We start from the raw sequence: 72,089 nt of genomic DNA on the forward strand, positions 1-72,089 counted from the left end.
GTAGTCTGGAGATGAGCTGTAATTCCCTAAGCCCCTAAATCCCATCTGGAGGTTGGCATCTCTAGTTGGGACTTGCAATTTAGTCAGGGCTTTTTTTGTAGCAGGAACTCCTTTGCATATTAGGCCACACCCCTTGATGTAGCCAGTCCTCCTGGAGCTTACAGTAGGCCCTGTCCAAAGAACCCTGTACGCTCTTGGAGGATTGGCTACATCAGGGGAGTGTGGCCTAATATGCAGGGGTGGAATTCTAGGAGGAGCTCCTTTGCATATTAGGCCACACGCCTTGATGTAGCCAGTCCTCCTGGAGCTTACAGTAGACCCTGTACAAAGAACCCTGTACGCTCTTGGAGGATTGGCTACATCAGGGGGTGTGGCCTAATATACAGGGGTGGAATTCTAGGAGGAGCTCCTTTGCATATTAGGCCACACCCCTTGATGTAGCCAGTCCTCCTGGAGCTTACAGTAGGCCCTGTACAAAGAACCCTGTACGCTCTTGGAGGATTGGCTACATCAGGGGAGTGTGGCCTAATATGCAGGGGTGGAATTCTAGGAGGAGCTCCTTTGCATATTAGGCCACACCCACTGATGTAGCCAATCCTCCTGGAGCTTGCAGTAGGCTCTGTACTAAGAGCCCTGTAAGCTCTTGGAGGATTGGCTACAAAAGGGTGTGTGGCCTAATATGCAAAGGAGCGCCTACTACCAAAAAAGCCCTGAGTTTTAGTTCTCCTGTAATGAGCTACCAGCAACCAAGTGCCAGCAGTCCCATCCATGACAAGAAGTGAAACAATGGCAGCCACGTGTTTCGCCTCTTTGGGGCCTAAAAAGAGTAACTTGCCCACTCAGTTTTCCTCAAGGCTGATTGCACCGCAGGACAGATTTTGAGTAGGAGGCTTTAAAAAAAAAATGAAAAGAAACGCTTCTTTCTCTACTGAACACTCTGATTTCATTGTAGAAACCACATTAAAAATTTTGCATGGCTTGGTTGACATTTAATGAATTTTGGCTCTCGTAAGTCTCTGCCACCTTTCAGTGAGCAAAAACAACAAGAGAGAGGGTGAGGGGGGGGGAAATGATCACACCGGCTTCTTGCTGGCCTGACCTCCCCATATGTCGACCGCAAATGTTTCAAAAGCTGCAAATGTTCTGTCAGGAGAAGTTTTGATTGGATCACTCTATTATCTCGACAAGCATGCCGAAGGAAAGTACCTGGATCGACCGACCTGTTACAAGAGGAAGGAAACGAATGCATGTAGTGGCAAGTGATCTGTCACTGGAAGAGATAGGCTGAATAGGTTATGATGGATTCTCAGAGGAGTCTATGCTTTTCTCTGTTTCTTGTGGGGGTGGGGGTGGGGGACTGTTTTTAGCTCCATCCACCTTGTGTCCTTGAAAGAGAGTCACAGCTTGCTCAATGCCATGGAAGATTGGCACAGGAAACAATGAACTTGTCGATAGTTTCTTGAGCCCCCGTTTTCCAGGGAAATCTCTAGCTAGCTGACAGGCAGGAATGATAAGACTGGAGAAAGACAACAGTTTTGTTCAGTGATAGGGTTGCCAAGTCCAATTCAAGAACTATCTGGGGACTTTGGGGGTAGAATCAGGAGACGTTGGGGGTGGGGCGAGGAGCAAGTTTGTGACAAGCACAAATGAACTCCAAAGGGAGTTCTGGCCTTCACATTTAAAGGATTTGCATACCTTTTAAATGCCTTCCAAATGATGAAGGATAGGGGCACCATCTTTTGGGGCTCATAGAATTGAATCCCCTTGTCCAATCTTTTTGAAACGTGGAGGGTGTTTTGAAGAGAGGCACTGGATGCTATGCTGTGAAATGGGTGCCTCCACCTAAAATAGGCAGCTCCCCCAGAGCCCCAGATACCCACAGATCAATTTTATATTATACCCTATGGGAATCGGTATGCATAGGGAATAATGGAGTGTCCAGCAGACATTTCCCTCCCCTCCTGCTTCTGATGACCCTGAAGCGGGGGGAGGGTCTCCAAACGGGGGGATCCCCTACCCCTATCTGGGATCCGCTAATGGCCTTTAGAGAAACTGACTAACCGCACTTATACTGCTGAGAGTGTTGGTTCCAGATAATATGAAGTGAACGATCAGATGAAGATTGACACTGAAACATGGCTTTGTAAACCTAGGGAACATGCTATCAGCTGCACTTCGTATCAGCTACGCGTATAAAGACATTGCCTTAATTTTCTGCAAATTAACCTTGACTTCGTTGGCAACATCATTACTGATTTGGAGAGGCTTTTTCGCATCTATCAGGACTTCGCACCTTTTTGGAGTCTTTGTTCTGAGTGGACCCTTTCATTCAATTGTAAATTGGCAATTGCCTTTATGTAAATGTCTATTGTAAACTACAAGAATGTTTGCTGTACATCATAAACGATGTAGTGCTAAGCACAGAAGATAATGAGACATCCTGCATTGATTGCATCTACTTTTCAGAAGTATGTTCTGCGAAGGATTTCAGCATTGTTCAGAAACAGCTTCACATAACTAATTTATTCTTTAGTAGAACATGGCTCTCTCCTGCTCCTACCTGGAAATTGGCAGCCCTATAATAAGTAAGCTGAAGGCACTAAGGAGAAATGCTTGGGGTCGGGAATTGGCCTGTGTGGAGAGAGAGAATGAGATGCAGCACCCTGACTCCAAACGCACCTGCAATCAACAACGGTGGCTTAAGACCACACGTATCTGCAAGGCCACTGCACGAAGCAATCAAATTGGCATTCGTTTGATCCCGGTAATTAGAAAGGCTGATTGCCCCCCAAGGTCGGAATGAAGAGTCAGACACAATGCATTGGAATAAAATTTGGGCCACTTTATTAATTAACAGCATAAACAGCAAGGGAACCCCACCAGCGGCCTGGCCAGGGCTAGGGGTCACCGCGACCGCTCCCCTGCCATTAACGGGCGAGAGACCCAGCCCCCCAGCCGGAGCTGAGCAACTCAGCTCCCTCCAGGCAGGCCCAGCAGGGAGGCCCGCACCAGAGGGCCCAAACCCAGACGCACGTCTCGGCAGAAAGGCACCCTCTAGCCAAGCCTCCTGGACAGTCTGCAATCTCCAACCCGGGTCTCCAAACCCCAAGGTTGTTCATGCCAGACCCCAAATTCCCCAAAAGGGGGATGCTTCGCAGTCCTCCCCTAGCCGCATAGTGTCCTAAACCCCAAAAACCTGCCAACTAAAGTGACCACCTATTTAAAGGCACCATCCCAAAGCCAATTCCACAATCCACTGCACTGCTATGCAGGGTAGGCGAAAAACACACCCCAGCAACAGCCAATCAGCCGAGGCGTAAAAAATTCCTACCCGGCTCCTCAAATGAGGCAACCAGCAAAGCCTACATAACAGACAGGGCGGGCGGGAGGGCCGATCGACGAAAGACTGCTGGGGGAAGCAGGAGAAAGCCGATAAAGCGGCTGGCCCCACCTCCCACATTGCGCGCCCAAACGGGCGAGCTCCGACTCCTCCCTCCCAGGGATGCAAACAGAGCCGGCGCAGCCTAGCAGCTACACTGCAGGCTGCTGGCTCACGAAACTCTACGCAGAGCTGTGCTCATGTTTCAGTGAACTGTGTAGGCAGAGTGTGTGACTAGTGGTGGACGTAAGTCTAACAGCCTCGATATGGCTCCCCTCTACACATGCTGTGTCGCGCATACTTACATCGTTGTTGATTTTCACCTCTGAGAAACAGATCTTGTTTCAAAAATCTACAAGGATTCTTGCATCGGATGAGACAAGAGATAGTTATAGGGCAACGCAGTATTCTGCAGAGTGAATCCCAGGGTTTGTTGTTTTTGTTTGAGGTTTTAAAAGTTTTGATTAGTTTCAAAGAATTAAGAATAAGGGATAAGAAATAAAGATTACAAATCAGTCTTAATCTGCATAGAGAGTGCTTTCAAGAAAGACAAGTCCACATCTGCTATGCTTTCTTAAAATACATAGATTGTCACATATTGTTATCCCAGGGCTTTTTTTTTAGCAAGAACACACAGGAGCACAGTTCCGGCTGTCTTGGTGTCATGGGGTGTGGCCTAATATGCATATGAGTCTCTGCTGGGCTTTTTTCTACCAAAAAAAGCCCTTGTGACTCCCATCAAAGCCTGTCGATTTCCATGAGTTTAGACTAGAGGCTTCTCCGTACACTAGATTGACTCCTAGTTTTCTGGGCAATTCATAAGAACTGGAATGGATCTTCCACACATTTGCCCTTCCTCTGCTTTTTCACAGTGACAGAGTCAGTTTATTTTCTTCTATATGTGCTTTAAATAGTCAGGATTTTCAACAAATAATGTTATCATTAGTGGCATCACAGCCCACCTTTTCTAGTTTGATTCCCCACTCCTCCCCTTGCAGCTGCTGGAATGGCCTTGGGTCAGCCAGAGCTCTGGCAGAGGTTGTCCTTGAAAGGGCAGCTGCTGTGAGAGTCCTCTCAGCCCCGCCCACCTCACAGGGTGCCTGTTGTGGAGGGAGAAGATATAGGAGATTGTAAGCCGCTCTGAGACTCTAATTCAGAGAGAAGGGCGGGGTATAAATCTGCAATTCTTCATCTTCTTTTTCTTCTTAAGTTTGTGGATGTATTTATGCTCCAATCCATGCGCCCAGTGGAGATGCACATCATTCTCCTCTCCTCCATCCTGTTTTCACAACCTGCAGGAGAGCCAGTTTGGTGTAGTGGTGAAGTGTGCGAACTCTTATCTGGGAGAACCGGGTTTGATTCCCCACTCCTCCGCTTGCAGCTGCTGGAATGCCCATGGATCAGCCATAGCTCTGGCAGAGGTTGTCCTTGAAAGGGCAGCTGCTGTGAGAGTCCTCTCAGCCCCGCCCACCTCACAGGGTGCCTGTTGTGGGGGGAGAAGATATAGGAGATTGTAAGCCGCTCTGAGACTCTAATTCAGAGAGAAGGGCGGGGTATAAATCTGCAATTCTTCATCTTCTTTTTCTTCTTAAGTTTGTGGATGTATTTATGTTCCAATCCATGCGCCCAGTGGAGATGCACATCATTCTCCTCTCCTCCATCCTGTTTTCACAACCTGCAGGAGAGCCAGTTTGGTGTAGTGGTGAAGTGTGCGAACTCTTATCTGGGAGAACCGGGTTTGATTCCCCAGTCCTCCGCTTGCAGCTGCTGGAATCGCCTTGGGTCAGCCATAGCTCTGGCAGAGGTTGTCCTTGAAAGGGCAGCTGCTGTGAGAGTCTGCAGAGGGCGGCAGTGGACCACCAGTCTGCCTAGGGTGCCATGCACCATCAGGCCATTGCTGCTGACGACGATGATGCTACACCCTACAGTTACTGATAGTCAGGAATCTTAGGCCCTGATGGCTGAATGGAAGGCAGAGAGAAGAAGATTCACTGTGAGAGGTCCGCCTCGAGTAGCAAAAAGCTTCAGGCTGGGTCTCTTTGATCATAAGTGCCTGCTTTGTTCACAGGGTCCTCCGTATCACCACATAAAGCCTACAGCAAGTGTTGTCTTTTAACATAAGATTATCAAGAATTACAATCTCCCGAGGGGAAACGTGCCTATTGTAGCATGCTCCGCTTTGACGATTCTTTCATTCCTCTGATGCCGAGAAATACAGACCTTAAAATGTTTCGGCCTCCTGAGCGATTGCTCTCTTGGCTTGAATTCACTCGCACTGCCAACCAACTGTTCAAGACCTGAATCCTTAGGCACATTCTTCAGTCTCTGAAATGAGTTTGAAAAGCCACATAACTTGCGGGGAAAAATTCTGAGCAAAATAAACATACCAGGAGTGCAGATTTTTTCCCCCCACTGACTCTTTAATTCAATTATATCATGAAAGCTCACTATGTACTTCAAAAATAAATTAACTCAAGATGTTACCCTACTCTCCATCTGCTGGATGTTGTTTTCCACGCGCTTTCGCATTACTTTAAGTGATTTCCCCATCAAAATCTAAAAAAACTTTTTGTTAAGGGGAGGGAAAAGTCCCTTCTATGAGACCATCTCTGTTTTCAGAAATTACCTCATAAACCATGTAAGTTTTTCCTCAAGGGGGGGGGGCAGGTTTCCCCACACCAAAGAAAATATAATTGCTGTGTACCTTCTAGGTGTTCCCTTTAATTTAGATTTAGCGACTTCCCTCCCCCCATTTTACTCAAGAGGGTCTTTTCTGTGAGAAGAATACAGTCAACTGGCAACATGTAAGTACTTCTGCTTTTTCACATAGAAGGAAGCTTGCATTTGTGCACTGGCTGACAGGTTTACCTAATACAAATAATGTTGTCGCAATAAGAAATGGTGACCTGAAAGTAAAGAAGTGCATTTGGAACATACTTCATCAAAATCCTCTCCCAACGTGGCCTGTTTCCTAATCCTGGAAAGGTCACTAACCCAAATGAAACTACTTGTGACTTTTAGTAAGAATCTGAATAGGTAACATTTTAATACTATTTAGAGTGACCTGGTGGTTGCAGCCTGTTGCGGCTTCCTTTTCTGTAAGTCATCCTCACTTTCTGCTTTCTCTTGTGCAATTAAGGGAAAGGAAGTGATGGCAAGTTTGGGTTCCCAGTCTCAAGGAGGGGTGCCATGACCTGGATAGCCCAGGCAAGCTCAGTCTCTTCAGATCTCAGAAGCTAAGCTAAGACGTAAGAACATAAGAGAAGCCTTGTTAGATCAGGCCAATGGCCCATCCAGTCCAACGCTCTGTGTCACACAGTGGCCAAAAAAATCAGGTGCCATCAGGAGGTCCACCAGTGGGGCCAGGACACTAGAAGCCCTCCCACTGTGCCCCCCCAAGCACCAAGAATACAGAGCATCACTGCCCCAGACAGAGAGTTCCAACAATATGCTGTAGCTCATAGTCACTGATGGACCTCTGATCCATATGTTTACCAATCCCCTCTTGAAGCCATCTATGCATGTAGCTGCCACCACCACTTGTGGCAGTGAATTCCATGCGTTAATCACCCTTTGGGTGAAGAAGTACTTCCTTTTATCTGTTCTAACCTGACTGCTCAGGAATTTCATTGAATGCCGCAAGTTCTCATATTATGAGAAAGGGAGAAAAGTACTTCTTTCTATGCTTTCTCTATATCCCATAATCTTGTAAACCTCTATCATGTCACCCCTCAATTGATGTTTCTCCAAGCTAAAGAGCCCCAAGCATTTTAAGCATTCTGACCTTTTAATCATTCTAGTTGCTCTGTTCTGGACTTTTTCCAATGCTATAATATCTTTTTTTGAGGTGTGGGCACCAGAATTGCACACAGTATTCCAAATGAGACCGCACCATCGATTTATACAGGGGCATTATAATACTGGGTGATTTGTTTTCAATTCCCTTCCTAATAATTCCCAGCATGGCATTGGCCTTTTTTATTGCAGTTGTACACTGCTTTTGACATTTTCAGTGAGTTACCTACCACAACCCCGAGATCTCTTTCTTGGTCAGTCTCCGCCAGTTCACACCCCATCAACTTTTATTTATGTGGCAACTGGAATACCTTGGAATACCAGCAGTCAGGAGGACGGAGGCAGGTTTTATACAGCCACCTCTCTGAATATCGGATAAAAGGAAGTCCTTCTTCACCCAAAGGGTGATTAACATGTGGAATTCACTGCCACAGGAGGTGGTGGCGGACACAAGCATAGCCACCTTCAAGAGGGGTTTAGATAAAAATATGGAACAGAGGTCCATCAATGGCTATTAGCCATAGTGTGTGTGTGTGTGTGTATAATTTTTTTGGCCACTGTGTGACACAGAGTGTTGGACTGGATGGGCCATTGGCCTGATCCAACATGGCTTCTCTTATGTTCTTATGTGACACAGAGTGTTGGGCTGGATGGACCATTGACCTGATCCAACATGGCTTCTCTTATGTTCTTATGTGACACAGAGTGTTGGACTGGATGGGCCACTGGCCTGATCCAACATGGCTTCTCTTATGTTCTTATGTGGCACAGAGTGTTGGACTGGATGGGCCATTGGCCTGATCCAACATGGCTTCTCTTATGTTCTTATGTTCTTAATATCCTCCACGTCCCTAGCAGGAGTCAGTCACCAGAGGTCACCGTGACTTTCAGATGCACACACACACACACATGCATATAAAAATACAAAAATTAAAAAAAAAGAAAACCCTTAAGGAGGAGCCAGATTTCTCTTGGAATCACATCTGATCTCTTGACCAGAGGCTCAAATCGGCTCCCCTGGAAGACATGGCAGTTTTTGCAGGGAGGTGTGAAGTCCCCATGGATGATCACCTCTATGATGTAATCAAATAAGGTTTATTCATTAAACGAAGATGTTACAGTTCCAAGGCTGCGTCTTGTTGAAACTCAGACCCCAGGCTCAGGCAATCTCATATAACCTCAGGGGTTTTTTTCTGTAGGAAAAAAACCCAGAAGGAACTCATTTGCATATTAGACCACACCCCCTGATGTCACCATTGTTGCACAAAGGGCTTTTTGAAGAATATAAAACAAGGAGCTCTGGGGGAGATAAAATATGCATAAGTATGCCTACTCATGCACACAGTGTCCCCACACACACGCGCACACACACCGAAGCAGAGTATATAAGAAGAGGACAAATCCATCTCACTCTGTCTGACTTCATTGCATTGAGCATTTGGCTGTATAAAGCACTTGTCTGTTTGTTTGCTTTCCCGGCCCTGACCACGATGAGACTTTTAATTGGCTCTGGGATAGGGACTTTTTTCCTATCAGGCTGAAAGCGTAAAAAAGAAAAATCGGAGGATCCCAGCCTAATAGGTTAGGAAATAAAGACGTCACAGGCAGATCAGTGAAAACATCATTGAAATACAATACCAATGGTCAAGCATGCATATTTCTGTAGCAGAATGGTTCCTTCAATAGGGAACAGATCGCCCATCGTTTGCTGCTCCCTCTTCTTTTACAACCTTTGGGCAAGGAATAAATCCATCTGGCCCAAGGATGTTTACCCTACAGCCTGGCTGATACCACATTCATGCCCCCTCTCCCACCAGGTTCACACAGACACTCTTATCTGAGCTGAAAGAAGTATGAGAAAGGGAGATGTTTTTAAGAGCCTAAATTCCTTAGTAATAAAAGAGATACTATGTAGTAACCTTTGAACCCGTGACTCAAGCTACATCTGTATGGTACCCTTTGAAGTTATCCTATATAGCAACTGCGTAACTCTATGTATGTCATTACTTCCAAGGCTTGTGTCCTTGGCAAAGGTTCTGAGTTTCTTAAATAAAGCAACTTTTGAATCAACAAAAAAAGACTGATTATTGGGGAATATCGATGCTTGACACCAATTCCCAAACCAATGGTTCTAAAGAATTCAGCATTTCTCATAAAGAACACAGGCCATGTTTAAAGTCGAATATAATTTCTGCATGTATTTCTTGAAGAAGAAAAAGAAGAAGTCCTTTTTTTAAGATTAATAACCAGTTTATTGAGAAATAAGTAAGTTACAGAATAGTGCAAAACTGAATATCAATACTTATATGCCCACATAAGGCTGCCTAAACATAACACAGATGATAATGGTACACAGTATGATTCTAGAGCTGCTTAATAAATAGCACACAGATTCAATAGAAAACTCATCTGTAGAGGTATGCTGTCAAATACAAAACAATTTGTAATAACTCAATATTAAACTACTTAACACAAAATTAAACATAAGAAGAAGTCCTAATGAGTACCCGCTTGTAGGACTTTTGTCCAAAAGACTTTCCATGTAACATATAGAGAACACTATGACTGGACTTCTGTATCTTGTTATACTGCCTCAAGTTTCTCAGTGAGAATGGTTCACACATGCGCATCACTTGGTTAGAGAACACGCTCACTGACAAGTGAATGCGTGACACGCAGGACTTCTTTTGAGCAGGAATGCAGTCCCGGCTGGCTTGGCATCAGGGGGTGTGGCCTAATATGAAAATGAGTTCCTGCTGGGTTTTTTCTTCAAAAAGTCCTGTGTGAGACAATGGCGATGTCAGGGGATGTGGCCTAATATTCAAATGAGTTCCTGCTGGGCTTTTTCTTCAAAAAGTCCTGTGTGAGACAATGGTGATGTCAGGGGATGCAGCCTAATATTCAAATGAGTTCCTGCTGGGCTTTTTCTTCAAAAAGTCCTGTGTGAGACTATGGTGATGTCAGGGGGTGTGGCCTAATATTCACATTAGTTCCTCCTGGGCTTTTACTTCAAAAAAGTCCTGTGTGAGACCATGGCAATATCAGAGGATGTGGCCTAATATTCAAATGAGTCCCTGCTGGGCTTTTTCTTCAAAAAGTCCTGTGTGAGACAATGGCAATGTCAGGGGTGTGGCCTAATATTCAAATGAGTTCCTGTTGGGCTTTTTCTACAAAATAGCCTTGGTGACACATGTGTGTGTGTGTATTAAGGGTCATCAAGCCACATAGCAGATTAATGTCCTCCCAAGCATCCCGTCCTTAACAGCTGTGCTTGGGTCTTGCAAACTGAGAGCCCTAACTTCTTTGATGGAGTCTATCCATCTCGGGTTGGGTCTTCCTCTTTTCCTTTCACTTTTCCTAGCAGTATTGTTTTTTTTCCAGAGATGACATCAAGTACAATTTCCTCAGTTAAGTCATTTTAGCTTCTAGGGAGAATTCAGGCTTCATTTGATCTAGAACCCACTTCTTTGTCTTTTTGGTGGTCTACAGGATCCTTAAACTCTCCTTTAACAACGCATTTCAAATGAATCAATTTTCTTCCTGGCAGTGTTCTGTGAACTAATATGGGAACCAACACCACTGAAAGTTTTGGGGGTTTTTTAGTGATGCAATGGAAGGTGATCTGTAACGGTAATTCACAGGGCTTTTTTTGTAGCAGGAATCATTTGCATATTAGGCCACATCCCCCTGATGTAGCCAATCCCCCTGGAGCTTAAAGTACCCCCTGTAAGAAGAGCCCTGTAAGCTCTTGAAGGATTGGCTACATCAGTGGGGTGTGGCCTAATATGCAAAGGAGTTCTTGCTACAAAAGAAGCCTTGACAATCCATATCTGCTCATTGTCATTTCAAGTTACTATCATCAGTGATTAATAGGAAGTGCAAGAGTCAACAGGCAATGAAATACACAACCAAACACATGGTAGGACCATAGATTTGACTCAGTGGTAGACTATTTGCTTTCCATGCAGAAGGTCCCAGGTTTAATGCCCAGCATCTCCAGTAAAGAAGATCAGATAATAGGTGATATGAAAAACCTCTCCTAGGCTGGATCCAGATATGCAGCTTTGGGTGCATGGGAGGCATCTCAAACTGGGCTAGTTCAAAATGGAGTGACCCAATCCCAATCAGACGCTCCCGCGCAAGTTGCCCACATCGGAGGTGCTTTGGCACAGTCAGACGGCTGTGGCACACCATCCCTTTGGTGCAATTTGGTTTTTTTTTTTTTTCATACAGTTTTAGTGAGTGAATAGTTTATTGTACATGTCCATTGGCTGTTACAATATAAAAGCACATTATAAAAAAAAAAAAAAAACAATATAGAATTTACATGCAAAATACCAAGCATAAAAACCAAGTCTTCAGGTAAAAACTGTACGGCGCTTCTAAAATTTCAAGCATACAACGTTTAAAATAGTTAAATAATATTAACTATGCTGAACTATGGAGCTTAGTGTGATGCATTAGTAGGAGTCACCTTGGATCTAACTCTTCTAGCTGCAAGTGCAAAGAGCGCTACCCTACGTGAGACCAAAGGATTCATATCTGACAGTCGGAAAACCAGCTTTTCATTGTCAGGAAAGTTATGTATTTGGCTTAAAATTCCAGATAGAAATCTGCTTCTTAGGTCTGAATATAAGGGGCAAACCATTATGCAGTGATAGAGATCTTCCACTGCAGTTCCACATATGCATACACATTGTTCCTGTGGTTTCTTGGTGGTTTTTCAGTAGTCATGTGCACATGCACTCTAAGCAGGTTTTTTTTTCCCCCACACCACCCACACCACCAATCTGCCTTGCTTGCACACGCCCTCGTTCAGACGTCCAGAAAGATGGATGGCGTGTGATTTGCTACCGCTTTGTAAGAGGTAGCTTTTTGAGCCGCCTCAGAGCCATGGGAGGACAGGGTGAGTATGGGAGCAGGGCAGGAGACAGATGAACATCTGAACATTTGAAGCTGCCTTATACTGAATCAGACCCCTGGTCCATCAAAGTCAGTATTGTCTTCTCAGACTGGCAGTGGCTCTCCAGGGTCTCCAGCTGAGGTTTTTCACACCTATTTGCCTGGACCCTTTTTTGGAGATACCAGGGATTGAACCTGGGACCTTCTGCTTCCCAAGCAGATGCTCTGCCACTGAGCCACCGTCCCTCCCAGATGTGCACATTTGGACTTGAGTTTTTAATCTGTCTGCAAGCCATCCCTGCGTTGGCTTAAAATGCCAGTCTGGAGCCAGCCTTAGAGATCCTGCCAAGCAGAATATATAACCCTGATCTTGCCAGACCGATGGCAGCTTCATGTGGTGGTGGCGTCCATCTGTTGGACCAGCCTTTGCCCAAACAATGAATGTGCAAAACAGGAACTCAGAGGGTAAGGCAAGAAGCGAAGATCATTTCCTTCCTACCTGCAAAAAGTCCTTCGTGGAAGGAAATCCCATGAGAAGTGATTGCTCTCTGCCTTTCTGCAGTTCCTCTATTGTGACTGCAAGCGCTGTTCGGACCGTGGTTGCAAGACAGTCGCAGAGGTTTACTGGCTAGGTTCTTGTAACTTGGCAAGGAGTACAATTAAAGTTTTAAAACCTAGCAGGCGACAACAAAACAACAACAGCAACAAAACCCAACTCGTTCCTGCATCAATCACACTTCATTGAATTAGCCGTCGGGTAAGGTTGCCCCCCCAATGAGAAGGGAGCACTCCCTGGAGAAGACCCTGATGCTGGGAAAGACAGAAGGAAAAGAAGAAGGGGGCGGCAAAAGTTGAGATGGCTGGACAGCGTTACTGATGCAACAAACATGAATTTGAGCAGACTTCGGAGGATGGTGGAAGACAGGAGGGCCTGGCGTGACTTGGTCCATGGGGTCGCAAAGAGTGGGACTCGACTGTGCGACTGAACAATGAAAAGGTTGCCCAATCTGGGTTGGGAAATACGTGGAGATCTGAGGTGGGTGGGGTTTGGGGAAGGGTTTGGCCTTCCAAAATTATAGTCCAACACTCTGACTGCAATACTGCCTAATGAGTGTTTACTTCCTGAGGTAAGTAACAAAGATTAGCTGGGGGAACTGTAGGCAGTGTAGGTTGCCTGAAGCAGTCTTCGAGTTTATGTTATTACTGAGTTTTATTTTACCTTCAGCAGGTGTTGTTTGACAGACAGCTTATCAGACAAGTCTGGCGATCTTTGCTTCCTGCCAATTTGCCCTGGCTGCTAAGATGCTGTAACGTATAAAATATTGAAAGGTGGAAAGCTGGGTGCACATCTTGAGCGCCTTGACCTCTTTGCACTCTCTTTTTACTGTGAGGTACCAGGGTGAGAGAATTGTCACATTTGGGGGCCCCACGTCTCTTCCCATCCTCGAACCTCCTCAGTATTGAATGCTTCTTTCAAGACACGTGAATTGGCTTGCAAAGTTAGGAAATCTGCCAGCATTCCTTTCAGTGTTGCCAAATAGATGAGCGAGGAACACATTTTGACGTGCTTGACATATTTTAACTTTTGGAATGTTGCTGCCAACTTTCCTCACATTAAAAAAAGAAAGACAACTTGCTGCATTGACAGATTTCACATTTACATCCTTGCCTTTCCCTGTGGCAAAGAGAACAATATTTCAAGGAGAATATGTGTTATGAGCAGATCTTTTGCATTCGTTTTGCCAGGGCTTTTTTTTTTGTAGCAGGAACTCCTTTGCATATTAGGCTGCACCCCCAATGCTGCCAATCCTCCAAAAGCTTACAGGACTTACTGTAAGCTCTTGGAGGATTGGCTACATCAAGGGGGTGTAGCCTAATATGCAAAGGAGTTCCTGCTACAAAAAAGCTCTGGGTTTTGCTTCAGTTATGGTTGGTTTTGCTTCAGTTGTTACAGGCCACCTGTAACAATTTTAACAGATTTAACTGGCACTTTCTCTCCCTGCAGATCTTTGGAAAATGTAGTTTTTGTGAGGGAAGAAGAAGACTGCGGCTTTATACCCCATCCTTCTCTCTGCATCAGCGACTCAGAGTGGCTTGCAATCTCCTATATCTTCTTCCCCGACAACAGACATCCCAGTGAGCTGGGTGGGGCTGAGAGGGCTCTTGCAGCAGCTGCCCTTTCAAGGACAACTCCTGCGATAGCTATGACTAACCCAAGGCCATCGCAGCAGCTGCAAGTGGAGGAGTGGGGAATCAAACCTGGTTCTCCCAGAGAAGAGTGCAGGCACTTAACCACTACACCAAACTGGCGCAGTACTCTCTCAGGATTCTTGGCACCTTTAGTATTCTATAGTTCCCAAACTACTAAAAGCTACCATTCCCAGAAATGTTTATGGCTCATCAACAGACCTGCATAGTGTAGGCTAGCCCAGTTCCTTCAGATCTCAGAAGCTAAGCTGGGTTGACCCCGGCAAGTGTTTGGGACAAACCATATCTGAACGTCTCTTGCCTTGAAAACTCCATCAGGGGTCATCAGACGTCAGCTGCAACTTGACAGCAAAAAAAGGGGGGAGGGGTTAGACTGAACATTATACCTACAATGGTTTTGCAAGGGAGAACATAAGAGAAGCCATGTTGGATCTGGCCAACGGCCCATCCAGTCCAACACTCTGTGTCACACAGTGGCAAAAAAAATTATATATACACACACACTGTGGCTAATAGCCACTGATGGACCTGTGCTCCATATTTTTATCTAAACCCCTCTGGAAGGTGGCTATACTTGTGGCCGCCACCACCTCCTGTGGCAGTGAATTCCACATATTAATCACCCTTTGGGTGAAGAAGGACTTCCTTTTATCCGTTTTAACCTGTCTGCTCAGCAATTTCATCGAATGCCCACGAGTTCTTGTATTGTGAGAAAGGGAGAAAAGTACTTCTTTCTCTACTTTCTCCATCCCATGCATTATTTTGTAAACCTCTATCATGTCACCCCGCAGTCGACGTTTCTCCAAGCTAAAGAGTCCCAAACGTTTCAACCTTTCTTCATAGGGAAAGTGCTCCAGCCCTTTAATCATTCTAGTTGCCCTTTTCTGGACTTTTTCTGGAGATTTTTGATTAGATCCTACATTGATAGAATCTGCCCTTGTGGCCATAACAGGATCAATACATCCTTTCATGCTCTGCTCGAGTGCAGACTTTTTTGAGATGGTGAGGGATTGCTATATATAAGCCTTGATTCAACCAATTGTCCCCCCATACTCTAGAAACCCGGACTCTTTTGCTCAGTGACACGAATTCTAAGATTCAGGTCTTACTTTGTAGCAGGATCTCCTTTGCATATCAGGCCACACCCCCCCCCCGATGTAGCCAATCCTCCAAGAGCTTACAGGGCTCTTCTTATGGGGCCTACAGTAAGCTCTTGGAGGATTGGCTACAGCAGGGATGTGTGGCCTCATATGCAAAGGAGATCCTCCTCCAAAGTGAGCCCCGCTAAGATCACTCTAGCAATCAGAAAATTTGTCTCTGTTCTTTTAGCCCTTGCATAAAAAGAAAAAAAAAATTAAGTGTCTTCTGCTGCTCGAGATTTGTGAATCAATGCGCTTCTAAGGGAACAAAAAGGAAAGGGGGGAAAGAAAGAAAGGAAAGAGTTCTAAAATTGCCTCCTGCGTCCCTCCACCACTGGCAGCAAGCTGAGCTCCACAATTTGCTGCTGCTTTAGGCATTCAGGTCAGAACCAGGCGATGTTGGCGCAAGCCCAGGAGTTCCTCTCCCTGCATCATCCGTGTGCGGGGCCTCCTCCTGTTTTACAGCCAGCTGGGGGAAAGTTAAGTCCTGCCAGATGTGTTGGTGCTCTTGCTGTGATACAGGGATTGCAAATTCCATTGATGGACGCATAGGGAGGTCCTGATCACTGAGAAAACATGATGTCCTGGAGATGAAGCCATAAGCTCCTCTGTTTTCACAATGAGAAGAGACGAGCTTCCTTTAGGAAGACAGTCAGGATAGAGCTGACCTTTAGCTTGCCTGCCAGTGAGGGGCAGAATTAGGGTTTCCGGGTCCAAGCCAAGAAATATCTGGGGACTTTGGAGGTGGAGCCAGGAGACTTCAGGGGGTGGAGCCAGGAGCAAGACTGGGACAAGAATAATTGAACTCCAAAGGGATTCTGCTCAGCACATTTAAAGGGACCACACACCTTTTACATGCTTTCCCTCTACTGGAAATAATGAAGGATAGGGGTGCCTTCTTCTGGGGCTCATAGAATTGGAACCCCTGATCCAAACTTTTTGGAACTCAGAGGGTATTTTGGGGAGAGGCACTGGATGCTGTGCTGCAAATTTGGTGCCTCTAGCTCAAAAGACAACCCTCCCAGAGCCCTAGAAAGCCACCATCAATTCTCCATTATACCCTATGGGGATCAGTCTCCATGGGGAATAATAGAGTACCCAGCAGACAATTCCCTGCAATCCCCTCCCCCCCCCACTTTCTGATGACTCTGAAGCAGGGGGAGAGCCTCCAAACTGGGGGATCTCCTGCCCCCACCTGGGGCTTGGTAACCCTAGACAGGCTAGATTACTCTTTGGCTAGCCTGCATTGGGCCATAAAGGCATGGGGATGTGTGCCTTGATTTGATCAGAGAAAAGATGCAAAACCTTGAAAAGCCAAGTTCTCGGCTTGGGATTGCTACTTGATGCAATGGTCACCTTAGGAGATCAAGAGGCTGCAGTGGCTTGGAGTGCTTTCGCCCAGTTCTGGCCAGAGCATCAGCTGCGTCCTTTCCTGGGCCAGTCAGATCTAGCCACAGTGATCCATGTGTTAGTCACATCCAGGGGTTATTTTGTAGAAAAACAGGTGGCGGAGCTCATCCAGCGATTGTTATGCAGCTGCACATACTATTCAGTGGACATGGAGGCGGAACTCTCAGAAGGAGGAGGAGGAACTCTCAGAAAGGTTCAGGAGCTGTGCTCCTGTGAGTTCCCACTGAATCTAAGGCCTGGTTACATCTAGTCCAGATAACTGCAATGCACTCTGCTTGGGGCTAACCTTAAAACAATGTTTAGAAGCTGCAGCTAGTACAGATCGACTCTCGAGCCCAATTCAAAGTGTTGTTTCTGTCCTTTAATGACATACATGGCTTCAAACTGGAGCGTCTGAGGGACTGTATTCTCCCATGTGTTCCAACCAGAGAATTAGATTCACAGGAAGAAGCCCTCTTCGTTAGGAAGACCAGATTTTGCAAGTGAAGAAAGGACACTATTCAAAAAGATTTTTGTTTTCTTGGATGCCCAGACAAGAAAGGATTTTTTGCTGGAAAATGAAAAGCATGAATGAAAAAAAAAACAGGGAAGGGGAGAAAGACTAAGCAACCAGAAAACACCAGATATCTCCCTTGTTCAATGAAAGGAAAAGGAAAGGAAAGGTCCCCTGTGCAAGCACCAGTCATTTTTGACTCTGGAGTGACATTGTTTTCACAACGTTTTCACAGAAGACTTTTTACGGGCTGGTTTTCCATTGCCTTCCCCAGTCATCTATGCTTTCCCCCCAGCAAGCTGGGGACTCATTTTACTGACCTCGGAAGGCTGAGTCAACCTCGAGCCGGCTACCTGAAAACCCAGTTTCCACCGGGGATCGAACTCAGGTCATGAGCAGAGTTTAGGACTGTAGTACTGCAGCTTTAACACTCTGCTCCACAAGGCAACTTGTTCAATGAAAACAATGTACTGAATTACACAAACACATGAAAAATACACAAAACCCTAGTAATACATATGGCAAAAAAGTCAAAATGTTGTAACACACACACACACACACACACTGTTGCCAATAAATACAATGGTCAAAAAGACATAAACCAAACCACCAAGTTCCTTGGAAGCCTGGCATCGTTGTGGAACTTGGTGCTTTAGTATAAGCAGATGGTTTGGTCGCCCTCATGGATGACCTCTTACTGTCAAGTCCCCAGACTTCCAGTTAACCACACACTCCTTGATGAAACAAGGTTTATTGGAATACAGGAGATGCAAGGCAAGATGTTCCTTGCGAAAACTGACCATGGCATCCCTTAATATACCTTAGGTTGACCATTACAATTCAAAGCTAAAGGCGTCAAGCAGTTCATCTATTGCAGGGGTGGCCAACAGTAGCTCTCCAGATGTTTTTGCCTACAACTCCCATCAGCCCCAGCCATGCTGGCTGGGGCTGATGGGAGTTGTAGGCAAAAAAAATCTGGAGAGCTACCGTTGACCACCCCTGATCTATTGAATACCAAATCCATTTCAAGGTGCTGGTATTGACCTTTAAAGCCCTATATGGTCAAGGACCTGTCTATCTATGGGAGTGCCATTCCCCAGAGAGCACTGCATTTGGAAACACAAAATCTGTTATCTGTCCCCAGACCAAGGGAGGCCAGACTAAGCTCTACAAGGGCCAAGGCCTTCTCGGTGGCAACGCCAATGATGTGAAATGCCCTCCCAGAGGCCATAAAGGGCCCTGCGGGATCTCTCCCAATTCTGCAGCACCTGCAAAACTGAATTATTTCAACTGGCCTATAATATCTAAAGGGGAGAGGGCTGCCACTCTAATGCTGCTGAGGACCATTATATGGGGACCATCGTACGGACCAGACATTATAACATCCTTACTAATTGGGCTGCCGATTGAAGAAAGCTGGAATCCTGCCTGTATCAAAACGCTGAAGTAGCACCATCAATGTAATTTTGATTGCTGAGTTTTATTGTTTTAATTCTGTAACTTAAAATGGTTGTTTTAACGATCGCTAGGTGGCTTGAATTCGCTTGCAGAGAGGGCAGGGTAGAAATCTGAAGTCAATAGACTTAAAAATAAAAAAATAATGTCGCAGAGTCCACCCTCCAGGGCAATTGATCTTGGTCATTTGAAGATCAACTGTGATAGCTAGGGATCTCCTGGTGCCCCCTGGAGGCTGGCAACCCTTTTTATTTTTAAATGGTTTTAAGGCTACTGATACAATTGCCAAAGGCAGGAAATGACAAGGTCAGCTTTGCATACCAGTTATTCAGTAGTTAAATATCAAATATTTTATAGGTCGATTTAATCCACTTGCAGTTCAATCGCAAATATGTTTCCTAGGAAATAATTTCTCCGACATCAGCAAGACCGTTAATCTGTTGAAGACCAAATCCTTCATGTTGCGCAGTAACTTATGCTGCTCAAAGACAGATCATGCTTCCAAGTAGGGTTTTTTTAAAAACTTTGTTATACTCCATTTCTCTTCCCATTGGAGATCCAAAATGGCTACGTCATTCTCCTCTCTTCCATTTGATCTTCACAGCAACCTTGTGAGGTGGGTTAAGATGAAAGTATGTCACTGGCCAAGGTCACCAAGCAGGCAGAGTGGGGACTCAAACGCAGGTCTCTTAGACTCTAGCCCAACAGTCTAACTAGTACCCCCCTCTGGCTCACCGGTATAATATCAATATTTTGTTGTATACCGGGTTTGTTACAAAGTGCTGGTTATCACCTTTAAAGCCCTATATGGTCGAGGACCTGCCTACCTGAAGGACCGTCTCTTTCAATATGAACCCCAGAGAGCACTGAGGTCAGTGGGGATGAACCAACTGACTATCCCCGGGCCGAAGGAGGCAAAATTAAAGAACACTCGCACACGAGCCTTCACCATTGCAGCTCCACACCTATGCAACCAGCTCCCAGAAGAAGTGCAGGCCCTGCGGAGCCTTGAACAGTTCCGCAGGGCCTGCAAGACCTTCCTCTTTAGGATGGCCTTTACCTAACCGAACGACTGTTGGATTCGCCTCAAGTGTCTCTGCCATAATATTTACATCTAACAGAATAGCACCAGAAATGTTAATTTTAAAATTGGAATGTTTTTAGGTGAATGTGTTTTTAAAATTCGTTGTATAATTTATTGTATGGATTAAGATGTTGTTAGCCGCCCTGTGTAGGGTTGCCAAGTCCAATTCCAGAAATATCTGGGGACTTTGGGGGTGGAGGCAGGAGACTTTGGGGGTGGAGCCAGGAGACACTGGGGTGGAGCTAGGAGCAAGGCTGTGACAAGCACAATTGAACTCCTTCCCTCCACCCTCCCCTTCTCTGATTCCACCCTAGAGGCGGAGCGGGCGACGCCGCCGCGCTGCTGCCGCCTCTTCCCCACCCCACCGCAGCCACTCCTCCGAGATGGGCCCAGCCTGAGCCCATCTCAGAGGAGCAGCCACAGAGCAGCCGAGGCAAAACCAGAGAAGCGGAGGGGAGGGTGGAGGAAGGCCAGGAGCACGGCGAGCCACGAGTCCGGGTCCTAGAAGGACCCGGACTCGCGGCCCGCCACGCTCCTGGCCCGCCCCCACCCCCCTGACTCCACCTCAGAGGTGGAGCGGGCGATGCCACCGTGCCACCACCGCCCCCTCCCCATCCCAGCTGCTCCTCCGAGATGGGCCCAGCCTGAGCCCATCTCGGAGGAGCAGCCACGATGAAGTGGAGAAGAGGCAGCAGCCGTGCAGTGGCGTCGCCCACTCTGAGATGGGGCGGCTCGCCACGCTCCTTGGCGCTGTTTCCCCCCCTTCCCCGCTTCCATTTTTTTGGGGAGCGGGGGAAGAGGCTGGAAATCCTGGGGTCCTCCGCCAGGGCAGGAGGGTTGGGAAGCCTAGCCCTGAGCCTGCTTCGGCGGGGAGGGCAGGATATAAATAATAATAATAATAATAATAATAATAATAATAATAATAATAATAATAATAATAATAATAATAATGTTATCAGGCTCAATAACACGAGTTATTCCACATGTTGTTACACCTTATAATATATTGATATCATGTTACAGAAATAAGACATACCTTTTCAGACTAGATATTTCAGAAGAGAGTGTGGCCGATCTGAAATCAGTAATGCTGTGATTTTTTTCTACAGTTATTCAATGTGAATGTAAGAGTTCCCCCTCAACCAAAATTTCGAATAAAGCCACAAATAGGTTTCTCAAGTAGTTTTCATACATTGTGTGGTTGTCATCTATGAGAAATTTGAAGTTAATGCAGAGGTTCCTCCACAGTTGAAGTGTCAGAGGGATTTCAATTAAACTAGTAACATTCTGAGGGGTGTGGGATAAACTATTACTCATGTCTACCGACCACCCTACTTCTGGCCCTGCTAGTGGACCTCCTGAGGGTACCTGGGCTTTGGCCCCTGTGTGACACAGAAGGTTGGACTGGATGGGTCTTTGGCCTGATACAACATGGCTTCTCTTATATTCTTATATGGAACAGAGGTCCCTCAGGTATGGATGGAACACTCTGTCTGGGGCAGTGATGCACTGTATTCTTGGTGCTTGGGGGGACAACAGTGGAAGGGCTTCTGGAGTTCTGGTCCTGCTGGTGGACCTCCAGATGGCCCCTGACTTTTGGACACTGTGTGACACAGGATGTTGGATTGGGTGGGCCATTGGCCTGATCCAACATGGCTTCTCTTACGTTCTTTTGTTTTTATGATAAGAGCAAGAATTCTGGGGGTAGTTTGAATGACTGAAATGCGGTATTAATTATTAATTTATGCAATTGTTTCCCACTTTGAACGTTTACAACTAACATCACTTTTCTTCAAATAGTTTACACCAGAGCAGAAACTTGGAAGATTGCAATTTATTTTTGGTTCCTATTTTGTGCCATCGGAGATACACCAGAGTCACATGACCTGCAGTTAATAATCCTAAACATACTTCCTCCATTGAGACTGACAGCATTAACTGACTCACAAGTGTGTTTAGGAATGAGAATGGAGAATTATGAATATATAATTTCTTATAATCTTTCTCTTTCGTGACATATCACATTTCCCTCCCTGCAACTCATTTTTGTGTGGTAAATCTAAAGCCGTTTTTATTCCTCCTTCAGCTGAAATCCTTACATTTAAATCTTCGGTCCCTACTTATCAACTTTCTAAGCATGGATTTTTTTTTTTTTTTAGTGCTTCAACTTTAGTGTCAATTGACATATGCTTTTAACACATTTTTTACTTGATAAAAGCATTAATGTGCTACCATAAGTCTCAAGTTGTATGTGCGATACACTTAAACTCCAGGGGAAACCTATACATTACTAGACACTCTACGTGCTCCCTTTTTACATTCATATTATTTACATAATTGAAAAGGCTGAAACCAGTCAGAATATGTGGTTGACCCTTGAATGCGGTAATTAATACCGCATTCAAGGGTCAACCCATATTCTGTCACTCAGAATATGTGGTTGACGCATTAATGTTCTGAACAGGGGATCATGTTCTAGTGGCAGAGCAGATCCTTTGAGTAGAGAAAATTCTAGGTTTATTTCCAGGCATCTTCAGATAAAAGACCTGAAATCTCCAGCTGAAGGAAGATCCTTCTCTCTCAGAAACTTTGGACAATAATTGCCAAACTAAGAGAGAGAGCCAAATATCCATCTGTAGCTTTGTTGTGTATGTGGACTCAAGTGAGAACTGAAGTGGGTGTTCCTTCCTGGCCCATTGGAGCCCTACGAACGGAGCTTGGGGACTTAGGAACAATGGGCAGGAGGATCCAAATCCCTGCTGCCCTGCTCCAGTCATGTGCCCCCTGCTGGTTTGAATGGTCCAATAGCATGCTTGCGCAGGAACCCTGATGTGTATATTTAGTTGGCCCTGTTGGCCCTTTCCCCAGTCCTAATAAAGAGCTGATGATCATACCATCTTGCCTCTTCCATGCATCGAACCCACTATATGATAACCTTGGTGGAGCCACAGTCCATACCTCTGCAGAGTGTCAACCAATGGTGTTGTATAGCTCATAAATATCACAAAATGGATCTGGTGGCAGCTAGAAAACCAAAGCCCATGAACAGCCTCCAACATAACCTCCTGGAATGTGCCCTCAAGGCAGGATCAGAGCTAGTGTAAAGGGCCACTAAACCTACGAGGCAATCCAGAAGAAGACCACCATTGAAGCTATCAAAAGTTACTGAGAGGTCCAGAAGATCCAAGATGGATATACCTGTCCATACCACCTGGAGCAACCACAGTGGTCAATTGCAAAACAGGCCCAAAGCTAAATTCAGCCAGATCTAGATAATAAATACCCATGAATCTTTGCATGTGGCAAAGCTCTGAATGAAGCTCCTATAATATAGTGGGTTCAATGCAAAGAGGAGACGTGGTTGCAGTGATCATAGCTCTCTTTATTAGTTACAGAAGACTGGAGAACTGGGCCAACGGGGCCAACTATATACAGTTCAAGGTTCCCGCACTAGGGCCCCATTGGATCGTTCAAACCAGCTAGGGGACCTCTGATTGGGCCAGGGTGGCAGGGATTTGGCTCCTACTACCCATTATTCCTGAGTCCCCAACCTCAGTCCTACAGGCTCCAATGAGCCAGGCAGGAACACTAGTAACGCATAACATTAGTCTACATATGCAACATATGCAGACTTGCGTTCCCTCTTGCACTATTAATTTCTATAATGAGGATCCTGTGAATTTAGGAGGAGGTGTCTATGATTCTATGATTCTTTTTCTCAGTGAACTTATCACATGCATGGGGAATACCTGTGTGGACACTTACATACCTTGATGTACATGACGTTTCCATGACTGGCTTTGCATTCTATGTATTATGTGGAAGTTGTGCAAGCTTGACTCCTGTCCCTACACTATGCAGCATGGAAAGTCTAAACAGTGGTGCAGTACTTAAACCAGACAGTTGTCATGAGCAGTGTTCCCTCGGCGTGAGCCATCTCACAGGTTTTTTTAGCTTCCAGCTCACACATTTTTGTCTCAGCTCAGGAAAAATGACCCTAGAGCAGACTACCGTATTTTTCGGACCATAAGACGCACTTCCCCCCCCCCAAAAAAAGGGGGGGGAGTGTGTGCATCTTATGGTCTGAATACTAAAAGATGAGGGGGGAGGGGCCCGCAGCCCCCAAGAGACAAGCGGCAAGATCGCTCCCTCCGCCCCCATCGCCAACCCAGCACTTCGCAGGGAGCAATCTCGCCGCTTGTATCCCAGCCAAACATGCTTCCCCCGCACCTGCGTGCCTGGCTGGGAGACAAGCGGCGAGATCACTCCCTCCGCCCCCATCGCCAACCCAGCACTTCGCAGGGAGCAATCTCGCCGCTTGTATCCCAGCCAAACATGCTTCCCCCGCACCTGCGTGCCTGGCTGGGAGACAAGCGGCGAGATCACTCCCTCCGCCCCCATCGCAAACCCAGCACTTCGCAGGGAGCGATCTCGCCGCTTGTCTCCCAGCCAGGCAAGCAGGCGCAGGGGAAGCACGCCTGGCTGGGAGACAAGCGGCGAGATCGCTCCTTCTGCCCCCATCGCCAACCCAGCACTTCGCAGGGAGCAATCTCGCCGCTTGTCTCCCAGCCAGGCACGCAGGTGCGGAGGAAGCATGCCTGGCTGGGAGACAAGCGGCGAGATCGCTCCCTCCACCCCCATCGCAAACCCAGCACTTCGCAGGGAGCGATCTCGCCGCTTGTCTCCCAGCCAGGCACCTGTGTCTTATGGTCCGGTGCGTCCTATGGACCGAAAAATATGGTAGTTTATGCAGTCACTCACAACTTTAATGGCAGTAGCTCACAAAGTAGAATTTTCGCTCACAAGACTCCACAGCTTAGAGGGAACCTTGGTCATGAGGGCTTTTTTGGTAGCAGGAACTCCTTTGCATATTGGGCCACACACCTCTGATGTAGCCAATCCTCCAAGAGCTTACAGTGGACCCTGCAATAAGAGTCCTGTAAGCTGTTGAAGGATTGGCTACATCAAGGGTGTGCGGCCTAATATGCAAAGGATGTGCTACAAAACAATGCCCTAGTTGTCACAGTTATATCAAGACAGCAGGAATGCAACACACAGCAACGGGGGGGGGGGGATGGAGAGAACATGGTGGGACATCTGCATGACACACGCTGGGATCCCTGCTTTGTGAAAACAACAGGTATTTATTCGGCCCTGAGTGAACACCCTCTAACATAACCTTGAGCTACCTTGTTGCTGAAGTCAAGACTCTTCAGTCCCTGTGTGTTATTAAAAATTGAGTCTCGGCAGCAAAACACATTTCAGCTTCGCATGATTCCTCCCAGTTCTTTCGCATTATCACTTCTGTTGGTGCCTTCTTCGGGTTATATATTGGGGGGAGTTCAGTAGAAATACCGTGGCTACCGTAATTTGTTTGTCTCGGCGCTGGATTTGATTACGTACAGACATGAATTTATTTCCCTTTATGTCTCCAAATATTATGACAGACGGAGTCAGGAAGATGAGGCTTTCACTTTACAGTTTTCTAAAGGATGCTTGAAAAACTTTTAAGTGTCTGGTATTGTAATACTGTTGCAATATGTTCCATCTGTGCCAGCCTGAAACGCCTTTTTAGGGGGCTCCGCGTCTCTCAAATATAAATCTGGGGTGTGTGCATTCATTTCGAAAATCATAAGAAGTACGAAACAAAAAAAAAAGGCTTTGTCATCATTCATTTTATAGTGAAAACAGATGGAAACCAAACATGTCTACATTTGGGACATTAGAGAGAGTTTAAGGCTGAGGTGTCCCCCCACAAGCCGCCCTGAACCTGCCTCGGCGGGGAGGGCGGGATATAAATAAAAGTTTATTATTATTATTTTCAAACCTCTTGGCATTTTTGGAATTCTAGGGTGGTTGGTGTGGCCACAAAATGGTTGTTCCAAGGCTGCAGCCACACATGCACAGAGGAAGCACTTAGGTTAAGAGGGGTGATCTCAACCTTCCATCCTTCTGAGGTTGGTAAAATGAGTACCAGGCTTGCTGAGGGTAAAGTGTAGGTGACTGAGGAAGGCAATGGCAAAGCACTCCATAAAAAGTCTGCCAAGAAAATGTCCTGATGTGACGTTACCTCATGGGTCGGTAACAACTTGGTGCTTGCACAGGGGACTAACTTCATGATAGATAGACAGATAGATAGATAGATAGATAGATAGATAGATAGATAGATAGATAGATAGATAGATAGATAGATAGATAGATAGATAGATAGATAGATAGAAGCTTAGCTGTATTGGGGATGACTCACCTATCCTCCCTTTGGCTGAGCTACCCCTCACTACAGCCCCAGGAAAGACAAGATTGGGCCACTGGGAAAGCTGCTAGGCAGTGGCTGTTGCTAGGCAACCAAGCTTGGTTCTGTCAGTAAAAGGTGAGGAGAGGAGGCCCAAATATATATATGGAAAATATATATGGGCTAAAAGGACTGAGACAAATTTCATGCTTGCGAGATTTCAAATTTCATGATTTGAAATCAAACTAGATTTCAAATTTCATGATTGCTAGAGTGATTGCTAGAGTGATCTTAGGATTCTTATCACTGAAGAGCCAGGGTTTCCAAATTATGAGGGGGGGGGGGGATGGTTAGTTGAATAAAGTAATACCTCATAATCTTTTTAAAAAATCTGCATTCTAGCGGAGCGTGAAAGGATGTATCAATCTTGTTAAGGCCACAAAGAGGAGGCCCTTTTCAGGCCCATTTTGACCTTGGAGAAAGAAGTCATTGGGGTCAGTCCTGACTAGGGTTGCCAGCTTCAGGTTGGTAGAAAATTCCTGGAGATTTTGTGGTGGCGTCTAAGGAAGCCAGAGTTTTGCGAGGAGAGAAGCCTCAGCTGAATATAATGCTACAGTCTACCCTCCAAAGCAGTTATTTTCTCCAGGATGGGGAGAGAGATCTGTTGTCTAGAGTCAGTTGTGATACCAGAAGATCGTCAGGCTCCACTTGGAGGTTGGCTTCCCTAGGACTGGCAGCAGCCTCTGAGTGACTTGATAGCACCTGATTGGCATGATTTAACTAGGCCTGGCTGCTTGCTACTGTTCAGCAGCAGCCTCACTATGATAGCCAGTGTGGTGTGGCAGTTAGCACTTCAGAGCAGGGTCTGCCAGACCCAAGTTCTTACCATGGAAGCTGTCTGGGTGATTTTGGACCAGTCCCAGACTTTCAGCTTAACCTACCTCACAGGGTTGTTGTGCAGATCCAAAGGGGGAGAGGAGAATGATGCAAGCTCATTTGGTCCTCACTGCAGAGAAATACTGTACTTTTCCTAGGTAGAGGCAGCGAGGAGAGGAAAGCTGAAGTTAGATCACTTCCCCTACAGAAAATGGCTGCCTTGAAGTGCATACTCCATGGTATATCACAACATGGCCAGGCCAGGCCAAAAAAGACAGATCACACCATAAGCATATGCTGATGCTAAAAGCTGCAAGACCAGATACAACAGGAAAAGGCAGCAGCAACACACTGCAGATGAAAGGGATGCAGATGCTCTCAACGTCTGCATGGTCGTTGTCATGATATGACATTACAGCAAATTCACCCTGAGTGCCCAAGGTCAGGGCACTTGCCCAGCACCTCTTTCTAGAGCCTGTTGTATTTATCCTCGCAATGGGCCTTATTCCAAGTTTAAAGACGTATTTTGGAAAAGAGGAATGAAGGGTGATAAAATCAACACTGGTGGTAGCTGCTGCAGAAACAACATAATGGGATCTCCAGTGGTCAATCAAAAGGCTCCCTGGACAGGAGACCCATCTGGCCCCAACCACTTTCTAGCAATACTAGGTGGACACTAAGAAAAATGGTGGCAGGTGACAGCCATGGGCACCATGTTGGGCAGCCACGGGCACCATGGTGGGCAGCCATGGGCACCATGTTGTGGAACACTGGTTTAAGGAATTTTCAAACTGTGAGGAAGGGGGGAGAGTCAAGCAAAAGCAAGATATGTGAAACTGACATTGTAGGATTCCAATCATCACTATCACACAGAATTTATGCTAGATGAGAATTGTGCTGAAGAGTCTTTCTTTCCATGGTGCTGCTAGAAACCATGTCTCTAGGAACAGAACTAAAATTTGCATTAATGTATTCATGAATAGAACAACACTATTTTTGGAAATGAAAATTAAAGGAAAACCAGCCCTAGCACAGATATATGTCTCTCGACAGAACAGAAGATGGACACGGAAATGGAAATTGACATCGAAGAATTGGGAAGAGTCCTTAAAACACTGCCACGATTAAATACATTGTGGGGAAATACTGCACCACACTCTTGAAAAATCCGTTACAAGTCATACAGCAAGAAATTCAGTCTAAGGAAGATGATTCATCCATACTTCCCTTGTATAGTTTCCTATGCTAAACAACCCAACAGTACCACAGAACGTTGCCTGACAAGCAATTAACCCAGATAGGCTGAAACAGGAATTATAGGGATCAAAATGAAGCAATCTGTTTTCCTTCCTTCCTTTATCCATTTTCAGGACTGGTTCCAGATTGGGGGGTGGGGTGGGGGGCTGGGCAGAGAATGCTGTTGTGTTACTCCTTTGCCTACTGCTAGCCCCCATGCCTCCGTTCTCATCTGCTGACCCACATTGCTGTGCGTCAGTCCCACACTCCTTCACGAGCTCTCTCACTACCTCAGTGCTTTTGTCGAGCAGGTAAAGCACAGGAATGCACTTCCGGCTGGCTTGGCATCTGGGGTGTGGTCTAATATGCAAATGAGTTCCTGCTAGGCTTCTTTGACACAAAGCCCTGCTTGGAACGTTGGTGACACCAGGGGGTGTGGCCTAATGTGCAAATGAGTTCCTGATGGGTTTTTTCTACAAAAAGCCCTGTGTGAAACATTGGTGACATCAGGGGGTGTGGTCTAATATGCAAATGAGTTCCTGCTAGGCTTTTTCGACAAAAAGCCCTGCGTGAAACATCGGTGACACCAGGGGTGTGGCCTAATGTGCAAATGAGTTCCTGCTGGGTTTTTCTACAACAGTGGCATTGGTAAGTGTGGCCTAATATGCAAATGAGTTCCTGCACTTACAGATAACTGGGCAGTCCACATGCCCATCCCCTGATGATGTTGGGTAGTGCCTAGGAAGCCTGGTCTTAGCAGCAAGCAAGAGGGGGGAAGGGTGGGTGAGCAGCAGGGGAGTGTGGTCAGGGGCAGTGGGTCCCGCCATATGGGGTGTGCAGAGCTCTTAGTGGAGATGGGGATACTCTGCTGACAGGCCTCACTTCCCTGCTGCCAATCAGCTGACTGGTGAGAGGGGAACTTACCCCTCCAAAAGAGGGAGATTCATCAAATATGCAGCAATGTGTCTATGCCATTGCTCATGTGACCCGGAAGTGACATTATCACATCTGGGATGTCAGGGTGAGGCTCTGGCATTTGGAAAAAAAAAAAAAAAACCTCACCTCTATGGTAGAAGCTAAATTACAATAGAGATTTTGCCCAAGTACTAAAGGTTCTGGCATCCTGGACATGATGATCTCATTTCCAGGTCATGTGGGTAGTGATGTAGACACCCTGCAGCTCTGGGATGTCCCTTTGCCAGAAGGGACCTGAAAACCTTCCTTTCAGAAATCCTGGACCTCAGCAGCTGCCCCACCTCAGGTTACGCGTTTATACTCCAAAAGCACTGTCACAATCTCCCGCCTTTTTCTTTCAAAAACTTTTCAAAAGTTTCATAGTAGAAGGGGTTTTTTTTTTTAAAAAAAAATCCTGTTCGAAGACCTTTCTGCCCTATAGCTTATCCCCAAGACGGCCCTTGGCTCATCCTCAAGGTGTATTGAAGGGGCCCTCATAGAGCCATGGCCTCCAAGCCAATACAGATTGGTTGAGTGAGGTGAGCAGGCAGACCCTAAGAGGATTCTTGGGGAGGGCCTGCTATTTCAGCCCTAGAGTACTTCTGCTACTCCCAGGGGCCATCAAGCCACTGTGGGATCTGTCATTCCAGTCCCAAAAGAGTTGTCCTATTCCCAAGGGCTGTCATTTCACTCTGAGTCCTGTCACTCCAGTCCAGAACACTTCGGCTACTCCCAAGGGCCATCATTCCGCTCTGGGACCTGTCATGTTCAGTCTGTGGTGGTAAAGACCAGAATTTCAGGTACCTCTGCCTATACCTTTGACACTAAATGGGTGACACAGTGCTGCGATGGCTCGGTCCGACTTGGCGAACGGCCAAGATTTGTAAACAGAAAAGACCGAGATCTTCTGACACAGAGTAATTTTAGGATTAGCAACACCTGAGATTACATTCGGAGATGATTTTAAATTGCAGATCTATTATCAAATCCTGAGGATTTCCCCTCCCCCCCCCAATAAAATTTAAAGTCTATCCATGACATGTAGTCCTAATCAAGTGGGCATTTTTTCCCCTACTGCTTCTGTTTATTTATTTATTTTTAAATGAACTAGCAAGGCCCATGAGATCTTATTTATACATTCTAAGTGTGAACAAAAATCTAGGCAATCACCTTCTTTCCCATGCCATAACAGAACACTGTCCAGCAATTACTTGCCTTAGCACTGGTATGCCTGTAGCACGAGCTATATTGGAATCCAAAAGCGATTAGTGAAAACCACGAGGACAGTGTTTGACAAGGCCCGTTGAAGCTAGGTTTTGAAAATGCGTAATTCAGCCTTGATGTAGTCCCACCGACCAAGTCACAATAACTTTTTCAAACCCACCTCTCAGGGTTCTTTTGAGATATTTATTTACTTCATTCCTACCCTATCTTCTTTCCCAGCAGGGACTCGAAGTGGGGGAAAGGGGCCTAGTTATATCCTGGAACCAGACCTATAAAGTTGTACGCCAATCTGGGTCACTGCTGGAGAGAAATCCAGGATATCTCAAAATAAATACATAAAGAATGAATCCCCCCCAGTCATTTCTCTTTTTAAAAATTCTGTTCAGCCCCAGTAAGCAAGTAATTTATCCCACACTGCAATAATTGGGAAAGTGCAGTTGTACTCAAAGCTGACCTCTCTGATTTCTTTTAGCTCTCCAATATTATCCAGGGGTATGTTCTTTAGAGAGCTCTGTGACACAGAGTGGGAAAGCTGCAGTGCTGCAGTCTGAGCTCTCTGCTCATGACCTGAGTTTGATCCCGGTGGAAGCTGGGTTCAGGTAGCCAGCTCAAGGTTGACTCAGTCTTCCATTCTTCTGAGGTGGGTAAAATGAGTCCCCAGCTTGCTGGGGGGGGAAAGTGTAGATGACTGGGGAAGGGAATGGCAAAGCACCCCATAAAAAGTCTGCTGTGAAAACGTCGTGATGCGACGTCACCCCAGTCAGAAATGACAGGTGCTTGCACTGTGGACTATCTTTACCTTTACCTTATGTTCATGGATGTAGATTTTCCAGTTCTCTGGTACCTTTCACCTAAGGGCTGGCCCATATATGGTAGTCAGTTTAACAAAATCACAAGCTGCCCTCTGGTGCCTTTGTGTAGGTAGGGGTCATGGCTCAATGGCAGAGCATCTGCTTAACATGCAGAAGGTCCCAGGTTCAATCCCTGGCATCTTCAGTTAAAAGGTTCAGGTCGTAGGTGATGTGAAAGACCTCTGTCTGAGACCCTGGAGAGCTCCTGCCAGTCTGAGTTTCAAGTCTGTCTAAAACTCTGGCTCGGTCATAGAGCATTCTGGGTAAAACCAAAGTATAACCAAATGCTGCTAGCACACCCTCTCCCTACCCCCTCCTTTCCTGTAGAGTGTAACTTTGCTTTGAAATGGAAATATGTGAAAGTCTTATCTGTGCCTTCTCAGGCCTGGCTCATGGAAGGGCGTCAGGAGCCTACTATGATCAAGGCCATGCAAGCCTAATCACCATGAGAATGAGTTTGCAACATCTATGTGTGAATGTTCCCTGCATAGTCCTCCCCTCCGAAGGAATCCCTTTGAAGTATCCCTTATATGCAATGTATCTGCAGTATATTCTTTAGTCTTTTCAAACCTTGGCTCAGGCCACAAGTATCAGTATCAATAAAGTAGTTTCTTGGGATCAACAACGACTCGTTATTGAATCTGCCGACTTGACACTGAGTAGACAATAACTGACTTTGATGGACCAATGGTCTCATTCAGTATTAGGCAGTTTCACGTATTCATGTGTAAGTACAGTCACTCACAATGCTAGAGGAGTGGAAATGAACTTACTGTACAATGGGGAAGGATATCTTCAGATGTGAACTTTTGACCCACACTTATAATAGTATCCTGTACTGTGCATCTTCAAGGATGGTGGGAAACAAAATGGCGGATGATAGAAATGAGGGCCAAAAAGAGATCTACTGTTAATTTAATGATCCAAATGGACCACGGGAGGCACAAAACTAAAGCCAATTATATTCTGCACCAAAATTACAACATGCAATTTACCTTTTTTTGCTAGTCGCATCTGTGGTTCAACAGTAAATTAGAAAAATGCGTTCTTTTTTTATCACAGGCAGAGAATAATGGGCCACTTTAGCGCTTGGGATTTAGACACAAATGTCCCATAGTTTCCAACAGTCGAAGATATCTGAACATTTGTTGGCTGAGGAACTGAAACTGTGATAAAGCAGACAATTGTTGAAACTGTGATGAACAGAAGAAATGTATTATTCACAAGCGTAAGGGGGATTTTCTTGGGAGGCAGACCAAACACAACACAAGCACTCTCCAGTCGTTCTTTACATTTGGGGGGAAAGAAATGGAAAGTGAAGCAAGCGATGAGCAGATAAATATTTATACTTCGTGCCTATTGTTGCCAGTTCTCTGATGAAATTAAAGTGCAGCACAAATTTATCACATAGCCTTTCTTAATTAAAACATCTGCTCAGATTTCCAGACAATCCATGAATGATTCATTGGTTACATATAACGTGTTTTATTATTTTTTCTCCCCTTTTTGAGTCAATATTACGCAGTTGGTATGATTATATTTGCATTTGTTAAAATGAATAAAAATCCATATTCTGCTAAAAAATAGAAAGATGTCAGTGAAAAATGAGGATCGACATTGCTAGAAGTTGTTTGTGGCTCGAAACAGCTGCACCTTAAATAGCTGCTTATATTGGGCAGTACTTGACGTATGGATGTCAGTTATTAAGTTTCACATAATAATCTGGGGATGATTCCAGAATTAATTTCCACCTCTAGCTTCTTCAGATGCTGAGGGCTGAATTAAAGGTTCTGTGGAAAGAAATTATTTAGAAACTCTGAATATTCTTTTAGGCCTGGTTTAAGGGCTAATATTTATTTAATTGCACTGTTGAACTCTTAAGCATATAAAAAGAGCCCTGCTGGATCAGACCAATAGTCCTTCTAGACGGTGGCTCAGTGGTAGAGCATCTGCTTGGGAAGCAGAAGGTCCCAGGTTCAATCCCTGGCATCTCCAAAAAAGGGTCCAGGCAAATAGGTGTGAAAAACCTCAGCTTGAAACCCTGGAGAGCCGCTGCCAGTCTGAGAAGACAATACTGACTTTGATGGACCAAGGGTCTGATTCAGTAGAAGGCAGCTTCATATGCTCATATGTCCACCATCTTGTCTCACACAGAGGCCAACTAGTGCCTCTGGATGGCCAACAACAGGACATAGAGGTTGAGTCCTTCCCCAATGTTGCCTCCTGGCACTGGGATTCAAAGGATCAGTGTGGATCCTTTGAATGTGGAGGTTCTGAATGTGGAGGTTCTCCTCAATGGCCATGGCTGGTAGCCATTGATAGATTCAGATATCTTCCACAAATCTCTCTAATCCCCCTTTTAAAGCTGTTTATTTCTGTGGCCATCACTGCATATGTTTGCCAATTCCCAGGTGGGGAGTGTGAAAAGACCGTGATACAATAACGAATCCAATGAATACCAAATGCAACAGATTTTACAAATTTTAAATAAAGTGATATTAACACACCACGTACATATCCTATTTCGCAGGGTAAGATAATACATAAGAAAGTATCCTGTACAACTAAGCACGTATAAAGCCTTCGATGAAAATCGATTCATAAATCGATTAATTGGAAATTGATTCAGTCAGTAAAGTGCTTAGTGCAAGAAAGTGCTTGTATATTGAAGTGCCATTGCTTAATTCCAAAGTCCATTTTCAGAATACTCCACAAAATTCACCTCTGATTGAGTCCGGAGCCTGCTGGTAGTTTGCGGCGCTATTTCCAATCTCTTTATCAAAGAGGGGTGTCTGAAATCCTTCCAAATCATTCACATCATAAGAGTATACAGAAACTCATACAAGCACAAACAATTCCTTCCAAGAGCGTATTACCACTTCAGCGTATCCCCCACTTCAGGGTCATCAGAAGGCTCCACTCCCAAAGTCCCCCAGATATTTCTTGAATTGGACTTGGCAACCCTATCACTACATCAGGTTGGTCGGATGCTAGAGTGGAATTGGCAGTGAATGTGAGACAAAGCTGTGAGACCACACTATTCAGTCCAGCTGAAGGTCTATGAGGTGGCAATGAAAGTGGCTAAAGAGATTATTTCACCGCCTCCATTGTGTCTGTTATTTCCCAGCTAGCTCAATTATTCAGGTTTGTTCAAGAACTGACCATCCTGTGGAATTTAGGGGGAGGTGTTTGTGAGTTTCCTGTATTGTGCAGCGGGTTGGACTAGACGACTCTATGATTCTATGAGCCCTTTGGTGTGTCCTAAAACCAATACTGATTTGGTTCTCAGCTGTGATTCATTTTTTTTGTGGATGAAGTCTCTAAGCTCTGCCTGGATTTGATAACTGTAGTGGAAGGTGGGGGGGGCTTTGCTTGCTCTCTCTGGTTCTTCTTTGGACTCTTTTTAGCCTGCTCACCCTTGAGGATGTTGACAGATCCTGATAGCTATGAAGCCAACTGCCCGCTCCTTGGATCCTTGTTCTTTGTGGCTGGTTAAATCATGCCATGAAGTGGTAAGTTGTCCCTTGAGACAAATTAATTTGTCACAAGGCTGTTCCCCCACCTCCCTTAAGGACTTTTGTTAAAGAATCCCTCCTTAGATTTTTTTTTAAAAAGGAACTGGCCAATTACCACCCAGTGTCTAATCTACCTTTTCTGGGAAAGGCAATTGGGCGAGCAGTGGCCAAGCAGCTCCACATTTTCCTGGATGAGACAGGATCTTTTTCAATCTGCCCTGGATCCTTTTCAATCTGGCTTCATGCCCGGCTTTAGGACTGAGACAGCACTAGTTGCTTTGGCTGCCAATCTCCATTGACATCTGGTTTAAAGGCATGCTGGCTCTGTTGATTCTCCTGGATCGATTCCCCACTAGGCTTGTTCTGGCATCAGAGCTCTCCACTCCCCTCCAACACTTCCGTCTGATTCCACATGAGCTGCTGCGAGACTGCGACTCGCCCTGCCTCTTTCCTGCAGCAAGCAAGATCCTCTGAAAACCAGTTTCTGCTTGCTGCGGGAAAGAGGTGGGGCAAGTCACAGCCTCGAGGCAGCTTTTGCAAAATAGGACTGAAGTGTGCGGGGGAAAGAGCTCCAATGATGGAACAAGCCTAACAAGGAATCGGTCCTAGATCTATCAGAGATACAGTTGACCATTTGTTCCTGATTGATCGCCTTTCCTCCATGGAGCTTTGGAGCACTCCAGAGGTGGTCTCAAAGGGTCACTATCAAGGAGGAGAGGTCTTCTTGAAGAAACCTCATCCCGACAGCGACGCTGGAAGTTAGGTCATCGGGATGTGCATTTTGCATGAATGCCTCACCCACCCTATGACGGCCCTCTCCCGCTTCAAACGGAGCTGGGAAGAGGCCACCTCCTTCTTTCTTGAGAAGAAAGAAGGAGGTGGCCACTTCCCAGCACCCTCTGAAGAAAGGATGACTCAGTATAAGGGCCATCATAAGCGGGGATGGGGAGGGGGGTCCTGCCCCTGCCACTGTGGCAAGGTGACACTCCAGGTGACTGCCTACCTCATCTACTCCCACATGCCAGCCTTGGCTGCATTATATGTAGAACAGGTGATAGCATGTTTCCTCAGTGTAGATACTGATATCCATTGAATATCCATCACCATCATCAAGTACTTGAAGGGCTGTCATATAGAGGATGGTGCAGAAATGTTTTCTGTGGCCCCAGAAGGTAGGGCCAGAACCAATGGGCTGAAATTAAATCAAAAAAGTTTCCGGCTCAACATTAGGAAGAACTTCCTGACTGTTAGAGCAGTTCCTCAGTGGAACAGGCTTGAGGAGGTGATGGGCTCTCCTTCCTTGGAGGGCTTTACAGAGGTTAGATGGCCATCTGACAGCAATGAGGATCCTGTGAATTTAGGGGAGGTATTTGTGAGTTTCCTGCATTGTGCAGGGGGTTGGACTAAATGACTCTGGAGGTCCCTTCCAACTCTATGGCCGTTTTCCCACTAGCGTTTACTCCGGCGTAGCACCCCATTTACCTCCGGATCTTTTCCTGGTTTTCCCACCTGTTGCTCCGGCGCTGCGGTTTGCTCCGGCGCTGCAGGGGTTTCACGCCGGAGTATCTAGATCCACCTCCTTCCGGAGTTTTTGAAAACCTCCGGATCCACACCGGATCCACTCCTCGGAGTTTGCTGTGGGAAATCCATCCACGCCGGATCGACTGCTTTGTGGGCGTCACCCTCTCCCTTTCCGTCCTCCCACCCCATCCACCCCCTTGGCCAATCATCAGCCTTTCGCGGCGCTTCCCCAAAGTGCCAGCACGGCCATTTTTTTTTTTAAACTTCACAGTTTTGCATAATAGCGATATTTCGAAATTAACAAATAGGAAAAAAAAACCCCTCCTGGAATAGCCTCAATTGCCACTTCAATTGGTTTCGTTAGAATTTTTTATTATTATTATTATTGACTGTAGTTGCGTTATTCCTCTGTTGCGTTATCTCGATAATGCGAAAACGACCATTGTTGGGGGGGGGAAATCTAGTGCCGGTGCGGGCCAAAGCGTTCATGTGTGCGGCAGGAGGGACGTGCCGGGCCAGGTGGAGGGCAGCCTCATGTGCGAAGGCGCAGCTGTCGGAGGAGGAGGACGCGGCTCGTGAGCTGCAACGGGCCCGGGCGAGGCTCTTGCTGCCTGCCGCTCTTTGTGGCTCGCATGGCCACCCGGGTGCTGAGCATGAGCGCCCGCCTGGGGCCAGAGGAGCCCGTCTTCGCCCAGCTCAAGCCAGTTCTGGGGGCCCGGGAGGCCGCGCTCTTCGGCGGCCCCGGGGAACTCAAGCCGCCGCCGCCCGGAGCCGGGGGAGGAGAGCGCCTGGGAAGGATGTGAGTGGAGATTCGCTCGCTCCGATGAGCTGACTCGCCACTACAGGAAGCACACCGGAGCCAAGCCTTTCCAGTGTGCTGTGTGCAATCGCAGCTTCTCTCGATCTGACCACTTGGCCCTGCACATGAAGAGACATCAGAACTAAGGCCCCGGGACTTCCTCCTCCATTTTATCTGGGAGTGCTTGCATGCACACATGCCCAGTTGCTGGGTGAAGTTGGGACGTCAAGCATGCAGCACCTCTTTGTGCATCTGCATGTTTGCAGTTTCCCACCAACTAGCGATGTGCATGTGCGGAAGCGGGTTTCTATGAATGTATGGCTGTGTCTAGCGTTGCGCGGAGGGGGACAAACGATACTGTACGTTCCAGGAAGATTGTTTTCTAATAAAGTTGTGCGTTCATGTGTGTGTGTTTTAAAAAGGGAATGCCTCCCTCAGCTGTGCCACCAGGATTTCTGGACCTGCACAAAATCGCCATGTATAAAATGGGAAGTTGGAGTCCTGCATTCTTCTCCCTGGCTACATTCCGCTCGGTTAGAAAATAGACGCGAGCTCGCTCTTCACACGCGCCCCAGAAGGGGAAGGAGAGAATGGGGTGGGGGGGGAGCTCTGGCAGCAGGAATCAGTCAGGTCCCCGTTGCAAGCACCAGCCGGGGAGGGGAAAGAGAGCGGAGGAAATCTGGGGGGGGGGGATTTGGGGGGGGGAATCTAGTGCTAGGATTCTCCACTGTGAATGCTTCTGTTAATACATAAAGGGCTGTGGAGGATTCTACAGCTGCAGCCAATCCATAAGCAGCAGCAGCACATGTGATGCGGTTTGTCCACGAAAAGAAGGGGAGGGAACAGCTGTGCCTGCTCGATGTTACGTTAGTACGTTAGTACGTCATTACGCAACCAGACTTGCGCTTAAAAAAAAAAATGATTGACAGGGCATCGAACTCAAGTCGATGCCAGTGGGAAAACGATTTGAGCCGGGGCTTCAGGGAAGGCGACTCCGCAAAGAGTCACTAGTGCGAAAACGAGAAAAATGATCCGGACATAATTGCGCCGCGGAATAAGGGGAGCAAACACTAAGTGCGAAAACGACCTATGATTCTAGTCTTCAACCAATGAGTAGGCTGTTCAGGATGGGGAACACAGTCCTGAATAACAAATAACCAGGACCTTTTTGTTTTTTGTTTTGTCAGCAGGAACTCCTTTGTATATTAGGCTACACCCCCCTGATGTAGCCATCCTCCAAGAGCTTACAGTAGGCTCTGTAATAACAGCCCTGTAAGCTCTTGGAGGATTGGCTACATCAGAGGTGTGTGGCCTAATAGGCAAAGGAGTTCCTGCTACAACCTCCCCCCCTCGGCGGATAATCATTTATACATGTGTTTGGCCCTCACTCTACTACTTAGAAGAAAGCTGTGGGTAGAAGTGCCTTTTTCCAGTTTTGCTGCCCCCCCCTCTTCCTGGTAATGAAGAGTTCCCTTGTTTGGTAACTTCTAGCTTAGTCTACTGCAATGTGTTCTTTTAAGAGCTACCCTTGAAGACTGCTCAGAAACTACTGCTGCTCCAGATTAATTCTAAAGCTCCTTACTCTAAAGGGGCACGCTAAACGGAGACACCATGCCAATCATGCTCTGTTTACTAATTGGGTTCTGTGCACGATTGTCCTTCAGTGCCCTCTATTAGAGGTCACCAATGTTTGCTAATTAGCAAACAAGCTAAACTATATCAAAATTCAAAGCAAGGGATCAACCAAAAGGCAGTATATGAAAACCCATTTGACTAAGTGAAAATATACCCCTTAACAATACTGGTGATAATTGACATCTGTTTATTTAATTAAAATGTTTATTTCTTTAGACTGGAGGCACTTTACAGTGTAACAAGTTGCAGAGCACAAAATACCAAACTCCAATAACAAATAAAAACATTTGCACAGGTTTAAAAACATACAACTAAATCTGGATGCTGAGACAGATCAAATTCCCTCTGAAATGGAATGAACCTCTGAAATAGAAGGTGTCCCGCCCCTGCTGCCCCCCCCCCGGGGGGGGTCTCTTGACTGCCAGCTCTTCCGGCGAGCCTTGTCGCCAGCTGTGGAGGTCTCAGAATGGAAGGAGGTTGGGTTGCTTCACCCTTCTGATACTCCTTTCCCCGGCTCAACGTTGGAGGCTCCCTTAATCTCTCTCTGTGTGCTGGGCAGCCTCCCCGTCTCATTTGCTTCTCTTCCTACTCAACCTTTTAGCCTGGCTTCCTTTTATTCCCCTTTCTGCCGCACCCCTTTCTCCCCGCTCCCTCCCCGGGCTGGCCGCACCCCTCTTCAAAAGCTCCGACGCCAGACTCTGGCGTCCTGGGGCGGTTCCCTCGTCTGGCCTTCGTGCTGGCCCTTGGCTCTTCTCGACGGCCCGTTGCGGGCTGGCCCCGGCTCTTCTCTGGCAGCCGGCCGGCTTCTCCCACATCGGGGAGCCACGGAGTCTGGCACGGCTGCCGCCTGGTCCTCCAGGCTCCTCGGATCATGTTGGGGTTGAGGGGGGTGCCGCGCTGGCTTGTGGTGGGGTCGGTGCAGGGCTCGGCCAGGGGGAGTGACCATGGGGGGAGCAACCCCGGCCGTGGGGGTGGTCATGGGGGGGCCAACCCCCCTGCCCCAGCCGAGTCCCAAGGCGGGACAGAAGGATATTGTGCACCTTCCTAAACATAGCCATGAAAAGTTTCCCCCATATCTACTCTGGAAGGCCTTCTCAAGAGAACTGGACCAAGCCACAGAGAAAGAAGAAGAATTGCAGATTTATACCCTGCCCTTCTCTCTGAATCAGAGTCTCAGAGTGGCTTACAATCTCCTTTATCTTCTTCCCCCACAACAGACACCCTGTGAGGTGGGTGGGGGTGAGAGAGCTTTCACAGAAGTTACCCTATCAAATATAACCTCTGTAAGAGCTATGGCTAACCCATGGCCATACCAGCAGCTGCAAGTGAAGGAGTGGGGAATCAAACCCGGTTCTCCCAGATAAGAGTATGCACACTTAACCACTACACCAAACAGGCTCTCAACCCTGGAACCTACCTGTTGCTGTACAGTGCTAAGAAAGAGCCCCACATGGAGAAGGTTGCCTGAGGAGCATAACTGGTATATCGCAATGTACCAGAAGATGTGGTGGAATAAGTAAGAAGTCCTAGCCCATGAAGAGTAATAACCATGATACTGAATTGGGCTCAGAGGCAACTTGGTAGCCCGTGGATTTGATATAACAGTGTTCCAAGCAACTAACTCCAGAGAGGAATCTCACTGCTGCATTTTGCCCCAACTGAAGCTTCGGAAACATCTTCAAAGGCAGCACCAGGTTACAGTAGTCCAATATGGAGGTTATGGTGACATGGATCAATGTGGCTGAGTCTACTGAACTCAAATAATGGACCAGCCTGTGAGAAAGATCCACATGAAAGAAGGTGGTCTTAGCAATAATGCCGAACTATTCATCAGCAAGATCAGAACCAAGAGCATCCCCAAGCTTTCAACTTGATTTACCAAAAAAATAAAAAAAATAAAATCTAAGTCTTTAGATCTCTACCAGCCAGATATTGTGCCTTCTTAGACAGCACCACCTCCTTCGTGTCTGGATTAAGCTTCTTTTTTGTTAACCCTCAGCCACCTGACCACAGCCTCAGGATACTGGCCCAGGACTATACAATTGCTTCTGACCCACTACCTTTTTGTAGGGGCTGTAAAACGGAGCTGTTCAGCCAGGCCTTTGAGTGAGGCAGCAGACGCCCGTAGTACACTGAGTCTGGCCTCCTTTTTTTGCAGTTTATTGGGCCTATTGAGATATCATCAGTGCCAGCTCTGATCACACTATGGTCTGATTAGTTGTCCTCCATCTGAAATTGAGTAATTTTATCATTTTAACTGCTTAAATTTGCTTCTAATTTTTATTCCTTATTGTTATTGTCTAAGTTCACTGTAATCTGCCCTGAGCCCGCTCACAGGATAGGGTGGACTAGAAGTTGACATAAATAAATAAATAAATGCCAGGATAATGGGATGTTGATTAATAAACTGTACAGTTTCTGCAGCCCAAACTCTGGTGGTCGTTCCTCCTTTGTTAGGAAGTGGCACACACAAGATCTCACAGTTAGTAATGAACATAAAGCTTCTTTCCCTTTTCTTTTCCTTTCTGTACAGGTGGGATCCCATTGAAGATGTCCCTGAGCTACCTGATGTTTGGTGAACATAAGAGAAGCCATGTAGATTAGGCCAATAGCCCTTCCAGTATAACATTTAATATCACATTGTGGCCAAAACCCAGGTGCCATCAGGAGGTCCACCAATGGGGCCTGAACTCCAGAAGTTGTTGCTTCCCAAACACCAAGAATACACAACATCACTGCCCCAGACACTGTGTTCCATCTATACCTTGTGGCCAATAGCTACTGATGGACCTCTGCTCCATGTTTATCCAATCTCCTTTGGAAGCCCTCTATGCTTGTATTCACCATCATGTCTTGTAGCAGTGAATTCCACACATTAATTACTTCTTCAATCTGTTCTAAGGCTACTGCTCATTAATTTCATAGAGTGCCCACGCGTTCTTATATTGTGAAAAAGGGAGGGAAGTACTTCTTTCTCGACCTTCTCTACTCCATGTATAAATTTGTAAGTCTCTATCATATCACCCCTCGGTCGTCATTGCTCCTAGCTGGAGAGCCCTAACTTCTTTAACCTTTCTTCGTAAGGAAGGTGTTTCATCCCCTTAATTATCTTAGTTGATGGATGGTCTTCAGCTTTTAATTGTGGCATCAAAGTTGGGGTGCTCAAAAACAGCTCCCCTGGCCATTTTTCTTTCTCGTTTTAGTTGAAAATGGGCTGGGAACTTTTTTAGACTTGTCCTTTAAAGAAGAAATCACAAATTACAGGAAGAATAAATCAAAGGACTTGGCCACCGTGTCTTGGATTGTTCTCTAATTGAATGCTAATCTTCTCCTGCTATCTCATTCCTGCGCCAAAAGCTCCCTTTTGCCATCCTTCCCCCTCTAATTTAATATTTTCTTATTATATTAAATCACTTCATCCATTTCAAAACTGATTGTAATTCATTATGAAACGTAGATTGGGTGGGGGACCAGAGGAAGAAGTCTTTGTGCAGAGTGGCTGAAGCTCTTCTCTTTTCTTGATTGGGACCCTTGTATTTAAATCATTGTTAATTGTATGTTAAATACGAACAACAAAATGGGTTGTTTGCATTCCAGGAGACTACGAATGGTACCGGTCTTCTAGAAAGGCATTCCAAAACATAGCATTACCCATCTGCTATGGGCTAATGCCATAAATGTTGCATTCCAAATCTGTAAATTGAAACTGACGACATTTGTCCCCTGAATTTAAGATGTTATTTATTTAATTGACTTATACCTTTCACTGTTTCTTGCAGAGGGAACTTGGGCAGCTTACAGCATTTTAAAGACACTTAGAAATGCAATACGTACAAATGAAAACAATGAATAGAACAATAGGAAACCGTTGAAATGATTAAAGGACACATTGCTTGGAGACGTAAAACAACTGGCCATATCCCCAGTTCATGTTGTTGTTGTTCAGTCGCACAGATGAGTCAGGAATGTCATTGCACAGACAATGTGGAGGACTGCCCTGTCCACCTGAGAGAGTGGGCAAAGGCTGGAATGCAACCTCATAAGTCAAGGCTGTGTATTGTCTCAATGCCGCTTCCTTGAGATTCATTGTGAGGGCTGCTGCAGCCTTGGTGTGATGTTTGCTGGCTTCTCAAAAACATTTGGTTAGCCATTGTAGAACATGGAATGCTGGACTAGATGGATACCTAGGTCATAAGTTCTCTGTTGTTGTTCGTTGTTGTTCAGTCGCACAGTCAAGTCCAATTCTTTGCAGCCTCATGGACCAAGTCACGCCAGGCCCTCCTGTCTTCCACCATCCTCCGAAGTCTGCTCAAATTCATGTTAGTCATATCAGTAACTCTGTCCAGCCATCTCATCTTTTGCTGTCCCCTTCTTCTTTTGCCTTCTGTCTTTCCCGGAATCAAGGTTTTCTCCAGTGAATGCTCCCTTCTCATTTGATAGCCAAAGTATTTGAGCTTCAGCATCTGACCTTCCAGGGAACAGTCTGGGTTGATTTCTTTTAGAACTGACGGATTCGAACTTCTGGCAGTCCAAGGGACTCTCAAGAGTCTTCTCCAGCACCACAGCTTGAAAGCATCTATTCTTCTGCGCTCGGCCTTCCTTATGGTCCAGCTCTCACAGCCATACATTACTACTGGGGATACCATCACTTTGACTATACGGACTTTTGTTGTCAGGGTGATATAACCTTAGCCAAATGTGGAATGAAACAAGGCAGCCTAACATGCCCTGTGGAATGCTAGAGGATCCCATGCGGCACAGACTTCCCTGGATTCCAGAGAGAAGGGGCAATCACTGAAAATGTCCTTGCTCCGGTAGTTGGCAAGCAGTCGATTCTCAGGCCAGGCATCTGTAGAAAACCTGAAGATCGAAGGAACTGAGAGGGAGTTATACTGGGAGAGGCAATCCCACAGGTGAGATGGTCCCAGCCTGTTTAGGGATGTCAAACTCATTTGTTATGAGGGCCGGATCTGACATAAATGAGACCTTCTTGTTGGGCCGGATCATGTTGGGTTGAGCTGGGCCACGTGTGCACCTATTTAAGACTAGGTAGCAAAGATATAAACTTTATAAAGGACATAGACAAACGCTATTACAATACGCTTAAAACGTTAGCATTTTTTAATCTTAAAGGTGCTTTCTTTGTATTTCTCTCATGGCATCCTTCTAGCATGGTCGTGCATGTATACGCACTTTATCTTTCTGTTCAAAGAAAGTATTAAGAATTGTAATAAAGACGTGTGTGTGATATTTGTTCATGTCTTGCGGCTCTCCAACACCTGATGTTTATTCGATGTGGCTCTTACATTAAGCAAGTTCGGCCACCCCTGCCATAGAGAATCAATGGTTACCCCACCTGGGTCTAATCACATTGTTCTCACAGCTCCACTCAGTTCTCTTTCCCTGTGTGACAGTAGGAAATGCACACAGCTTTTGCTTATCTTTTCTGTATTTCTGCTTTGTGTCTCTGGGACCCTGCCAATGCCATTGGAAGGGAATCTATTTTAACGTGGGCATAAAAACCCTGGGAGTGGAGATGCTTGCTGAGTCAATGGATGAGAAGTCTTCCTCTGCTATTCTTGGCAGCTTTGCTCATCTCCTGCTGCAGGTTGCTGCTGGGCGAATAGGTCCTTCTAGGGTTGTATAGCCTCATGAGTTGCCAATGAATTCTCGTGCTCTGTGCTCTGAAAAGCCAGCTGCTTTTTTCACACGTTTGCAGGCTCGCTTGTGAACCAATACGTCCACCAGCACCAGTCTCAGTATTGTGATTACTCTTCCTCTATACCTTCAACTATAGCTCAAGCAACCTAGTAGTTGTGACGATATCCTCCTGCATAGGAAAATAATAATAATAATGATGATGATGATGATGATGATGATGATGATGATGATGATGATGATGATGATGATGGAAGTGTGTGTGGAATCAAAATTGGGTAGGGTTCCCAACCTAAAGGCAGGGGTGGCCCAACTTGCTTAATGTAAGAGCCAAATAGAATAAGTGTCAGGTGTTTGAGAGATGAAGGAAGGAAGGAAGGAAGGAAGGAAGGAAGGAAGGAAGGAAGGAAGGAAGGAAGGAAGGAAGGAAGGAAGGAAGGAAGGAAGGAAGGAAGGAAGGAAGGAAGGAAAATAAATGGAGAGGTGGAAAGAAATCAATTTTAACATTAAATGCATTCTCCAAGCTGCTGGGACAAGTGATGTAAAGAGAGAAATGCCTTCCCCAGGCCGGCCAATGGGGCAGTGGGGGCTTCACGAGCCACACGATATGTGTGAAAGAGCCACGCGTGGCTCCAAAGCCACAGCGTGGCCACCCCTGCTCCACGGGGTATGAAGCAAGAACAAGCCATGCAAAAATAACTAACAAACATGGCTCAAGATCTCCGGGGATTGCAACTGATCTTCAGGGGAAATAGATCAGTCCCCCTGGAGGAAATGGCTGCTCGGGAGAGTAGACTCAATGGCCTTGTACTCTAGGAGAACCTTCTCCTCCCCAGGCTCCACCCACAAATCTCTGGGAGTTTCTCAACACGGCTACCCTCCCCCACCAGTGACCAGAGAGTCCCTGGCAACCCCACGATGTGAGCACATGTGGAGGGGCTACTAGTTCCCGGAGTGTGGATGAAGGCGATGATGTCATCCTCTGGCACCAAATTCCACTGCTCATTCTGGAACTTGTGCCGAAGCAGGGCCACAGATGCAGCCCTGGTAGTTCCATCAGTGCCTCCAGCTGATGACTTAGGGTTGCCAATCCCCAGGTGGGGGCAGGGGATCCCCCGATTTGGAGGCCCTCCCCCCACTTCAGGGTCGTCAGAAAGCGGGGGGGGGGAGGGAAATGTCTGCTGGGATCTCTGTTATTCCCTATGGAGATTTATTCCCATAGAAAATAATGCAGAATTGATCCACGGGTATCTGGGGCTCGGGGGGGGGCTGTTTTTTGAGGTAGAGGCACCAAATTTTCAGTACAGCATCTAGTGCCTCTTCCCAAAATACCCCCCAAGTTTCAAAACGATTGGACCAGGGGGTACAATTCTATGAGCCCCCAAAGAAGGTGCCTCTATCCTTCATTACTTCCTATGGAAGGAAGGCATTGAAAAGGTGTGCCGTCCCTTTAAATGTGACAGCCAGAACTCCCTTTGGAGTTCAGTTATGCTTGTCACAGCCTTGATCTTGGTTCCACCCCAATGTCTCCTGGCTCCACCCCCAAAGTCTCCTGGCTACACCCCCAAAGTCCCCAGATATTTCTTAAATTGGACTTGGCAACCCTATGCTGACTGGTAAAGAAAAGAAGAGAAAGTTTCCTTCCCACCCCAGTGGCACAGTAGCAGTATCTATAGTCGACTCAATACACCACATGGGCCATCCAGTTAGGGATGCCAGCTTCCAGGTGGGACCTGGGGATCCCCAGGAATTACAGCTCATTCCCTGATTACAGAGATCAGTTTCCCTGGGGGAAATGGAAGAGCTGGAGGTTGGCCTCTATGATGTTGTGCCCCCTGAGGTCTCTGTCCTCCTCAGGCTTCACCCCCAAATCTCCAGGGGTTTCCCAGCCTGGATCCATGGCTGGTGCATGGGAGTACGTCAAGTTGGCAGCAGCCTAGGGTGTTGCCTGGCCTAGGAGGTAACACGAGGTGCCCTTCTCTCCATGCACAGCATGTGTGTTCCATGGAGCCTGCCTTCCCCAATGGAAAGCAGACTCCATGAAACGCAGATGCTGCCCAGACGGTTTCACATTCCCCTGGTCTGTTACAGACACAGGAAACACGAAAGCAGACAGTGCCTGCACATGTGTGATCCTCGAAGCCCGACAGGGATAAATTAACCCATTGTAAAAGCTGAAGAAGAGCCAATTACAGTTTCTAAAAACTGGCTCCTGTTGACGTTGTCTGCTGCCACTCGTCCTTCCTACTCTACTTTTACAGAGCCATGGGGTGGGAGCCTCAGCTCAGTGGTAGAGCATCTTTCTCACATGTGCAAGGTCTTGTCCCTGGCACCTCCAGTTAAAAGGATCTAGTAGAAATGGCCATGTGAAGGTCTTGGCCCTGGCACCTCCAGCTAAAAGAATCAAGTAGAAATGGTCATGTGAAGGTCTTGTCCCTGGCACCTCCAGTTAAAAGGATCTAGTAGAAATGGCCATGTGAAGGTCTTGGCCCTGGCACCTCCAGCTAAAAGAATCAAGTAGAAATGGTCATGTGAAGGTCTTGTCCCTGGCACCTCCAGCTAAAAGGATCTAGTAGAAATGGCCATGTGAAAGTCTTGGCCCTGGCACCTCCAGCTAAAAGGATCAAGTAGAAATGGTCATGTGAAGGTCTTGTCCCTGGCACCTCCAGCTAAAAGGATCAAGTAGAAATGGTCATGTGAAGGTCTTGTCCCTGGCACCTCCAGCTAAAAGGATCAAATAGAAATGGCCATGTGAAGGTCTTGGCCCTGGCACCTCCAGCTAAAAGGATCTGGTAGAAATGGCCATGAGAAGGTCTTTGCCCTGGCACTTCCAGCTAAAAGGATCTAGTAGAAATGGTCATGCGAAGGTCTTGGCCCTGGCAACTCCAGCTAAAAGGATCTAGTAGAAATGGTCATGCGAAGGTCTTGTCCCTGGCACCTCCAGCTAAAAGGATCTAGTAGAAATGGTCATGCGAAGGTCTTGTCCCTGGCACCTCCAGTTAAAAGGATCTAGTAGAAATGGTCATGCGAAGGTCTTGTCCCTGGCAACTCCAGCTAAAAGGATCTAGTAGAAATGGTCATGCGAAGGTCTTGGCCCTGGCAACTCCAGCTAAAAGGATCTAGTAGAAATGGTCATGTGAAGGTCTTGTCCCTGGCACCTCCAGTTAAAAGGATCTAGTAGAAATGGTCATGCGAAGGTCTTGGCCCTGGCAACTCCAGCTAAAAGGATCTAGTAGAAATGGTCATGCGAAGGTCTTGGCCCTGGCAACTCCAGCTAAAAGGATCTAGTAGAAATGGTCATGCGAAGGTCTTGGCCCTGGCAACTCCAGCTAAAAGGATCTAGTAGAAATGGCCATGTGAAGGTCTTGTCCCTGGCATCTCCAGTTAAAAGGATCTAGTAGAAATGGCCATGTGAAGGTCTTGTCCCTGGCATCTCCAGCTAAAAGGATCTAGTAGAAATGGCCATGTGAAGGTCTTGGCCCTGGCACCTCCAGCTAAAAGGATCTAGTAGAAATGGCCATGTGAAGGTCTTGGCCCTGGCACCTCCAGCTAAAAGGATCTAGTAGAAATCGCCATGTGAAGGTCTTGGCCCTGGCACCTCCAGCTAAAAGGATCAAATAATATTCTCACAATTTTTATTGCTTAATTTCACAATTAAAAAATAAAATAAAATAAAAACTGTAAATTAAAATGTAAATAGTTTTAAATGTCTTCATTTCTCCATTGTAAATGTTGGGGTTGGGGGATGCTAGTGGGCAGCTCGTCTAGAGCACCAAAAGCCCTAGCACCAGCCCTGCCTGAATCTCCCTGCATCTCTAGCCATCCCGGAGCCTGAAAACTTGCCCCATCCCAGAATCTTTTCTCATCCTTCCAGATCTCAATGTGTCACATTGCCATTCTAAGCAGAGCTACACCTTTCTACATCCCACTAGTTTCTGTTGGCTTAGAAGCATGGAATTCTTTGTAGGACTAGACTGTAAGAGAAAGAGGGCAATGGGGAGGGACATCTGTGGGTGCAGACCGCAGGGACGGTGGGCAGGGAGAGCAGGCTGGTAGGAATATGGCTGCCAGCTGCAACCTCTGAGCTGTGCTTTCATTTGCGCTTCCTATTTCCTGTGTGGGTGTGGCCCGAGATGAGAGGTTAAGTACGAGAGCCAAAAGGCTCCTGGATCTTAGTTGTCAACTTTTGCATTGATGTGGTGCAGAGTGATAAAGTTGTAGTACTGCAGTCCAAGCTCTCTGCTCATGACCTGAGTTCAATCCCGGTGGAAGCTGGGTTCAGGTAGCCGGCTCAGGTTGACTCAACCTTTCATCCTTCCGAGGTCAGTAAAATGAGTACCCAGCTTGCTGGGGGGGGAAGTGTAGATGACTGGGGAAGGAAACAGCAAGGAAAGGAAGGAAAGGAAAGGTCCCTTGTGTAAACACCAGATGAACCACCCCATAAAAGGTCTGCTGTTAAAACGTTGTGAAGTGACGTCACCTCAGAGTTGGAAACAACTGGTGCTTGAAGAAGATGAAGATGAAGATATTGGATTTATATCCCGCCCTCCACTCCAAAGAGTCTCAGAGCGGCTCACAATCTCCTTTACCTTCCTCTCCCACAACAGACACCCTGTGAGGTGGGTGGGGCTGGAGAGGGCTCTCACAGCAGCTGCCCTTTCAAGGACAACCTCTGCCAGGGCTATGGCTGACCCAAGGCCATGCTAGCAGGTGCAAGTGGAGGAGTGAGGAATCAAACCTGGTTCTCCCAGATAAGAGTCCGTACACTTAACCACTACACCAAACTGGTGCTTGCACAGGGGACTACCTTTAGCTTTTTACTAAATTTATAATTTGCCTTTCTGCTCTTACAAGGGCTACCAAGGCATCGAATGAGTTAGAACATACATGATAAAAGAAATTATAAAACGGTTAGAATAAACTCTCCTCAAACACCTCATTAAAACAACGTTTTTCAAAAGTTAAGAAACTGAATTCTGCTAATGAGCTCCACTACCTATTTTCCTACAAAATGACGCCTGGTTGGTGCCATGACCGAGAAGGCCATCTTCCAGGCCTCCACTAACCCAGTCTCAGAATTCTAACCTCCAGGACCCTGGGCCATGGGCATAACCTTCCCACTTCCACTACAAAGAAAATGTGTGGTCTATTTTTTCATCACTCCATGCATTGTCTTCTATGAGAAGCATTGTCCCTGCTCAGAGCATCCCCTGAGCATATCCTGAAGTGTTGTGCCCTGAGCATACACAACTCTGCATGCAATCGCAGCCTTTAAAGCACAGCTTTATCAACAGCAAGACAAGAAGAAGCAGAGTCAATAACCGTTTTCGCACGCTGCTCACATCGGAGTCACGTCCCTCTTCACGGCGCAGCGTCTGCTCGGATTTCCCACCATCTGCCCCGGAGCAGCAGGAAGAGCCGCGGCTTCTGCGTCACAAACGGAAATCACTAAAACCCAGTTTCCATTGGCGACGCAGAAGCCGCGGCTCTTTCTGCTCCTCCGGCGCAGATGGTGGGAAATCCGAGCAGACGCTGCGCCGTGAAGAGGGACGTGACTCCGAGGTGAGCAGTGTGAGAAAACGGTCAAAATATTACACAAGTTACCTGTGCCTTATTTGACTGCATTGTGGTGTCTGAAGGATATACTTTCCTCATTACGAATCGGTTTCACAAAGATTGACAGATGTGGACAGCAACAATAGAGGCCCCATATTTTTATTTCAGCACGTTGCGTGTTTTAATTTAGAAAGGGATTTGAACAGCCAGAAACCACACACACACACACACAAGCAACCAAGTTCAGGAATTATAATAGGACCAAAATTAATAAGATGCCTAAACAATGAAATAGTTGCTTAATTATAGATAGCTGTCATTGCAGCAGGTCTGTCATTAATCTTTATCTCATCTATGGCCTAATTTTGGAAATCTTTCTAACGTAGTCTGAACAGGATTTTAAAATGGAAGGGTTTGTTTTTCAAGTGCTGCTTTCAGGGGTGGGAGCTAAATGCCACTGATTTTCCTGAATTGATTTTTCAGTGGGTCATAACTGGTATTGTTTTGAAGCCACAGAGTACTTTGGAGACTAGGGTTGCCAAGTGCCCAGTCTGGGTGGTGATTTCCCCGCCCGGAAGGTTCCCAACTGGTGAGGAAACACTGGGCAGGCGGGGGGAACCTCCCCCTACGTCGCCAGCACAATGACATCACCCGGAAGTGATGTAATCACACCAATGATGTCATACATGGCCACTCTAGGCGTTTTTGGGAAAACACTATGGTTTTCCCAGATGCTCTAGCCATTTAGGAGGGTAAACTCTATGGTACAATAGGTACCATAGAGTTTTTTCTTCCCAAATGGCTAGAACATCCGGGAAAACCATAGCGTTCCCCCGGAAATGCCTAGAGTGGCTGCACATGATGATGTCGCTTACAGGTTACGTCATTGCATCATGCATGCACTTTGCACACGTGCAAAAGTCCCCCACTGGAGAATGCAGGGGACTTGGCAACCTATTGGTGTCTCATTCTGAAAGACAGTTGAGCAGCATAGTGCCCCAGCATAGTGCCCATGTGATGGATGCCCTGGTGCCCACCAACGCATTCTTGGTACCCAGCAATTTTTAGAAAGTGGACATTTTTAGAAAGTAGGCAGGGCCACGTGGGGCTTTTGCCCAGCAAAACTTCTGATGGACCTTTGGAGATTTGATTCTCTGTGCAGATTTTTTTAAACTGCTGCTTTGGCAGCAGCTGCTGCCACAATCTAAGTACCTTCATGGTGTGACTGAAGGTAATCTCTGGCAGCCATTTTGTAGCTGGCTCCATCCCCTGTGGCAGCCATTTTATGGCAGCCATTTTGTGAACGGCTGCACCCACCATCCTTGTGTCAGAATTCCAAAGGTTCCTGCAGGCTCAACAAGGTTGGGGAACCCTGCAGAAGATAATCGTATTGGGTTGGATTCCACCAGCTTTTCCACTTGTGAAAAAGGGAGGAGGGAGCTCCCTTTGACCCTTCCCAAAAAATCATGGGACCTGCATGGACAAAAAGTATGCAGAGTGTGGATTGTAGTAAACAGGCCTTAAATTCAGCAGGAGCTCACAGGAACACAGCTCCTGAACCTTTTTGAAAGTGCCCTCTCCTCCTCACCTACCTTGTTTATTGAATAGTAGGCACAGCTGCATTACAATCCCTGGATTAGGAGAGCGGGCAGCCAGCCAGCCACCAGGGGCTTTGCCATACCCCCAGCAGCCCTCATTAACCCCTGGAGAAGCCTACACCACTCTCACTCCACTTCTTATGTGATTTTGGGCAGTGGGTGGCTTGCTGGCCTTTTGACTGTGTGGGGAGGGGTGGCCAAGAAGACCCCCAGGTGAGTGAGGCCTGCTTTGGCTGGCTGGATCTCTAGCCAGTCCAAATAGGCCTAGCTTGCCTGGGGCTCTCCTTTCTTGTGTCAGGTTTCTTTTGGCTGGTGAGGGAGTGGCATGGGCTAATGAGTTATGCTAGTGAGCTTCACCACCTATTTTTCTACAAAACGAGCCCTGGTTGTAAATAAATGAATTATGCAAGATTGAGAGACAAAGTTGGTTGAATCCAACCCGTTAAGTATTTTGTAAACTGTCTGTTCCTCAGCAATTTTGCATTATTAAGGAAGATACTTTAATGAATTCATTCGTAAGAGGTTATTTTCATAATGTACATAACAAATAGGCTTCCCAAACCTCCCGCTCTGGCGGGAGACTTCTGGGTTCCCAGCTTCATCTCCCGCTCTCCAAAAATTGGGAAGCGGGGGGTGGGGGGGAGGGGGGGAGAACATACCTGTAGGCTTCATGCTGTTAGCTCCTGAGCAGTTTGTAAAATGTCTGCCCCTTTAAGGCTGGGCAGGAAGCAGGAAACAGGAAGGGCTTTGGAGAACGGCCCCTCCCTTTCTTTGCTTTCGTTTTCACAGCAGGTAGAGTTCTCCGGAAGAAGACCCAGTAAGTATTTGTGTGTGAGAGAGAGGGAGGGGGCAGGGAGGGGGGATTCCCTGGTATAGAGGCTCTCCTCCCCTTTAGAAAGTGTGTGGGGGGGGAGGGAAATGTCTACTAGGCACTCTGTTATTCCCTATAAAGAACGATTCCCATAGGGAATAATAGGGAATTGATCTGTGGGTATTGGGGGCTCTGGGGGGGCTATTTTTTGAGGTAGAGGCACCAGATTTTTAGTATAGCATCTAGTGCCTCTCCCCAAAATACCCCCCAAGTTTCAAAACGATTGGACCAGAGGGTCTAATTCTATGAGCCCCAAAAGACGGTGCCCCTATCCTTAATTATTTCCTATGGAAGAAAGGCATTTAAAAAGCTGAGCTGTCCCTTTAAATGTGATGGCCAGAACTCCCTTGGAGTTCAATTATGCTTGTCACATCCTTGTTCCTGGCTCCACCCCCAATGTCTCCTGGCCCCACCCCCAAAGTCTCCTGGCTCCGCCAAAGTCCCCAGATTTTTCTTTAATTGGACTTGGCAACCCTAATAACAAAGCTAACTGGTTGTCAGCCCAATCCTAGATTCAAATATGCAAATTTGTGTTACAATGCTAGGTTTTTCGATTCAATCCATTCCGTCAGAGGCAGAATTCCTAAGAGGGGGGGAGCATTCTCACTAGCAAGAGCATTTCTCTCATGAAAAGTAAAGAGCTGTTTGATTTGTTTACCTGGTTTTTACTGCTCAATTCGAGGGCCGCAATGTTTTCGACCTGTCCTCCAATGGCATCTAAAAGCTAGACACATCCTTCAGAGATAAAGATCTATAAATTAACTGGTTCGTGTTTTACAAGGAAAGAATTATTAGCTCAGCATAGCAAAAATGTTAACGGGGGAATGTGGCGGGCCCATCTTCTCCGTTCGACTGCATGAATGTGGCACTAAACAGGGCAATAAAATATCCCATATTTGATTAAATCAACAGCTTGTAGTGCCCAGGGTTTTAGCTCTGGTGGCGCGATACGTTGGACACTGTTATAATGATATCATTGACTTTTGCCCAAAGATATAGAACTTGGCAACATCTTTTATCTGCAGACTTCGGTGTCTTGAGATTGTGGCCGCTGTGTGTGGAAGAGGATCAGGATTCACATTGCAATTCTAAGAACTCCCTGGGCTCACTGTACCATGACGTCTGAACTTTATGCTGTTGCAGGACCAGGTAGTGTGATTGATTGGGGGGGAAGATGCCATTTTGCATTATTCTGGAGGGTCACAGGAAAAGCAGGAGAAAAGGCTCTGCATTTCAATAAGGGACCGGGATTAAAATGTCCTCGTTATTCAAAACAGTGACAGGGGATTTAAAGGTCAGGTTTTCTTTGGAGGACTTGCCTGCAGCACCCAGTTGCAAGAGAAAAAAAAATCCCTTTTCCATGCAAGAAATAAAATAAAAAATACTGGGCCATTTCTTCTTTCTGCTGTTATAATCCCAGCTCCTAATGAATGGAAGGTGATTCTTCTGACAATATGGCTCAGTGGCAGAGCATTTGCTTGGTAAGCAGAAGGTCCCAGGTTCAGCCCCCGGCATCTCCAACTAAAAAGGGTCCAGGCAAGTAGGCGTGAAAAACCTCCGCTTGAGTCCCTGGAGAGCCGCTGCCAGTCTGAGTAGACAATACTGACTTTGATGGACTGATTCAGTATAAGGCAGCTTCATATATTCAATGTTAGGAGAAGAAGACAGAATGGAACAGATGCAAAAGAGAGTCCTCAGCGTGATGATGTCAAGTCTGCATGATGTCATCACTCTGGGGATGTTGAGCTGGGTGGTGGAAAGTGTGGGTGCCAGCCAGCGGGCAGTTGGCAGATGGGAACCCACCAAATTGGGAGATCCCCTGCTCCCACCTGGGGGTTGGCAACTAGAAGAAGAAGAAGAAGATATTGGATTTATATCCCGCCCTCCACTCCGAAGAGTCTCAGAGCAGCTCACAATCTGCTTTACCTTCCTCCCCCACAACAGACACCCTGTGAGGTGGGTGGGGCTGGAGAGGGCTCTCACAGCAGCTGCCCTTTCAAGGACAACCTCTGCCAGAGCTATGGCTGACCCAAGGCCATGCTAGCAGGTGCAAGTGGAGGAGTGGGGAATCAAGTCTGGTTCTCCCAGATAAGAGAGCTATGGCTGACCCAAGGCCATTCCAGCAGGTACAAGTGGAGGAGTGGGGAATCAAACCTGGTTCTCCCAGATAAGAGTCCGCACACTTAACCACTACACCAAACTGGCTCTCCACCCCAAACTAGGGTGGCCAGGTCTGACTCAAAAAATATCTGGGGACTTTGAGGGCGGAGCCAACAGACTTTGGGGGTGGAGCCAGGAGCAAGGGTGTGGCAAGCATAACTGAACACCGAAGGGAGCTCTGGATATCACATTTAAAGGACCGCATGCCTTTTAAATGCCTTCCCACTGTTTGGGAATAATGAAGGATAGGAGCACCTTCGTTGGGGGCTCATAGAATCGGACCCCCTGGTTCAATCTTTTTTGAAATTTAGGAGGTGCTTTGAGGAGAGGCTCCAGATGTTTTGCTGAAAAACTGGTGCCACTAACTCAAAAACAAAACAAAACAACCCCCCAAAGCCCCAGATACCCACAAATCAATTATCCATTATACCCTATGGGAATCAATCTCCATAGAGTATAATGGAGTTCCCTACTGACATTCCCCCCACTTTCTGATGACCCTGAAGCGGGGGAGGGCCTCCAAAGTGGGGGATCACCTGCACCCAACGAAGGATTGCCAACCCTACTGGCAACCCTACCTATTTCCAACCTCCCACCATCAGCAGGGGGTGCCAGGTAGGCCTAGATTCTGACCAAAGTAGGCAGGAAGAGGAAATTGAAGCCTTCTCCCTACATCATTCTCCCAAGCCCCTAGAACTGCTATTTAGTCCACTGGGCAACACAGAGAGGAAAAGATACATGCACCAATTTATTTTTCCAAAGGACCAGAAGTGCCTTTCCACCCAGCTCGGCAGGAAAAAAGATGGCGCGCGGGGCACACTTTGTAGCAAAAGCTCCTTTGCTTGCTTGTTCACTTATTTATTTCCGTTTTTAGCCTACCCTTCCTGTAGAACAGGCTCAGCGTTACATAGGTAGGAAAAATCCAATGCATGGTTATAGAATGGGGGAGATTGTCTTACAAGTAGTATGTGCGAAAAGGATCTACAGGTCTTAGTGGATCATACGCTTAGGGCTCTTTAGCTTGGAGAAACGTCGACTGCGGGGTGACATGATAGAGGTTTACAAGATAATGCATGAGATGGAGAAAGTAGAGAAAGAAGTCCTTTTCTCCCTTTCTCACAATACAAGAACTCGTGGGCATTCGATGAAATTGCTGAGCAGACAGGTTAAAACGGATAGAAGGAAGTACTTCTTCATCCAAAGGGTTATTAACATGTGGAATTCACTGCCACAGGAGGTGGTGGCGGCCACAAGCATAGCCACCTTCAAGAGGGGGTTAGATAAAAAATATGGAGCAGAGGCCCATCAGTGGCTATTAGCCACAGTGTGTGTGTGTGTGTGTGTGTGTATATATATATATATATATATATATATATATATATATATATATATATATATATATATATATATATACACACACACACATATATTTGGCCGCTGTGTGACACAAATGTTGGACTGGATGGGCCATTGGCCTGATCTAACATGGCTTCTCTTATGTTCTTATACGCTGTACATGAGACAACAGTGTGATGTGGTGGCTAAAAAGGCAAATGCAATTTTGGGCTGTGTCTAAAGAAGTATAGTGTCCAGATCACGTGATGTGATGATATCGCTTTACTCTGCTCTGGTAAGACCTCATCTGGAGTATTGTGTTCAGTTTTGGGCACCACATTTTAAGAAGGATACAGACAAGCTTGAATGGGTCCAGAGGAGGGCGACAAAGATGGTGAGGGGTCTGGAGACGAAGTCCTATTAGGAAAGGTTGAAGAAGCTGGGGATGTTTAGCCTGGAGAGGAGGCGGCTGAGAGGTGATACGATCACCATCTTCAAGTACTTGAAGGGCTGTCATCTAGAGGATGGTGTGGAATTGTTTTCTGTGGCCCCGGAAGTTAGGACCAGAACCAATGGGTTGAAATTAAATCAAAAGAGTTTCCGGCTCTGGTCCCCCAGGGAAGGGAGGAAAGAGCCAGAGCTTCCTTTGTCCAGTTCCCTGGACCCCATGGGAGAGATACAAAAAAGCACCTTTAAGACCAATGAGTGCTAATGTTTTAAGCATGTTTTAATTATGTTCGTCTGTGTCTTTTATAAAGTTTATATCTCTGCTACCTAATCTCACTTATGTCAGATCTGGCCCTCATAACAAATGAGTTTGAAACTCCTGCAGTAGATTGTTTCTGGACCACACGTTTAAAACAAATCCTTGTCTAGGACTTGTACCTGGCACAAATGAGATCAGCCACAGGCTTCATTTGATTTCTATGCCTTGCTGCATGCAGGTTGGTCCGTGGATGGTGGGAAGGCATCAGGGGCAGGGAAGGCGCATAGAAAGACTTGAGACCTCCCCAAATGCAACCAGGTTGTATAGGCCCATCCTTTAATCTAGCCTGGGGGCAACTTCACCAACATGTCTATATGATTATCTTGCTCAAGAAACATCAGCAGCACTCTTTTCTTCTGAGAAAAAAGGTGTGTGTGGGGGGGTTGATCCCAAATTTTTCACTGTGAAAAAAGAAGAAGAAGAAGATATTGGATTTATATCCCGCCCTCCACTCTGAAGAGTCTCAGAGCGGCTCACAATCTCCTTTACCTCCCCCCCACAACAGACACCCTGTGAGGTAGATGAAGACATTGGATTTATATCCCGCCCTCCACTCCGAAGAGTCTCAGAGCGGCTCACAATCTCCTTTACCTCCCCCCCCCCCACAACAGACACCCTGTGAGGTAGATGCCACCGGACATCACACAGAACGCCGGTGTTCTCGGCTTGGAATTCTAATGCCGCTATAATGTATTCAGCACTATATAATGGTTTTAATAATGTCGAATTGTAATACGTTTTTAAACTGAAAATGTACATTATGGTTTTATATATTTTATTTGTTTAATTGTGTAGATACTGTGAGCCTCCCTGAGTCCGCTTGCGGAGAGGGCGGATATAAATCAAATGTAATAATAATAATAATAATAATAATAATAATAATAATAATAATAATAATAATAATAATAATAATAATAATAATAATAATAATAATAATATTGGATTTATATCCCGCCCTCCACTCCGAAGAGTCTTCAGAGCAGCTCACAATCTCCTTTACCTTCCTCCCCCACAACAGACACCCTGTGAGGTAGATGAAGACATTGGATTTATATCCCGCCCTCCACTCCGAAGAGTCTCAGAGCGGCTCACAATCTCCTTTACCTCCCCCCCCCCCCCCCACAACAGACACCCTGTGAGGTAGATGCCACCGGACATCACACAGAACGCCGGTGTTCTCGGCTTGGAATTCTAATGCCACTATAATGTATTCAGCACTATATAATGGTTTTAATAATGTCGAATTGTAATACGTTTTTAAACTGAAAATGTACATTATGGTTTTATATATTTTATTTGTTTAATTGTGTAGATACTGTGAGCCTCCCTGAGTCCGCTTGCGGAGAGGGCGGATATAAATCAAATGTAATAATAATAATAATAATAATAATAATAATAATAATAATAATAATAATAATATTGGATTTATATCCCGCCCTCCACTCCGAAGAGTCTTCAGAGCAGCTCACAATCTCCTTTACCTTCCTCCCCCACAACAGACACCCTGTGAGGTGGGTGGGGCTGGAGAGGGCTCTCACAGCAGCTGCCCTTTCAAGGACAACCTCTGCCAGAGCTATGGCTGACCCTAGGCCATGCTAGCAGGTGCAAGTGGAGGAGTGGGGAATCAAACCCGGTTCTCCCAGATAAGAGTCCACACACTTAACCACTACACCAAACTGGCTCTCCAGCTGCTACCCTCGTAATCAGCAGGTTGCTTGTATTCCCTTGTGAGGACTGCAGCATTCGTCAGATCGGTAAAAATCACAGTGTGGGGTTTCCCACCCCCCTTTTAAGCAAAGAGGAAGTTGACGCTCTACCTTGTGTTCATTTTCTGCAGTGGGACTTCACTGGGGCTTAGAAGCGGCAGTTACCCAAGGCAGGTGAAATGCATTCTTCAAATACACAGGTTCTTGCTAATTAGCCAATCAGAACAAAGTAATTAACATTCTTTTGTAGTCAGTCGTGCGGAGCTAAATTGAGAGAATGTATCTCGTAGAGTTTATTTCATTTTTCCTCTCCACACTGTGCAAACACCATTCCCATCAAACAGTTCACATGCATGTAGGAGAACAGCAAAGATCCGGTATAGGATTGCTACAGTTATCTCTAAAGGCATAAGGAAAGCACTACCATTACCCCCTAAGGGTTTTTTATATATATATATATATATATATATATATATATATATATATATATATATATATATATATATATATATAATGTAGATTTCCCTTCTAAAGATCTTTATGAAATGCTTTTCTTAATTCCATAACATCTGCAAGGCTAATTTTTGCTTCGAATTGAACATAATCCCAAAGAAAGAGGATTGGTTAGAAAAAAAAAAAAAGCAGGGTGTATTCATCTATGCAAACCTGCTTGTCTGCTTCATGCCTGATAAATTTGGAAAAATGGATGCTTTCCTGTCTAGAATGAGAAATTAACTTTGAGTTTGTATCACTGATGTCTCAAAAAGCTTCCTGGTATGTGTTTCAGAACTTTGTATTAGTTTTATTTCTGTATTCTTAATCAAAAATAAACTAAAATGCCTTTTCTCCCATATGCTGATAGATGGGCGGCCATTAGGGTTGCCAAGTCCAATTTAAGAAATATCTGGGGCCTTTGGGGGTGGAGCCAGGAGACTTTGGGGGAGGAGCCAGGAGACCTCAGGGTGGAGCCAAGATCAAGGCTGTGACAAGCATAATTGAACTCTGAAGGGAGTTCTGGCCATCACATTTAAAGGGATGGCAAACCTTTTCCATGCCTTCCTTCCATAGGAAATGATGAAGGATAGGGGCACCTTCTTTTGGGGCTCATAGAATTAGACCCCCTGGTCCAATCGTTTTGAAACTTGGGGGATATTTTGGGGAGAGGCACTAGATGCTTTACTGAAAATTTGGTGCCTCTAACTCAAAAAACAGCTCCCCCAGAGCCCCAGATACCCACAATCAATTCTCCATGATTTTCTATGGGAATAAATCTCCATAGGGAATAAGAGAGTTCCCAGCAGACATTTCCCTCCCCTCCCTACCCCCCACCCCGCTTTCTGACGATCCTGAAGCAGGGGGAGGGCCTCCAAACCGGGGGATCCCCTGCCCCCACCTGGGGATTGGCAACCCTAGTGGCCATGTTAGTTAGTCTGTAAGAGCAGAAAAGAGGACTAGTAGCGCCTTCTGGATATAAGCTTATGTGAGTCAAAGCTCACTTCGTTAGATACTATCAGGGTGGAATTCTAGCAGGAGCTCCTTTGCATATTAGGTCACACCCCCTGATGTAGCCAATCCTCCAAGAGTTTACAAGGCTCTTTTCTGTAAGCTCTTGGAGGATTGGCTAGATCAGGAGTGTGTGGCCTAATATGCAAAGGAGCTCCTGCTAGAGTTCCACCTCTGGATACTATATTTACTCAAACACAAGAGCCCACCCCCTGCCACGTATCTTCTTCGCCTCTAAGGTGCGATCGGACTCTTGCGCTTTTCTCCTGACGCTACTGTTGTGGGATTAATCCCACTCTTCGGCTGAAATAACTAAAGGACACCAGCCTGGAAATTTTGCTTCTAATCTATATTTTGTACAGTCATTGGGGATGCATTGCATACATCCAGAGATAGAAAAATAAAAACATAGCACTGAAAGGATCCTCGGGAGTCACCTATCAGTCCTAAGAGAAATCCACCCAGACTGTTCCCTGGAAGGTCAGATGCTGAAGCTGTAGCTCAAAGACTTTGGCCACCAAAACAGAAGGGAGCACTCCCTGGAGAATATCCTGCTTTTGAGATGTGGTGCTGGAGAAGAATCTTGAGAGTCCCTTAGAGCAAGTAGATCAAATCAGTCAGTCCTAAGGGAAATCCACCCAGACTGTTCCCTGGAAGGTCAGATGCTGAAGCTGTAGCTCAAAGACTTTGGCCACCAAAACAGAAGGGAGCACTCCCTGGAGAAGATCCTGCTTTTGAGATGTGGTGCTGGAGAAGAATCTTGAGAGTCCCTTGGAGCAAGAAGATCAAATCAGTCAGTCCTGAGGGAAATCAACTGTGACTGTTTCCTGGAAGGTCAGATGTTGAAGATGAAGCTCAAATATTTTGGCCACCCAATGAGAAGGGAGCCCTCCCTGGAGAAGAACCTGATGCTGGGAAAGACAGAATGAAAAATAAGAAGGGGCAGCAAAAGAGGAGATGGCTGGACAGCGTTACTGAGCCGCTCGTGGGAAGGGCGGGATATAAATTCTAAATAAGTAAAATAAAAAATGTAACAAACACGAATTTGAGCAGACTTCGGAGAATGGTGGAAAACAGGAGGGCCTGGTGTGACTTGGTCCATGGAGTCGCAAAGAGTCGGACTTGACTGTACAACTGGACAACAACAACAACAAAATCCCAATCCCTTGCACAATGCAGGGGATTCACAACTAACTTCCCCCCAAATATATGTAATGATTGAGGAAGTCTTGTTCCAATGTCAGGGCTGGATTGGGGGGGGGGGGGCAGAGCGGGCGCAAGCCCCAGGCACTACAGACCCCCCAAATTGGGTGCCCCCCAGGTGGGCAGGAGGAGGGAGAATGATTGGCTGCTTTTGCCACCTCTCTATAAGGCGGGGAGGCAGCAAAGGCAGCCCCATGGCTTCCCTTCCCATATAAACACCCCCGGTGTGTTTAAATGGGGGGAAGGAGGTAGATTGCCTGCCTCCCATGTTTTGAATGGGGGTGCCGTTTTTTGGTTCCCCCCCCCCACTCAAAAAATATGTAGATCCGGCCCTGTCCAATGTATCTGAAGAAGTGTGTGGACGCACAGAAGCCTATACCCAGAATTAAACTTGGTTGGTCTTAAAGAAGCCAGTGGACTCCAACTTTGTTTCATTGTTTCAGACCAACATGGCTACCTGCCTGAATTATTTAAATTATCATTCGGCGGGGGGGGGGGAGGGAATCACATTTCTTCCCTTGTTGACACGTGTCCCAAAAAGCAATCATGGTGTATGGGAAGGAGGAAATACTTGCCTCAAAGAGAGAAACAGCTTTGCTCATCCTTGATAGAATGGATGGCGAACAAAAATGGAGCCAGGTGGGGGAGAAGGAAAGAACTATACATAATTGCATTACAATTTATCCCCTCAACGTTAATTCTCCAGTCAGCAAAAGAAGGAAATGTAGTGTTAAGGTGCAGACATCCACACCGAAAGCTCTGCATCTTTGTCATGCGTGATTTCATTTGTGAGTCTGAGAAGTGCAGATTTCACATTTTTCATAGGCAAATATAGAAAGCGGAATAAAGCAAGATTTATGCACGCATTGCCTTGCAAATAGGAAAATCCCGCCAGAATAAATGCAAGTCGGCACAGAAAATTGTCTTTCATTACGTATATATTTATTTTTTCTAAGTCAATGTTCAAAAACCACAAAAACTGAGTTGCATGCCAGATGTGATTTAATTCACTGTTTCCAGGTACAATGCCTTCTTTGTCTATCTGTCTTTGTCACTCTCTGTCTGTCTGTCTCTCTCTCTCTCTCTCTCTGAAAAATAATGGGGCTTGGTTTAAACCAGGACTCAGCACTCACATATGTCTATTTAGCAAAACCTTACCTTAAGAACATAAGAGAAGCCATGTTGGATCAGGCCAATGGCCCATCCAGTCCAACACTCTGTGGCACACAGTGGCCAAAAAAAGGAGGTTCACAAGTGGGGCTAGAAGCCCTTCCACTTTGCCTCCCCCCCCCCCCAAGCACCAAGAATACAGAGCATCACTGCCCCAGACAGTTCCAATAATATGCTGTGGCTAATAGCCACTGATGGACCTCTGCTCCATATTTTTATCCAAACCCCTCTAGAAGCTAGCTATGCTTGTAGCCGCCGCCACCTCCTGTGGCAGTGAATTCCACATGTTAATCACCCTTTGGGTGAAGAAAGACTTCGAGCGTTTTCACACTGACCTTACTCGGGAGCGATGTCCCTCTTCACTGCGCAGCGTCTGTGCGGATTTCGCACTAATTGCTCCGCAGAACCCGGAAGAGCCGCAAAGTCCCACTGCTTTTGTGTCGCAAATGTAAACTGGCCAAAACCCAGTTTACATTTGCGATGCAAAAGCCGCGGGACTTTGCGGCTCTTCCGGGTTCTGCGGAGCAATTAGTGCGAAATCCGCGCAGACGCTGCCGGTGAAGAGGGACGTCGCTCCCGAGTAAGGTCAGTGTGAAAACGCCCTTCCTTTTATCCATTCTAACCTGACTGCTCAGCAATTTCATTGAATGCCCATGAGTTCTTGTATTGTGAGAAAGGGAGAAAAGTACTTCTTTCTTTACTTTCTCCATCCCATGCATAATCTTGTCAACCTCTCTCATGTCACACCTCAGTCGACGTTTCTCCAAGCTAAAGAGTCCCAAGCGTTTCAACCTTTCTTCATAGGGAAAGTGCTCCAAACCTTTAATCATTCTAGTTGCCCTTTTCTGCACTTTTTCCATTGCTATAATATCCTTTTTGAGGTGCGGTGACCAGAATTGTACACAGTATTCCAAATGAGACCGCACCATCGATTTATACAGGGGCATTATGATACTGGCTGATTTGTTTTCAATTCTCTTCTTAATAATTCCCAGCATGACCTTGGCCTTTTTTATTGCAATCACATACTGTCTTGACATTTTCGGTGAGTTATCTACCATGACCCCAAGATCTCTCTCTTGGCCAGTCTCTGCCAGTTCACACCCCATCAACTGTATTTGTAGCTGGATTCTTGACCCCAATGTGCGTTACTTTGCACTTGGCCACATGGAACATCATCTGCCACATTGACGCCCACTCGCCCAGCCTCAACAGATCCTTTTGGTGTGCCTCACAACCCTCTCTGGTTCTTACCACCCTAAAAAATTTAGCGTCATCTGCAGACTTAGCCACTTCACTGCTCACTCCCCAACTCCGCATCATTAATGAACAAGTTAAAGAGCATGGGACCCAATACTGAGCCCTGCGGCACCCCACTGCTTACCATCCTCCACCACGAAGACTGACCATTTATACTCACTCTCTGCTTCCTATTAATTAGCCGGTATTTGATCCACAAACAGACCTGTCCTTTTACTCCATGACTCTTGAGCTTTCTAAGGAGCCTTTGATGAGGAACTTATCAAAAACTTTCTGGAAGTCAAGGTAAACAACATCTATTGGGTCTCCTTTGTCCACATGTTTGTTCACCCCCTCAAAGAACTATAGCAGGTTAGTGAGGCAAGATCTTCCCTTACAGAACCCATTCTGAGCCTTTCTCAACCTTGAAACCTCTGACATTATAAAGAAAAGTTGGAGAGGTAGTTGTGCTTCAGAGACAGAGCCTGGTGAGACAGAGCCTGGTGGGAGATGCAGTATAGTAGGACACTGGAAGTAGAACAGTATAGTAGCAAACTGGAAGTCAAAGGAGGAAATGTGGCCTGGGCCTAGACCAGAGTGGCCAAATGACACATATTGTGATGCTCTCACACCACCCTGTCAGCTGGCTTGTAGAAGGCATGTCTGTCTTTGAAGTTAAAGTTGCTTTCTTTCCACCTCTCCCTCCCTCTCTTCTATTTATCTATCTGTCTGGTCTGTCTGTCCGTCCGTACCGTCCGTCCGTCCGTCCGTCCCGTCTATCTATCTATCTATCTATCTATCATCTATCTATCTATCTATCTATCTATCTATCTATCTATCTATCTATCTATCTATCTATCTATCTATCTATCTATCTATCTATCTATCTATCTATCTATCTATCCATCTATCCATCCATCCATCCATCCATCCATCCATCCATCCATCCATCCATCCATCTATCTATCTATCTATCTATCTATCTATCTATCTATCTATCTATCTATCTATCTATCTATCTATCTATCTATCTATCTATCTATCTATCTATCTATCTATCTATCTACCCATCCCTTCCTTCCTTCTTCTCTCCCGCCCTCCACCCACCCTTCCTTCCTTTTACAGCTCTCAAACATCTGACACTTATTCTATGTGGCTTTTATGTTAAGCAAGTTTGGCCACCCCTCACCTAGACCGACCTACTGAGTTGTTATCCTTGTTCAAGTTCCACAGTAAGACTGGTTGCACAAGACCACATTGAACATCATTGCACCGTACTGGCAGCCACCGCAGCGACAAGGAGACTATAGAAGCCTGTCCTCATGTTGAAAAAACCCCTATGTACACGAATCAAGTCTAATCTTTTCATTTGATACATTATCACCTCATAATTGTACTCAGATGATTAATTAACAAACCAACAGAAGCGATTTTGTGCAAATCAAACACACTGCTCAAAAGCTCGATTTGATTCAATAAGCCTAATATATTGCTCTACAAGCTGACTTTCAAACTATGCTCTAGAAGCCTGCTTGATCTATTGAGAAGAAATTGGGATATTCCCAGAAACTGGACTCCCGTCATTGGGTTTGGTGTTTTGTTTGGATTCTTTATAATCACCAGGGCTTTTTTTTTTTTTTTTTTAACAGGAATACACAGAAACACAATTCCAGCTGGCTTGGTGTCAGGGGGTGTGGCCTAATTATACAAATGAGTTTCTTTTTTTTAAAAAAAGCCCTGAATCACAGTGGCACGTGGGCCAATTAATCAGTTGGCACAGAGTGGTAAAAGTTGCAGTATTGTAGTTGGAGCCCTCTGCTCACGACCTGAGTTTGATCCAGCAGAAGCTGGGTTCAGGTAGCCGGCTCAAGGTTGACTCATAATAATAATAATAATAATAATAATAATAAATTTTATTTGTATCCCGCCCTCCCCACTTAGGCAGGCTCAGGGCGGCTAACAGCATTTCATAAAACATACAATAATAAATAAAACCTTTAAATTTAACAATATAAAACGTTAAGTTTAACAACATTAAAAACCAGTCAATACAATTAAAATAACTTGGTCTGACAGTGCCGATGGTGTTTGACGCTAGTTCTGTCAGTTTATACAATCTATACAGTTTACACAGCGGTATAAGTCTTTAATTAGAACCGAATTAGCGGATCCTTAGTTAAGCATTAGCGGATCCTCAGCCTTCCATCCTTCCAAGATAGGTAAAATAAGTACCCAGCTTGCTGGGGGGAAAGTGTAGATGACTGGGGAAGGCAATGGCATACCACCCCGTAAAAAGTCTGCCGTGAAAACAACATCACCCCAGTTGAAAACGACTGGTGCTTACCCAGGGGACTACTTTTAACTTTTAAGAGTTTTCTTGGTTTAAATAAAACTCCTAGCTTTAATGTTTTCTCCTCCATCGAAGAGATGGAATTCTGGACTGTAGCCTTGCTTGAGGGATTATTCTTGCCCAACTGCAAACAGAGAGAAGAAAGGTTCTCTATTATTCTGGCCGTTAAAAATTCTCCTTTGCAAACCAGGCAAACAGAACCTTGTGGGTGCACGTTTCCTACACCCTTTCATGCTGCCAAATGTTTTGGCATGGGCAAACCACACACCCACCTATCCCTTATCAAACCGAGCTCTATTGTTTGAAATCTTTAATTCATCCCTCCCAGGCCCCAGAAACCCACCAGGTCTTCCAAGGATGGCAGCAAACAAATTAATTTTTTCAACATCAGGTCACAGACAATATATGGCAACCCAGGAAGGTTTCCAAGGAAGAGGCCTCCGGAACCAGTTTGCCATTGCCATATGAACATATATGAACATATGAAGCTGCCTTATATTGAATCAGACCCTTGGTCCATCAAAGTCAGTATTGTCTTCTCAGACTGGCAGCGGCTCTCCAGGGTCTCAAGCTGAGGTTTTTCACACCTATTTGCCTGGACCCTTTTTTTGGAGATGCCGGGGATTGAACCTAGGACCTTCTGCTTCCCAAGCAGATGCTCTACCACTGAGTCACCGTCCCTGCCGGTTTCTGCATCACAGCCCTGATAATGCTTGGTGGTCACCAATGTTCCCTCTAAGCTGCAGAATCTTGTGAGCAAAAATTCTACTTTGTGAGCTACTGTCATTAAAGTTGCGAGCGACTGCATCAATTAGTGTGCTCTGGGGCCATTTTTCCTGAGCGAAGACACAAATGTGTGAGCTGGAGGCTTAAAAATCGGCGAGCTAGCTCACACTAACTCAGCTTAGAGGGAACATTGGTGGTGCCTGTCTTCAAGCACAAACTCTAAGGCTGTTTAGCCAGGTTGGTGTAGTGGTTAAGTGTGCAGTCTCTAATCTGGGGGAACCAGATTTGAATCCCCACTCCTTCACATGCAACTGCTGGTGTGACTGCTGGCAATTTCTCAGCAAACCTGTTCTCCAATATCCAGTGTCTTCTTCCTACCTCTGGAACTCCCATGAGTTCTGAACATTTCCTGTGGGAAGATGCCCACATCGCAGCTTAGAGGGAACATCTCAATGCAAGCAGGGCTGACCCCGTTTAGCTTCCAAGTTCTGATGAGATCTGGCTAGCCTGGGCTATCCAGGCCAGAACAAATCAGGCATAGGAATGCCAAAATGAATGAACCTGGTGGTAGCTTGATCTGTCTCTGGAGGAGTTAGCAACCCTCATCCATCCTTGAGCAAAAGGCTCCACCCACCGCTACCCCACCCGTCACAGCCAGAGGCAGGTTCTCTTTAATTGACAATCCTCAAGCTTTTCCTGACTTGCCTCTTTGGTTCAGCTGACTCCAAAAAGGCCTGAGAAACCTCCTTTGCCCTTGGGAAGGGGGCCTGTGCTGTTCCCCCTTGAGGAAGCTCATGAAGCGTCCGAGACATAAACGTTAGGTCAAAAAATATGTCCATTCCTAATAAAATGAACTTCTAACAGTCAGAGAGCCAATTTGGTGTAGTGGTTAAGTGTGCGGACTCTTATCTGGGAGAACCGGGTTTGATTCCCCACTCCTCCACTTGCACCCGCTGGAATGGCCTTGGGTTAGCCATAGCTCTTATAGGAGTTGTCCTTGAAAGGGCAGCTGCTGTGAGAGCCCTCTCAACCCCACCCACCTCACAGGGTGTCTGTAGAGAGCCAGTTTGGTGTAGTGGTCAAGTGTGTGGACTCTTATCTGGGAGAACCGGGTTTGATTCCCCACTCCTCCACTTGTACCTGCTAGCATGGCCTTGGGTCAGCCATAGCTCTGGCAGAGGTTGTCCTTGAAAGGGCAGCTGCTGTGAGAGCCCTCTCAGCTCCACCCACCTCACAAGGTGTCTGTTGTGGGGGAGAAGGTAAAGGAGATTGTGACCACTCTGAGATTCAGAGTATAGGGTGGGATATGTCCAATTTCTTCTTCTTCTTCCCACCCACCCCCCCATTCTTAATTTCATGTGTTTCTGTCACTTTTTCATTCCACTGCCTTCAAGACGTTGCTAACCAAGAGAAGCATCCTATTAAAAGAGAAAAAACCTACACATACTTAGAGTGATGTAGTGCCCCCTCCCCCAAAAAAGAGACACACGTCCAGGCATGCTGAGTTGCTCACTCCAACGCTCATGTGTGTGTCTCTGTATGACCCCATAAAATATAAATCAGACAATATAATTTGCAGTGTAAACAAGCATATACTGCACTTCCCTTCCTAAAAACAAGTAGCGAGTTGAAGGATTGCCCTGAACAAATAGATGGCAGGCGGTCATTTAATTCCACTAAGGTTTTAGCAGCCCTCTCTAATTGACAAACAGATTTCCAGGATCAAATTCATGCTCCAAACAAATTCTGCCACACAGTTTAAAAATGTCCGCTGTAAAAACCCGGAGCCTCCGCTGCATCGGTAGAATCTCTGCTCTTTTTTTATGGCCTCCTGCTCAGAAGAGATAAAAGACCGCCAAAATGACTCCATCCCTCTCTTCTAAGATGCTGCTACTCTTTGATGGGGAGAAAGCCTCCCTGATCACTTCTCGCTCAGGCCTCATCTTCTGATTGTCGGCTTTGTGTCTACATCTGACCAATTCTCTGGAACAGCCGGTTCCTTAGAACTCTTGCATTTGTAAGCATTTGGTTGTTATTAAGACAGTGCCTGATGTAGAAGTGCCACCCATGTTTTGCTGCCCTGGAGTCCAGTTTTGTGACAAGACATGCATTGCATGAAATCATCAATGCCAGCTCCTGTCAAGCATGCGGTTTCAATGACGAGTCGGGTTCGATACAAGACTACGTTTATTGATAGACCGATACTTTCAGTGTAACAGATTCTTGAGAGTGATGCTAAAGATACATTGATACAATACTTTTAAGGCTAACTTCAAAAGGATTCCAAAAGGTGGGGGTGAGGGATGCGCTCTCACACATAAACTATCATAAATGTCTAAATTCTCATGGCGTTATCAGGACTCCGTCCTTGCTTTCCCCAGATGTGTCGCACTCCCTAACAGGAATGTATGGGAAGGTGCTGATTACTTTTTCTCAAGTTAGTTTTGTTTCTCTCTACTTCTACTTTGCAAGCAATAAAGCAAAAAAGGGGGAGGGGAAAGAATAACAGAGCTAACAGACCTTTGTCCTCCGTGATATTTCACAGACCAGTTTTATGGAGGGCCCTAAAACAATCAATTACCAATGGAATTTTACCATGCTTGACAGCTACATACAAAAGAGAACAATGAAGTAGGTGTTTTTAAAGGTAAAGGTTGTCCCCTGTGCAAGCACCAGTCGGTTCCGACTCTGGGGTGACGTTGCATCATGACATTTTCACAGCAGACTTTTTACGGGGTGGTTTGCCATTGCCTTCTCCAGTCATCTATGCTTTCCCCGCAGCAAGCTGGGTCCTCATTTTACCGGCCTTGGAAGAATGGAAGGCTGAGTCAACCTTGAGCCGGCTACCTGAACCCAGCTTCCGCCGGGATCGAACTCAGGCCGTGAGCAGAGAGTTTCGACTGCAGTACTGCAGCTTTACCACTCTGCACCATGGGGCGGAATAGTTTTACCATAAATCTGCCCCTAAAGTATGGAAAAATTTTCTTCCTCCTCAGTGGGACTGAAAAGCAATGGAGAAAGGGTAATAAGGCATCATGCTGACAAACTTCAAAAGATTGTTAAAACCTCCATACATGTAGACTTGGTAGGATTTATAAAGGATTGCTGAATCTGTGTTGGAAAATACCTGGAGACTTTGGGATAGATCCAGGAGCGACCGGGTTTGGGAAGGGAAGAGGCCTCAGCATGGTACAATGCCAGAGTGTCTACCCTCCAAAGCAGCCATTTTCTGCCAGCTGAAGAACAGTTGTAAAAGCGGGGCAGATCTCTCAGCTTCACCTAGAGGATCTTTTCAAAGAATGAGCTGGAGCCTTGTGAGGAAGTGACAGGATGTTTGGGTTCCATTTAAAAGCCATCAGTCTTGATAAAGGCAACGAAACGTTTGACACCGGCTAACAGGGACTGGCTTTATGTGGATGAAATTTTTTTTCCTCACACATCGCTGAAATAATAGAGGACTGAGCGTGTATGACTGTGAAGTGGAATAATTTGTTTGATGTGAGGATTTTGTGTTATTTCATGTGGGGCCCATTAAAAAGTGCTTGTGTGCACTCTTGGTGACAGAATTCATCACAGACTGTTTTCTAATGTTTTGGTGTATGAGCCACATGCAGATCCTTAACCTTTTAAAAGTGCCTGTGAGCACTCTGATTTATTCTACTGCAAACTGTTTGGATTTCCTCAATTGCAGACTGCTTGGGAGCAGAGGTTGTGTTAAACTGCGTGCGTGCACTCGTGTACTCTATTGCAGTCTGTTTAAAAGCAGAAACTTTGGAATGCTAAAGTACCTGTGTGCACTCTTGTATTTCTTATTATAATAGACAGTTTCGAAGCAGAGGTTATTTAGAAATAGAGGCTACGATATTTTTCTCAACACCCCATTATTATTTTCTTGTAATAAATGCTTTGATAGAAGAGTGTTAATAGTTTCACCCTGACGTCTCCCCCCCGCCCCATTATAGCTTCAGCCGGAGGCTGGCAACCCTAGATTTATACAAGGTTGAGAGTCCCTTGGACTGGAAGATCAAATCAGTCAGTCCTAAGGGAAATCAACCCAGACTGTTCCCTGGAAAGTCAGATGCTGAAGCTGAAACTCAAATCCTTTGGCCACCCAATTAGAAGGGAACACTCCCTGGTGAAGACCCTGATCCTGGGAAAGACAGAAGGCAAAAGAAGAAGGGGATGGCAAAAGATGAGATGGCTGGGCAGCATTACTGATGTAACTAACAGGAATTTGAGCAGACTTCGGAGGATGGTGGAAGACAGGAGGGCCTGGTGTGACTTTGTCCATGGGGTGGCAAAGAGTCAGACTCAACTGTGTGACTGAACAACAACAACAAAAAGGAAAGGCTCTGATAATCTTTGGATGGTTGTTTATTTGTTTTCTTTAAATAGTAATACAACTCATCAAGCTGCCAACCTTTCACTCAATGCTGAAAATACCTGTTGACAAAATATATTGGAAATTTAATTTTGGTACCCTGACCAAATTTAGCTTTCCCCATGAATTTCTGAAATGGATTAGATTTGTTTGTACTCATCTTCCAGATCAAGGGTCCTCACTAATGACATCTTTCCCACACCATTCCCTTTGGAGGAAGAGGGGAACATCCCACTTTTATCTGCCTTAAAGTGTCTTGAAACAGCTTACAGTCACCTTCCCTTCCTCTCCCCACAACAGGCACCAGGTGGGGCTGAGAGAGTTCTGATCAAACTGGGACTGACTCAAGGTCACCCAGCAGGCTTCTTATGAAGGATGAGTGGGGAATCAAACCCAGTTCTTCAGAGTAGAGTCTGCCACTCTTCACCACCACACCACATGAGGGCTCTCAAGGCTGCCTTCTTTCTCTTATTTTTCAGTTGTGTTTGGGACCTGTGCTTATGCTATCATCATCAGGCAAAATAAAATAGTGACATTCATGGTATTGTACATAATTCTTCGGAGTTTAAAATCATTTACTATGCAGATGATCTTGTATTTCAGAAACTCAGTCTTCCGATCTTGTATTTCAGAAACTCAGTCTTCCGTTCATGTGTTAATGAACATTAGCAATGATTTGTCTCTTATAATTTGCCTGGCTATGTGATCAACTGGACAAAATCTGTGTTGATGCCATTAGAAGACAATATATCATTGAGCATATTTACCAATGGACATATTGGCTGGTGTTCAGATGTTATTATTTATCTTGGAAAATTGATTTTTAGAGATATTAAGGTCATGATTATGCTAAATTTTATAAAATTGATCACTAATATGTCCTTATATTTGGACACATAGGTAGTAGAATGTAGTAGAATAAATTCTGCAGTAGAATAAATCAGAGTTGTCCTTGAAAGGGCAGCTGCTGTGGGAGCCCTCTCAGCCCCACCCACCTCACAGGGTGTCTGTTGTGGAGGGGGAGAAGATATAGGAGATTGTAAACCGCTCTGAGTCTCTGATTCAGAGAGAAGGATGGAGTATAAATCTGCAGTTGTCTTCTTCTTCTTCCTTTTAAGTAAATACACTCAAAATGAATGTTATACTTCAAATTACATAT

At 46.0% G+C, this 72,089-nt stretch overlaps 1 non-coding gene across 1 annotated transcript; it reads left to right on the plus strand.

The window, feature by feature from the left end:
- Positions 1 to 31,311: 31,311 nt before the first annotated feature.
- On the plus strand, positions 31,312 to 31,383 carry TRNAV-AAC (transfer RNA valine (anticodon AAC)). The gene has a single exon. It is a non-coding gene; the product is annotated as a tRNA-Val (tRNA).
- The last annotated feature ends 40,706 nt before the right edge of the window (positions 31,384 to 72,089 follow it).

The sequence above is a fragment of the Heteronotia binoei genome, chromosome 7, assembly GCF_032191835.1.
Source record: "Heteronotia binoei isolate CCM8104 ecotype False Entrance Well chromosome 7, APGP_CSIRO_Hbin_v1, whole genome shotgun sequence".
NCBI lineage: Eukaryota > Metazoa > Chordata > Lepidosauria > Squamata > Gekkonidae > Heteronotia > Heteronotia binoei.